The following is a 72,089-nucleotide window of genomic DNA, read 5'->3' as shown; positions in this document are numbered from 1 at the left end:
ATGCTAAAACATGGTTTAATTCTCTTGATCTTGGTTGTGTGCGTAGTCCCCAGGATATGATTTATTACTTCTCTGCTAAATATTTCCCCGCTCATAAGAAACAAGCTGCCTTAAGGGAAATATATAATTTTGTGCAAATTGAAGAAGAGAGTCTCCCACAAGCTTGGGGAGACTTCTCCAATTACTTAATGCTTTGCCTGATCATCCTCTCAAGAAAAATGAAATACTTGATATCTTTTATAATGGACTAACCGATGCTTTTAGAGACCACCTGGATAGTTGTGCTGGTTGTGTTTTCAAGGAAAGAACTATTGATCAAGCTGAATTGCTATTGAATAATATGTTGAGTAATGAAAATGATTGGACACTTCCTGAACCATTTCCTAAGCCAACTCCGAAGAAAAGGGGTATTCTATTTCTCAGTCCTGAAGATATGCAAGAGGCAAAGAAATCTATAAAAGAAAAAGGTATACAAGCTGAAGATGTTAAGAATTTACCACCTATTGAAGAAATACATGGTCTTGATAACCCGACACAAGTAGTAAAGGTAAATTCTCTCTATAGATTTGATGAAGGTGATATTCCTCGTTAGAAGTCTGCTAGCCAATGCTTAGATGAGTTTGATAATTTTATTGTTAAACAAGAAAACTTCAATGCTTATGTTGGTAGACAATTGAAACGTAATGCTTATATGATTGAACACTTGAGTGATTATATGTCTAGAGTTAAAGGTGAACTTAAACTTATTAGTAAATATGCTTCTATGGTTACCACTCGAGTAGAACAGGTACTTAAGGCTCAAATTGATTTGCTCAGTGAATTAAATAACAAGAAAAATGATAATGTTGTTAGAGTTGTGACTAGAGGGGGTAAAATGACTCAAGAACCTTTGTATCCTGAGGGCCACCCTAAGATAATTGAGCAAGATTCTCAGAGAACTAATGTTGATGCACCAGTTCTTCTATGAAGAAGAAAAAGCAAAATGATAGGACTTTGCATGCTTCTAGTGAACCTATTGTAGACACACATGAGGATCCCAATGATATTTCTATTTCTGATGCTGAAACACAATCTGGTAATGAACATGAACCTAGTGATAATTTTAATAATGTTGTTCATGTTGATTCTCAACCTAGCAATGATAATGATGTAGAGATTGAACCTGTTGTTGATCTTGATAACCCACAATCAAAGAATCAACTTTATGATAAGAGAGACTTTGTTGCTAGGAAGCATGGTAAAGAGAGAGAACCGTGGGTTCAGAAACCCATGTCTTTTCCTCCTAAACCATCCAAGAAAAAGGATGATAAGGATTTTGAGCGCTTTGCTGAAATGATTAGACCTATCTTTTTGCATATGTGTTTGACTGATATGCTTAAAATGAACCCTTATGCTAAGTACATGAAAGATATTGTTACTATTAAAAGAAAGATACCGGAGGCTGAAATTTCCACCATGCTTGCTAATTATACTTTTAAAGGTCGAATACCAAAGAAACTAGGAGATCCAGGAGTACCAACTATACAATGCTCCATTAAGAGAAACTATGTTAAAACTGTTTTATGTTATCTCGGAGCCGGTGTTAGTGTTATGCCTCTCTCTTTATATCGTAGACCTGATTTGAATAAGTTGACACCTACTGAAATATCTTTGCAAATGGCTGATAAATCAACTGCTATACCTGTCGGTATTTGTGAGGATGTGCCTGTTGTGGTTGCAAACGTTACTATTTTAAAGGACTTTGTTATTCTTGATATTCCCGAGGATGATAGTATGTCTATTATTCTTGGAAGACCCTTTTTGAATATGTCGGTGTTCTGGGAGCGGGAGTCCCCAGACTTGCCTGCCTGCGGCCCGCGGCGTGGCTCCACCAGTGTAACACCCCGGTGTAATGATGCTACAGTAATCCCCGAGATCAAGCTAATCATTTTGCCATAACAGTGCTTGGTCACTTTGATCAATATTCCATTTCAAACTCCAGTTGAATTCAATTTTAAATTGTGTGAATTTCAAAAATGTTCATCATGTGCCAAATATTCATAAATATTATTGGTGGTGAAACCAAGTTTTTATAAAATGTTTAAGTGCTCAAAAGTAATGAAAACAGTAGCTAAAACAATTAGTTAAATGCCTTTCTAATTTACTAAATTTCAAACAAATTTATTTGGGCCTAGCACTTTTTGTGGCAGAGGTATAAATAGAAATTATAATTTAGAAACTATTTTTGTATTTTAATTAAATAATGTATTTTGGAAATTAAATAAACATGTAAAAGTCTTAAAAGAAAAAGTTAAAAAATAAAAAGGAAAAGGAAAAGCAGGGAGAGAGAGAGAGAGAGAAGTGCCCCTGCCCCCCTCGGGCCAAGCCCACCTGGGCCGGCCCAACTCTCCCTCACCCAGGCTGGCCCACCTACCACTCCCCCTTGTCGTCTTCCTCCCTCCCCACTGTGCGAGCGACCGCGACCGCGTGCACGCGTCTCCACTGAACCCGCCTCGCCGGCAACGCGCGGGCGAGGGGATAAGGCCTGCGCCTCCTCGGCTCCTCGATCCCCGCCTCCACTTGCACCAGAGCCACCCCCTCTCTCATTCCCCTCTTCCTCACGCGCTTGCTCCTCCTGAGCGCCACCGTCGCCGTGCGCCGGTCGAGCCTGCGGCCACCGGGTCCCTTCAACCCCGCCGATCTGTCCGGGAGCCCCAGCGCCGTTGACCCCTTCGTCCGGCGTCGTTGGATCAAGTCGGGGAGCAGCACAGCAACGCCAGCGACCTGATCCCCTTCTCCGACCATCGCGACGCCGTCGTCGCGATTCATAGCCACCGCGCTCCTGTTGCTCGCCGGGCCTTCGTGCGCCCACCCGGTGAGCTCCTCCCCCTCTCTCCTCTCTCAAGTAGGTTGCCTCCCTCTCTAGCTAGCTGTCGCCGCACCCGCGAGCTCGCCGTCGTCGCCCGCCTTGCCGTCGCGGCCACAGCCGCTATGGCCTGCCACTGACCATTTGGTCGTGCTTGGTGCATTGCCACGGAGCCACCCACGCTCGCTGACCGCCCCGTCGTGCATCGCAGCCCCGCGCCCGCGTTTGCCCGAAGCCACCGTCGCTTCTGCTCATCGCCAGCGATGCTCGTGACCTCCCTCGCTCCAGCCACTTGCACCGCTCGACGCGGCGCCTCGCCCGCATCCGAACGCCGTTGCCCGCTTGCCTCCCCAAACCCGGCAGCCCCGAGCCCATGTTTGATCGAACTCCGACGACCATCGCGGTGCGCGCCGCCATCGTTTTAGTGCGCTTTCGGCCAGGCCAGTACCATCACACGATGCGCCGCTCCGCGCTCGCTCGATCCCGCCCTTCCGCGCTTGATTTGGTGGCCGGAGGACGAATTCCGACCACCTCCCGAGCCGCGCCGCCGTTGGAATGGTCGCCGGAGGCGAAACCCCAACGCCGTCGATGCGACACTCCTGGGGCCCGCCCCTGGGTCACTGCCAGTGGGGCCCTTGGCCCCGAGTTGACCAGTTGACCAGGTCAACTGTGCTGACTGGGCTGCCCAGTGAGACTAACTTGTGGGCCCCACTTGTTTAAAACGTTTCAAAAATAAATAAATCTGCTAATTAAAATCTGTTACTTAATTAGTAATTAGTTAGTCTTTGACACCAGGGGCCCATCCCTCTACTTAGCATGTTAGTTTAGTTTAAATTATTGTTAGACAAACAGAGGCTGACATGTGGGTCCCACTGGACCCACATGTCAGGTTTGACCTGGTCAGCCGCTCTATTGACTGTTGACGTCATCAGCATGTCATGCTAACGTCATATTTTCTTCTGTTAATTTAATTAATTCAAAAAATGATTAAAACTTTGAAAATTCATAGAAATTAAACCATAACTCCGATGAAAATATTTTCTATATGAAAGTTGCTCAGAAAAATCCCACGAATCTGAATGTGCAGTCCTTTCACCTGTCGCATGCCCCTAGCATGCTGAACATGGAACTGTCCCCTCTCTTCCATCTGTCGGGAATTCGTCTAACGCCGGGGATTCATCCTCAGATGTTTATCCCATCCGTCTGCAACGTGTAGTACTACGTTAGGACAACCCTAGCTCTGCCTTTCGTCATGTAATGCTTAGTGATGCATCTGTTTGCTCTGTATTTACTGTTTCTTCCCCCTCTTCTCTTCGGTAGACCCCGAGACCGCTACTGATGCCCCTGTGATCGACTACGTCGACGAGGACACTTCTTCTTTTTCAGCAGAGCTTCCAGGCAAGCAAACCCTCCTTGAGCATTCCGATATCGCCCATTTCTTTCCCTCTCATGCTTGCATTGGAACTGCTACTGCTTTCTGTATGATCCTACTTTGATGCATAGCCTGTTTTTGTAACCTGCTTTCATACCTTACCTGCTTATTCTAAATTGCTTAGTATAGGTTGGTTAGAGATCCATAAGTGACCCCCACCTTGTCCCAGTTGCCCCGCTTTATGTTCGATGACTCGATCAACGTGATCGATGTCCAGGCCCCGACACCGCACATCACCCCCTAGTTGAACGACTCTGCAGAGTTACCATCGAGTGCCGAGGGTGGAACCTCATACATCACTCCAAATGAGACCTTTGTAGTGTAGTTATTCCGTCGTGGTCATCGAGGGTGATTTCCTCCTTAACCACTTCCGATACGGCTCTATCGTGAAACCCCTCAAGTGTGAACCTCAAGGGTGGATCCTCTTATGTTCACCTTGATGATTACATCGAGTGGAATTCATCGGGGGTGATTCCTCGGGTTTTCCCCTTGATGTTTGGACACACTGATACTTGGACTTTACAACTGTTACTTGGAAAGACGGGTCGGCCCTGAGGGGTACCCGCGCGAGCTTAATAGCAAGTGATGTGGAGTCGGGTTGGCCTGGAAGGTGCCTGCGAGATACTTACGAGGCGTGGCCGGGCATTCTTAGCCCTTGCCGCAAGTACTCGAGACGGGGCGACGGGGTCACATCTTTCGCGAGTCTCTGCTTGTTACGGTGTGCTCCTAATCCACTATGATTTGGATATTTGATCAGAGTGGCCTCTGGCCTGATAGCACTAACCATCACCTGGGCATTGTATGGGTGTTCTGCGTCGTATGCATCAGCCAAAGCTTAATCGACGTCAGCGATTGAACGGCGTGCGCCGGGTTGGACTGCGTAAGCTCCTGCCTTGTTTAAGGAGGTAGCTAGGTCTGCTCACCGGCCGCATACACAACGTGCAGGAGTTCTCGGGGAGATGGCCCATGACCCATGGGGGCATAGGTTTAGTCTGGCGTGCTGACCTCTCTATTAAGCCTAGGTCGGGTTGCGGCGTATTGTTTGGCCGAGGCCGGGCATGACCCAGGAAATTGTGTCTGGCCGGAGTTAATCAAGCGTGATGGGTAAGTTTGTGCACCCCTGCAGGGAAGAAAACATCTATCGATAGCCTATCCTATGGTAACGGACACTTGGAGTTGTATCCCGATCCATACAACTAGAACTGGATACTTGAGATGAGAAATGGTTTGGGATGAGAAATGGATAGTATGGATCTGGGATAGCTTTCTCGCTGGGAGTCGAGAAAGGATCTCTGGCCGAGGTTGATAACACTGCTACTACTTTACCTTATGTTGATCTGTACTCTTCTATATGCTGCAAGATGCTTGAAGATGCTAGCCTTCGATAGCCTAGGCTTTCCCCTTCTCTTCTGGCATTCTGCAGTTTAGTCCACAGATACAACCCATTCATTTGATACAGATGCATACTTAGTTTAGATCTGATGTAAGTCTTGCGGGTACTTTGGATGAGTACTCACGGCTGCTTTGCTACCTCTTTTCCCCCATACCCGATTGTTGCAACCAGATGACGAATCCCAGGAGCCAGACGAAACCACTGAAGACTACTGCTACCCCGAGGGTGCCTACTACTACGTGACGGCCGCTGACGACTTGGAGTAGTTAGGAGGCTCCCAGGCAGGAGGCCTTTCCTTTTTTATCGTTGTTATTTTTGTGCTAGCCTTCTTAAGGCAAACTTGTTTAACTTATGTCTGTACTCAGATATTGTTGCTTTCGCTGACTCTTGTGTATTCGAGCTTATGTATTCGAGCCCTCGAGGCCCCTGGCTTGTAATATAAAGCTTGTATTATTTTAATTTGTGTCTAGAGTTGTGTTGTGATATCTTCTCGTGAGTTCTTGATCTTGATCGTACACTTTTGCGTGTATGATTAGTGTACGATTGAATCGAGGGCGTCACAAGTTGGTATCAGAGCCAACTGCCTGTAGGTAGCCCCATTTACAACTCCTTGGCCGAAGTTGAGTCTAGTCACTACAAAAAACTTTTACTAACATGGTTGTGTGTCTTAGGGGCCCACGTGGCCATATGGGTGGTATTAGGATCTTTTACTCCTCGATCTTTAATCTGGGATTCTCATCTCTCTTCCATTCGGGTTAATGAATTTACTAACTCTGACATTAGGATCCCGTGACCACATTCACCCCAAAGTTGGATAAGCCATAGTTCTTAGATTAGTATTATGAATAGTACACACACTGTCGTGTTGACTACGAAGTGGTATCCATCGTACCTCTTTCATTATGCATGTTTCATCATGAATGATCCTTGTCTTTGCAAATGCTCAATGCTGAACTACCCCCTGTTACATGTTAGCAGGATGGTTAGGACCGCTGGTCATGGCCGTGGTGCCAACGATCCACCACTGCCCGAATTCTTTGCTGGAATGATGCAACAATTTGACCTGAACCGCCAGTGCATGGAAGGAATGATGGCTCAGTTTTCTCGTCCGAACATGAATCAATAGCCAACCCTAGTAATTCTGCAAGACTTCATGCGTCTCAACCCAACTATTTACCGCAGCTCAACTCAACCCCTTGATGCTAATGACTGGCTCAGCGACATCACGTATGAAATGGAGTCTGCTAGTGTGGCCCCTGCTAGTTATGTAACCTTTGCATCTTTCTTTCTTAAGAGTCCCGCTGCTCAATGGTGGGACAGCCACAGGCATACCCTGCCTACTGAACGGTCATCACTTGGTTGGATTTCCAAGATGCCTTCCATGCCTGCTTCATTCCTCAGGGAATCATGGACAGGAAGAAGCGAGATTTCCGCAACCTCACCCAAGGCAACAAGACTGTAGATGCTTATCAGCGGGAATTTCTGTACTTGTCACGTTATGCTGAAGAAGACATTGCAACTGATGCTCGTAGGCAAGAAAAGTTCCGTGATGGACTTCACCCTGATATCAAGCTAGCACTGCTCGTTCATGACTTTGCCGACTTTGCCACCTTGGTGAACAAGGCTATTCAGGTTGAGACTGGTCTTCAGGAACACCGGGGATCCCTTAGGCGCAGCCGTGACACTGGCTCATCTTCGGGCCCGTCAGCGCAGAAGCGTCGGATATGGATCCCCCACAACATGTATCACCCAACTGCACTGGCACCAAGACAGTCTTATGTTGCACCTCGTCTTCCCCCTCCACCACAGAGGCAGCCCCTTCGGGTTGTACCACCCCGAGCTTCTGCTCGCAATCCCAATGATGGTCTGTGCTTCAAGTGTGGCCTTCCGGGTCACTACTCCAGGAACTATCCTCAAAATCAAAATCAACTGGCTCTTCCTGCTGCTGGTCGTGGTAACAATCAACCCCGCAACAACAATGCCCGACCTTATGGTCGTGGGCAGGCTAACAACATTGATCTAAATGAAGCTCAAGACCAGCCTGCCACTGTGATGGGTACTCTTCTCGTTAATTCAGTACCGGCTTCTGTTTTATTTGATTCGGGAGCATCGCATTCATTTATGTCAGAAAAGTTTGCATACACACACGACATTCGATGCGAGCCCATGAACACTCCGATAGTGGTACGCACCCCTGCGGGCCGATGTCAAACTACCATGATTGGTCGCAACATTCCCGTTGATATTGAAGGGTTGGAATTCCTTGTTTCTCCCATTATTCTGGAGTCTTCCAATATTGACCTCATTCTGGGAATGGAATGGTTGAAAGCGCATACTGCTTCTATCGTTTGCGCCACCAAGGTCGTTCACCTCCTACATCCTTCCGATGAGATAGTAAGCTACCATGCTCAACTTGTTCAAAACGCTGAAGCACGACTTTATGTCTTGAATGCGTTGAACACAACACCTCTTGAGGGAATTGAAATGATTCGAGTTGTTCGCGACTTCCTAGACGTCTTTCCAGAAGAACTTCCAGGAATACCTCCTGTTCGGGCTGTCGAGTTCGTCATCGACTTGAAACCAGGCACTGTTCCTATTGCCAAACGACCCTACAAGATGCCGCCTCATGAGCTCCTTGAACTTAAGGAGGAAATCGATAAATCTCTTCGCAGTGGATTCATTCGTCCAAGTTCCTCAGCTTGGGGAGCACCTTCTCTCTTTGTAAAGAAGAAGGATGGAACGAATCGTTTGGTCCAAGACTACCGTCCTATCAAGCAAGCTACAATTCAGAATAAATATCCCCTTCCTCGGATCAATGATCTGTATGATCAACTGGCTGGTTCATCGATATTCTCTAAACTCGACTTGAGGTTGGGTTACCACCAGATCCATGTTCGTGAAGAGGATATTCCAAAAACCGCATTCGTCACTCGTTATGGTTCTTACGAGTACACTGTCATGTCTTTTGGCTTGACCAATGCTCCAGCCACATTCTCCCGTTTGATGAACTACATATTCATGGATTACCTCGACAAGTTCGTCGTGGTCTATCTGGATGATATCCTGGTATATTTGAAGAATAAAGAAGAACATGCTGAACATCTTCGACTTGTTCTAGAGAAGCTTCGAGAACATCAACTTTACGCCAAGTATTCCAAGTGTGAATTTTGGTTACCCGAAGTCACCTACCTTGGTCATGTCATCTCCAAGGATGGTATTGTCATCAACCCAGAGCGCGTTCAGGCTATTGTTGACTGGACCCCTCCGAAGACTGTCAAGCAAGTCAGAAGCTTTCTCGGTCTAGCCAGCTATTGTCTCCACTTTGTCGAGAACTTCTCCAAGATCGCCAAGCCACTGACCAATCTGCTTCACAAGGGCGTCAAGTTCGATTGGACAGACAAATGTCAGGAAAGTTTCTAGGCACTCAAAGAAAAGCTGACATCTGCCCCAGTGCTTGCTCCCCCTGATTCTCGCAAGGACTTCGTCATCTATTACGACGCTTCACGTCAACGATTAGGCTATGTCCTAATGCAAGAGCGTAGAGTGATTGCTTATGCCTCTCGTCAAGTGCGCCTCATGAAGAGAACTACCTAGTTCATGACCTTGAGCTTGCTGCGGTTAACTATGCATTGAAGCTATGGCGACAGTACCTTCTCGGTAACCGTTGCGAGATTTTCACCGATCATCAGAGTCTAAAGTACCTGTTTACTCAGCCAGATCTGAACCTCCATCAGCAGCGATGGATGGAAGCTATTGCTGACTACAACTGCGGTATATCCTATACCCCTGATAAGGCTAATGTAATGGCCGATGCCCTGAGCCGTAAGTCTTATTGCAATAACCACATGGTCTACAAAGCCCAACCCTGCCTTTATGAAGAGCTATGCAAGCTGAACCTTCAACTAGTTCCACAGGGTTCTCTGAATAACCTTGTCTTGGAACCAACTCTTCTAAAAGAAATTAAGTCTGCACAAGCCAAGGATGCTCATGTTGATTTGATGAAAAAGGATCTTGCCTTAGAGAAATCTAGAGATTTCTCACTTGGTGAAGATGGAACCTTATACTTCAGAGATCGTATTGTAGTACCTCGGTTCGAGCTTATGACAAAGAAGGTGATGAAACAAGCGCATGACACCCCTCTCTCTATTCATCCGGGAAGTACCAAGATGTACTTAGACATTCGTCAGAAATATTGGTGGTCCAAGATGAAGCAAGATATTGCTCGATATATCGAAGAATGTGACGTTTGTCGTCGCGTCAAAGCAGAACATCAGAAACCGGCTGGACTTCTACAACCGCTTCCAATTCCTGAATGGAAGTGGGATAAGATTCAGATGGACTTCGTCACCGGCCTTCCCAAGTCTCAGAAAGGTAATGATGCTATCTTTGCCGTCATCGACCAATTCTCAAAGGTCGCTCACTTTCTGCCAGTCAAGGAGACTATCACTGCTAGTCAATTAGAAAACTTGTATATCTCCCGAATTGTGTCACTCCACGGCATTTCGAAGGAGATCAGTTCAGACCGTGGCAGTATATTCACTTCAAAGTTCTGGGATAGTTTCCAAGAGGCAATGGGAACTCATATTACCTGGAGCACTGCTTATCATCCCCAATCCCAAGGCCAAGTCGAGCGAGTCAATCAAATTCTTGAAGACATGCTTCGGGCTTGTGTTATTTCTTTCGGTAAGAAGTGGGAAGAATCTCTCCCTTATGTGGAGTTCTCTTATAACAATAGCTATCAAGCCAGCTTGAAGATGGCACCCTTCAATGTGCTTTATGGACGTAAGTGCCGAACCCCTCTGAATTGGCCAGAAACTGGGGAACGGCCGCTCATTGGTCCAGACATCATTCAACAAGCTGAAAGAGCAGGTTCGCATTGTCCGGGATAATCTCAAGGCGGCCGAGTCCCGCCAGAAGAGCAACTATGACCGGAAACACTGGGGTTCAACTTATCAACCTGGTGAACAAGCTTATCTGCGTGTCACTCCTTTGAGAGGCACTCATCGGTTCGGAGTCAAGGGCAAGCTAGCTCCGCGCTACATTGGTCCGTTCCGCATTCTGGCCCGTCGTGGACTGGTGGCTTATCAACTGGAGTTGCCACCTCAGTTCTCTCATGTCCATGACGTCTTCCACATGTCGCAACTTCGTCGTTGCTTCAAGGATCCGGAACGTGAAGTGGATCCGGAATTGATTAAAGTTCAAGATGATCTCACATACAAAAAGCATCTGATCCGCATTCTTGAAGAAGCTGAACGTCGAACACGCCAGAAGGTTACCAAGTTCCTCAAGGTGCAATGGTCGAATCATACTAAAGAGGAAGCCACTTGGGAACGCGAAGATAACCTCCGGGCTGAATACCCCGATCTTTTCCCTTCTATCTTTTAATTCTCGGGACGAGAATTTCTTTTAGAGGAGGAGAGTTGTAACACCCCGGTGTAATGATGCTACAGTAATCCCTAAGATCAAGCTAATCATTTTGCCATAACAATGCTTGGTCACTTTGATCAATATTCCATTTCAAATTCCAGTTGAATTCAATTGCAAATTGTGTGAATTTTAAAAATGCTCAAACATGAAAACTAAAATGTTCATCATGTGCCAAATATTCATAAATATTATTGGTGGTGAAACCAAGTTTTTATAAAATGTTTAAGTGCTCAAAAGTAATGAAAACAGTAGCTAAAACAATTAGTTAAATGCCTTTCTAATTTACTAAATTTCAAACAAATTTATTTGGGCCTAGCACTTTTTGTGGCAGAGGTATAAATAGTAATTATAATATAGAAACTATTTTTGTATTTTAAATAAATAATGTATTTTGGAAATTAAATAAACATGTAAAAGTCTTAAAAGAAAAAGTTAAAAAAGAAAAAGAAAAAGGAAAAGCAGGGAGAGAGAGAAGTGCCCCTGCCCCCCTGGGGCTAAGCCCACCTGGGCCGGGCCAACTCTCCCTCACCCAAGACGGCCCACCTACCACTCCCCCTATCGTCTTCCTCCCTCCCCACTGTGCGAGTGACCGCGATCACGAGCGCGTCTCCACCGGACCGGCCTCGCCGGCGACGCGCGGGCGAGGGGATAAGGCCTATGCCTCCTCGGCTCCTCGATCCCCGCCTCCACTTGCACCAGAGCCACCCCCTCGCTCGTTCCCCTCTTCCTCACATGCTCGCTCCTCCCGAGCGCCACCATCGCCGTGCGCCGGTCGAGCCCGCAGCCACCGGGTCCCTTCGACCCTGCCGATCTGTATGGGAGCCCCAGCGCCGTCGACCCCTTCGTCTGGCATCGTTGGATCAAGTCGGGGAGCAGCACAGCAACGCCGGCGACCCAATCCCCTTCTCCGGCCATCGTGACACCGTCGTCACGATTCATCGTCACTGCGCTCCTGTTGCTCGTCGGGCCTTCGTGCGCCTACCCGGTGAGCTCCTCCCCCTCTCCCCTCTCTCAAGTAGGTCGCCTCTAATAACCCACAAGTATAGGGGATCGCAGCAGTTTTCGATAAGTAAGAGTGTCGAACCCAACGAGGAGCTAAAGGTAGAACAAATATTCCCTCAAGTTCTATCGACCACCGATACAACTCTACGCACGCTTGACGTTCGCTTTACCTAGAACAAGTATGAAACTAGAAGTACTTTGTAGGTGTTGTTGGATAGGTTTGCAAGATAATAAAGAGTACGTAAATAAAAGGTAGGGGCTGTTTAGATAAAGAAACAATAAAGTAAATACAGCGAGTGTGTAAAAGTGGTGGTAGGAGTTGCGAAATTGTCCCTAAGCAATTGACTACTTTACTAGACCGATAGCAAGTATTATGTGGGAGAGGCCACTGCTGGCATGTCATCCCTGACTTGGAATTCTATGCACTTATGATTGGAACTATTAGCAAGCGTCCGCAACTACTAACGTTCATAAGGTAAAACCCAACCATAGCATTAAGATATATCGGTCCCCCTTCAATCCTGTATGCATCAATTTCTATGCTAGGTTGAAGCTTCTGTCACTCTTGCCCTCCAATACATAGTCCTATCAACATACAACTAACCCTAGGGTGTGATCCACGCGCGCAATCATATGATGGGCACCAAAGGACAGCAACATAACCACAAGCAAATTAAATCAATCATAGCAATTCATCAACCACCGATAGGACAACAAAAATCTACTCAGACATCATAGGATGGCAACACATCATTGGATAATAATATGATGCATAAAGCACCATGTTCAAGTAGAGGGTACAACGGGTTGCGGGAGAGTGGAGCACTGTAGATAGAGGGGGGAAGGTGATGGAGATGTTGGTGAAGATGGCAGAGGTGTTGGTGTAGATCGCGGTGATGATGATGATGGCCACGACAACGTTCCGGCGCCACTGGAAGAGAAGGGGAGAGGGGGCCCCTTCGTCTTCTTCTTCCTTGACCTCCTCCCTAGATGGGAGAAGGGTTTCCCCTCTGTTCCTTGGCCTCCATGGCATGGGAGGGCGAGAGCCCCTCCGAGATTGGATCTGTCTCTCTGTCTCTCTCTGTTTCTGCGTTTCCTGATTCTTCCCTTTCACCATTTCTTATATTCTCGGAGATCCTTAACTCCGATTGGGCTGAAATTTTAACATGATCTCTATTCGGATATTAGCTTTCTTGCGGCAAAAGAAGGGCATCAACCGCCTTACGGGTGGCCCACGAGGGTCAGGGGCACGCCCAGGGGGGCAGGCGCGCCCCCCTGCCTCGTGGCCACCTCGGGCACCGTCTCGCATGGATTTTTCTTCCCAAAAATAATATATATTCCAAAAAAAATCTCCGTCAGTTTTTATCCCGTTTGGACTCCGTTTGATATGGATATTCTGCAAAACAAAAAACATGCAACAAACATGAACTGGCACTGGATCAATATGTTAGTCCCAAAAATAGTATAAAAAGTTGCCAAAAGTATATGAAAGTTCTAGAATATTAGCATGGAACAATCAAAAATTATAGATACAATGGAGACGTATCAGCATCCCCAAGCTTAATTCCTGCTCGTCCTCGAGTAGGTAAATGATAAAAAAGATAATTTTTGATGTGGAATGCTACCTAGCATAATCTTGATCATGTAATCTAATCATGGCATGAATATTAAGATACGAGTGATTCAAAGCAATAGTCTATCATTTTACATAAAAATAATAATACTTCAAGCCTACTAATAAAGCAGTCATATCTTTTCAAAATAACATGGCCAAAGCAAGTTATCCCTACAAAATCATATAGTCAGGCTATGCTCCATCTTCACCACACAAAATATTCACATCATGCACAACCCCGATGACAAGCCAAGCAATTGTTTCATACTTTTGACGTTCTCAAACCTTTTCAACTTTCACGCAATACATGAGCGCGAGCCATGGACATAGCACTATAGGTGGAATAGAATATGATGGTGGAGAAGACAAAAAGGAGAAGATAGTCTCACATCAACTAGGCGTATCAACGGACTATGGTGATGCCCATCAATAGATATCAATGTGAGTGAGTAGGGATTGCCACGCAATGGATGCACTAGAGCTATAAGTGTATGAAAGCTCCAACTTAAACTAAGTGGGTGTGCATCCAACTTGCTTGCTTATGAAGACCTCGGGCATTTGAGGAAGCCCATCATCGGAATATACAAGCCAAGTTCTATAATGAAAATTCCCACTAGTATATGAAAGTGATAACTCAAGAGACTCTCTATATGAAGAACATGGTGCTACTTTGAAGCACAAGTGTGGAAAAGGATAGTAGCACCGCCCCTTCTCTCTTTTTCTCTCATTTTTTTTGTTTTTTTATTTTTATTTTTTTGGTGGGCTTCTTTGGCCTCTTTTTTTGTAAAGTCCGGAGTCTCATCCCGACTTATGGGGGAACCATAGTCTCCATCATCCTTTCCTTACTGGGGCAATGCTCTAATAATGATGATCATCACACTTGTATTTACTTACAACTCGATGTCTAGAACAAAGATATGACTCTATATGAATGCCTCCGGCGGTGTACCGGGATGTGCAATAATCTAGCGTAGCAATGACATCAAAAGACGGACAAGCCATGAAAACATCATGCTAGCTATCTTACGATCATGCAAAGCAATATGACAATGAATGCTCAAGTCATGTATATGATGATGATGGAAGTTGCATGGCAATATATCTCGTAATGGCTCAGGAAATGCCATGATAGGTAGGTATGGTGGCTGTTTTGAGGAAGATATATGGTGGGTTTAAGGTACCGGCGAAAGTTGCGCGATACTAGAGAGGCTAGCAATGGTGGAAGGGTGAGAGTGCGTATAATCCATGGACTCAACATTAGTCATAAAGAACTCACATACTTATTGCAAAAATCTATTAGTCATCGAAACAAAGTACTACGCGCATGCTCCTAGGGGGATATATTGGTAGGAAAATACCATCGCTTGTCCCTGACCGCCACTCATAAGGAAGACAATCAATAAATAAATCATGCTCCAACTTCGTTACATAACGGTTCACCATACGTGCATGCTACGGGAATCACAAACCTCAACACAAGTATTTGTACAATCCACAACTACCCACTAGCATGACTCTAATATCACCATATTTATATTGCAAAACTATTGCAAGGAATCAAACATATCATATTCAGTGATCTACAAGTTTTATGTAGGATTTTATGACTAACCATGTGAATGACCAATTCCTGTCATCTCTCTAAATAGATATAAGTGAAGCAAGAGAGTTTAATTATTTCTACAAAAGATATGCCCACGCTCTAACAAATATAAGTGAAGCAAAAGAGCATTCTACAAATGACGGTTTTCTATGTAAAGAGAAACAGGCAATCCAAACTTCAAATGATATAAGTGAAGCACATGAAGCATTCTATAAAGCCATACTCAGAAGATATAAGTGAAGTGCAATGAGCATTCTATAAATCAACCAAGGATTGTCTCATACCAGCATGGTGCATAAAAGAAAAGTGAAAACTAAATGCAAAATACGCTCCAAGTTTGCACATATCGCATGAACGAAACGAATCCGAAAACATACCGATACTTATTGAAGAAAGAGGGGATGCCTTCCGGGGCATCCCCAAGCTTAGATGCTTGAGTCTCCTTGAATATTTACTTGGGTTGCCTCGGGCATCCCCAAGCTTGAGTTCTTGCCTCTCTTCCTTCTTCTCACATCAAGATCTTCTCAATCACCGAACACGTCATCCACACAAAACTTCAACAGAAAACTCGGTAAGATCCGTTAGTATAATGAAGCAAATCACTACTATAAGTACTATTGCAAACCAATTCATATTTTTTTTGCATTGTGTATATTGTAATATAACTTTTTCATGGCTTAATACACTTATATGAATCGATAGTTTCATCAAAACAAGCAAACTATGCATCAAAAACAGAATCTGTCTAAAACAGAACAGTCTGTAATAATATGAACATTCACCATACTTCTGATACTTGAAAAATTCTACCAAAATTAGAAATAATAAAAAATTCGAATAGGAAGACAGTGCAAAAAGAATCAGAACCATTTGACGTTCCAAAAAAATGTAAAATTGTGCACTACAGCCAAAGTTTCTGTCCTGCACCGTACAAACCATCAAGCAAATGTAAACATCCTAAAGGCAAACCTTGGCACATTATTTTTATAATACAATGTAATTGTACAAGGGGATAATTATTTTTATTGAAAAGTTTGTGTAATCAAGATTCACAAAGTTTCCATGAGCATGAACAAAGTTCAAGGCTAGGTCCCACTTCAACAATGCTTGTCTTTCTCACTTTCGCTTTCCTTTTTGAAAAAGTTTTGGGTTCCCCTCTTTATTTTTGTTGTTTTAAAACTATATAAAAGCACTCAACAGAAATAAATGACTCTCTATAACTTCCGGGTTGTCTCCCTGGCAGCACTTTCTTTAAAGCCATTAAGCTAGGCATATAGTGCTCAAGTAATGGATCCACCCGGATCCCAAGGTATATCAAAGCCAATTTTAATTAACAATGATTTGTAATTTAGTGGTGAGCACAAGGTAACATATATCATGTAATGACGAAGTCTAACTCTCTTCCTATGCATCGGCATGTCATAAAAGAACAATTCAAGCACACAAAGTAAAGGCCAATGCATAGTATAAACAGTTTCTTGCAATTTTATCATATTGGAAACATATAGAGGTGGAGATATAGTTCCTCTCTCATAATAATTGCAAGTAGGAGCAGCAAGCACATGCATATTATATTCATCAAAATCATCATGTGCAGCGGTAAAAGGCAACCCATCAATATATTCCTTAATAAGAGCAAACTTCTCCGATATATTGTAGTTTGGAGAATTCAAGAAGATAATAGGACTATCATGTGTGGGTGCAATAGCAACAATTTCATGTTTAACATAAGGAACTATAGCAAATTCATCTCCATAAGCATAATTCATATTGGCATCTTGGCCACAAGCATAGCAAGCATCATCAAAAAGGGATATTTCAAAAGAATCAACGGGATCATAACAATCATCCTCCGGTAAGCACGAAGAGAAATTAAACAATGTATGAGTTGAAGAGTTACTCTCATTAGAAGGTGGGCACGGGTAGCTAATCCGCTCTTCCTCCTTTTGTTCTTCGCTCTCCTCCTCATCTTTTTCATCCAATGAGCTCGCAGTTTTATCAATTTCTTCTTCCATAGACTCCTGCAAAATATTAGTCTCGTCTTGGACAGCGGAGACTTTCTCAATAAGCGCATTAATATAGGAATTATATTCATAATTATCATAGCAATATTTTTAGATAGCTAAATTTTCAGGCCTATAAACATCATCATCATCATCATAAGCTTCATGCTTTTCAAACAAAGATTCAATTTCATAAGCACCCTTAAAAGCAACAAATTCTTCTATTTGTTCCACATCATAGTAATCATATATACCATTAGCATAAGAAGCTAAGGTTTCATTATCATTAAATTCACATGAAAAGGGAAGGTGTGGAGCCTTCACCTTAGAGCAACAAGTATAATCATATCTCAAGCATAGTTGCCTAGCATACCAATTCAATATATGAATTTGATCCCATAATAGTTTCCCTTTTTGTGTCAAGCGGTAATCCCTAAAGTATTCACGTTGATCCAACATTACTCCCATTACATAATTGAATGGGGTTTTCTCAGGATTATTAAAGTAGTACATAATATTTTTCACATAACCAGCATCGAGGGTTTTAGGAGGTTCCCCATCTTCATGAGTAGCAAGTACACCTAATTTTTTTGGTATTTCGTGTTCCATATCCATAACTAAAGATAGAGAACAACTAAGAACAGCAAATAAAAATTACTTAGTGATAAAGCAAACAAGCACACACGAGAATATTCACCCCACGCTATTGCTCCCCGGCAACGGCGCCAGAAAAAGGTCTTGATAACCCACAAGTATAGGGGATTGCAACAGTTTTAGATAAGTAAGAGTGCCGAACCCAACGAGGAGCTAAAGGTAGAACAAATATTCCCTCAAGTTCTATCGACCACCGATGCAACTCTACGCACGCTTGACGTTCGCTTTACCTAGAACAAGTATGAAACTAGAAGTACTTTGTAGGTGTTGTTGGATATGTTTGCAAGATAATAAAGAGTACGTAAATAAAAGGTAGGGGCTGTTTAGATAAAGAAACAATAAAGTAAATATAGCGAGTGTGGAAAAGTGGTGGTAGGAGTTGCGAAATTGTCCCTAAGCAATTGACTACTTTACTAGACCGATACCAAGTATTATGTGGGAGAGGCCACTGCTAGCATGTCATCCCTGACTTGGAATTCTATGCACTTATGATTGGGACTATTAGCAAGCGTCCGCAACTACTAACGTTCATTAAGGTAAAACCCAACCATAGCATTAAGATATATTGGTCCCCCTTCAATCCCGTATGCATCAATTTCTATGCTAGGTTGAAGCTTCTGTCACTCTTGCCCTCCAATACATAGTCCTATCAACATACAACTAACCCTAGGGTGTGATCCATACGCGCAATCATATGATGGGCACCAAAGGACATCAGCATAACCACAAGCAAATTAAATCAATCATAGCAATTCATCAACCACCGATAGGACAACGAAAATCTACTCAGACATCATAGGATGGCAACACATCATTGAATAATAATATGAAGCATAAAGCACCATGTTCAAGTAGAGGGTACAACGGGTTGTGGGAGAGTGGACCGCTGTAGATAGAGGGGGGAAGGTGATGGAGATGTTGGTGAAGATGGCAGAGGTGTTGGTGTAGATCACGGTGATGATGATGATGGCCACGACAGCGTTCCGGCGCCACCGGAAGAGAAGGGGAGAGGGGGGCCCTTCGTCTTCTTCTTCCTTGACCTCCTCCCTAGATGGGAGAAGGGTTTCCCCTCTAGTCCTTGGCCTCCATGGCATGGGAGGGGCGAGAGCCCCTCCGAGATTGGATCTGTCTCTCTGTCTCTCTCTGTTTCTTCGTTCCCGGATTCTTCCCATTCACCGTTTCTTATATTCCCGGAGATCCGTAACTCTGATTGGGCTGAAATTTTAACACGATCTCTATCCGGATATTAGCTTTCTTGCGGCGAAAGAAGGGCATCAACCACCTTACGGGTGGCCCACAAGGGTCAGGGCCGCGCCCAGGTGGCACGCGCGCCCCCCTGCCTCGTGGCCACCTCGGGCACCGTCTCGCGTGGATTTTTCTTCCCAAAAATCATACATATTCCAAAAATCTCCGTCAGTTTTTATCCCGTTTGGATTCTGTTTGATATGGATATTCTGCGAAACAAAAAACATGCAACAAACAGGAACTGGCACTGGGCACTGGATGAATATGTTAGTCCCAAAAATAGTATAAAAAGTTGGCAAAAGTATATGAAAGTTGTAGAATATTGGCATGGAACAATCAAAAATTATAGATACGACAGAGACGTATAAGCCTACCTCTCTAGCTAGCTGTCGCCGCACCCGCGAGCTCGCCGTCGCGGCCACAACCGCTATGGCCTGCCACTGAGCACCTGGTCGTGCTTGGTGCATCGCCATGGAGCCACCCACGCTCGCTGACCGCCCCGTCGTGCACCGCAGCACCGCGCCCGTGTTTACCCGAAGCCGTCGTCGCTTCTGCTCATCGCCAGCGATGCTCAGGACCTCCCTCACTCCAGCCACTTGCACCGCTCGACGCGGCGCCTCGCCCGCGTTCGAACGCCATTGCCCGCTTGCCTCCCCAAGCCCGGCAGTTCCGAGCCCACGTTTGACCAAACTTCGATGACCACCGCGGTGCGCGCCGCCGTCATTTTAGTGCGCTTCCGGCCGGGCCAGTATCATCACACGATGCGCCGCTCCGCGCTCTCTCGATCCCGCCCTTCCGTGCTCGATTTGGTGGCCGGAGGACGAATTCCGACCACCTCCCAAGTCGCGCCGCCGTTGGAATGGTCGCCGACGGCGAAACCCCGCCGCCGCCGATGCGGCACACCTGGGACCCGCCCCTGGGTCATTGCTAGTGGGGCCCTTGGCCCCCAGTTGACCTGGTCAACTGTGCTGACTGGGCTGCCCAGTGAGACTGACTGGTGGGCCCCACTAGTTTAAAACGTTTAAAAATAAATAAATATGCTAATTAAAATCTGTTACTTAATTAGTAATTAGTTAGTCTCTGACACCAGGGGCCCACCCCTCTAATTAGCCTGTTAGTTTAGTTTAAATTACTGTTAGACTAACAGAGGATGACATGTGGGTCCCACTGGACCCAGATGTCAGGTTTGACCTTGTCAGCCACTCTGTTGACTGCTGACGTCATTAGCACGTCATGCCGACGTCATATTTTCTTTTGTTAATTTAATTAATTCCAAAAAACGATTAAAACTTTGAAAATTCGTAGAAATTAAACCGTAACTTCGATGAAAATGTTTTCTATATCAAAGTCGCTCAGAAAAATCCCACGAATTCGAATGCATGGTCCTTTCACCTGTCACATGCCCTTAGGATGTTGAACATGGAACCGTCCCCTCTCTTTCATCTGTCCGAAATTCGTCTAACGCCGGGGATTCATCCTCGGATGTTTATCCCCTCCGTCTGCAATGTGTAGTACTACGTTAGGACAACCCTAGCTCTGCCTGTCGTCATGTAATGCTTAGTGATGCATTTGTTTGCTCTGTATTTACTGTTTCTTCCCCCTCTTCTCTCCGGTAGACCCCAAGACCGCTGCTAATGCCCCTGTGATCGACTACGTCGATGACGACACTTCTTATTTTTCAGCAGAGCTTCCAGGCAAGCAAACCCTCCTTGAGCATTCCGATATCACCCATTTCTTTCCCTCTCATGCTTGCATTAGAACTGCTACTGCTTTCTGTATGATCCTACTCTAATGCATAGCCTGTTTTTGTAACCTGCTTTCATACCTTACTTGCTTATTCTAAATTGCTTAATATAGGTTGCTAAGAGATCCATCAGTGACCCCCACCTTGTCCCAGTTGCCCCGCTTTATGTTCGATGACTCGATCAACGTGATCGACGTCCAGGCCCCGACACCGCACATCACCCCCCTAGTTGAACGACTCTGTAGAGTTACCATCGAGTGTCGAGGGTGGAACCTCATACATCACTCCTAATGAGACCTCTATAATGTAGTTATTCGGTCGTGGTCATCGAGGGTGATTTCCTCCTTAACCAATTCCGATACGGCTCTGTCGTGAAACCCCTCAAGTGTGAACCTCGAGGGTGGATCCTCTTACGTTCACCTTGATGATTACATCGAGTGGAACTCACCAGGGGGTGATTCCTCGGGTTTCCCCCTTGATGTTTGGACACACGGATACTTGGACTTTACAACTGTTACTTGGAAAGACGGGTCGGCCCTGAGGGGTACCCGCGCGAGCTTAATAGCGAGTGATGTGGAGTCGGGTTGACCTAGAAGGTGCCCGCGAGATACTTACGAGGCGTGGCCGGGCATTCTTAGCCCTTGCCGCAAGTACTCGAGACGGGGCGACAGGGTCACATCTTTCGTGAGTCTCTGCTTGTTACCGCGTGCTCCTAATCAACTATGATTTGGATATTTGATCCGAGGGGCCTCTAGTCTGATAGCACTAACCATCACGTGGGCATTGTATGGGCGTTCTACGTCGTATGCATCAACCGAAGCTTAATCGATGTCAGCGACTAAGCGGCGCGCGCCGGGTTGGACTGCGTAAGCTCCTGCCTTGTTTAAGGAGGTAGCTAGGTCTGCTCACCGGCCGCATACGCAACGTGCAGGAGTTCCCGGGGAGATGGCTCATGACCCCTGGGGGCATAGGTTTAGTCTGGCGTGCTTACCTCTCTATTAAGCCTAGGTCGGGTTGCGGCGTATTGTTTGGCCGAGGCCGGGCATGATCCAGGAAAGTGTGTCCTGCCGGAGTTAATCGAGCGTGATGGGTAAGTTGGTGCACCCCTGCAGGGAACAAAACATCTATCGATAGCCTGTCCTACGATAACAGACACTTGGAGTTGTATCCCGATCGATACAACTAGAACTGGATACTTGAGATGAGAAATGGTTTGGGATGAGAAATGGATAGTATGGCTCTGGGATTGCTTTCTCGCTGGTAGTCGAGAAAGGATCTATGGCCGAGGTTGATAACACTGCTACTACTTTACACTATGTTGATCTGTACTCTTCTATATGCTGCAAGATGCTTGAATATGCTAGTCTTCGATAGGCTAGGCTTTCCCCTTCTCTTCTGGCATTCTGCAGTTTAGTCCATAGATACAACCCATTCGTTTGATACCGATGCATACTTGGTTTAGATCTGATGTAAGTCTTGCGAGTACTTTGGATGAGTACTCACGGCTGCTTTGCTACCTCTTTCTGTTGGGTTTCGTAGTAATTTCAAAATTTTCCTACGCACACGCAAGATCATGGTGATGCATAGCAATGAGAGGGGAGAGTATGATCTACGTACCCTTGTAGATCGCAACGGAAGCGTTGACACAATGTAGAGGAAGTAGTCGTACGTCTTCTTCCCGATCCGACCGATCCAAGCACCGTTACTCCGGCACCTCCGAGTTCTTAGCACACGTACAGCTCGATGACGCTCCCCGGGCTCCGATCCAGCAAAGCTTCGGGGAAGAGTTCCATCAGCACAACGGCGTGGTGACGATGATGATGTTCTACCGATGCAGGGCTTCGCCTAAGCACTACAACGATATGACCGAGGTGGAATATAGTGGCAGGGGGCACCGCACACGGCTAAGGAACGATCACGAGGATCAACTTGTGTGTTCTAGGGTGCCCCTTGCCTCAGTATATAAAGGAGCCAGGGAGAGGGGGCGGCCGGCCAAGGTGGGCGCGCCAAGGGGGAGTCCTACTCCCACCGGGAGTAGGACTCCTAATTGGACAAGGAGAGAGGGGAAAGAGGTGGAAGAGAGGAAGGAAAGGGGGGGGCGCCGCCCCCCTTCCCTTGTCCTATTCGGACTAGGAAGGGGAGGGGCGCGCGGCCACCTCTTGCCTCCTTCTCTCTTCTCCCTCAAGGCCCATGTAGGTCCAATAAACCCCGGGGGGGGGGGGGGTTCCGGTAACCCCCCGGTACTCCGGAAAAATGCCGATTTCACCCGGAACGATTCCGATGTACAAATATAGGCTTCCAATATATCAATCTTTACGTCTCGACCATTTCGAGACTCCTCGTCATGTCCGTGATCACATCCAGGACTCCGAACAGACTTTGGTACATCAAAATGCATAAACTCATAATAACTGTCATCGTAACTTTAAGCGTGCGGACCCTACGGTTCGAGAACAATGTAGACATGACCGAGACACATCTCCGGTCAATAACCAATAGCGGGACCTGGATGCCCATATTGGCTCCTACATATTCTACGAAGATCTTTATCGGTCAGACCGCATAACAACATACGTTGTTCCCTTTGTCATCGGTATGTTACTTGCCCGAGATTCGATCGTCGGTATCCAATACCTAGTTCAATCTCGTTACCGACAAGTCTCTTTACTCGTTCCCTAATACATCATCTCACAACTAACATATTAGTTGTAATGCTTGCAAGGCTTATGTGATGTGCATTACCGAGAGGGCCCAGAGATACCTCTCCGACAATCGGAGTGACAAATCCTAATCTCGAAATACGCCAACCCAACATCTACCTTTGGAGACACCTGTAGTACTCCTTTATAATCACCTAGTTACGTTGTGACGTTTGGTAGCACCCAAAGTGTTCCTCCGGTAAACAGGAGTTGCATAATCTCATAGTCATAGGAACATGTATAAGTCATGAAGAAAGCAATAGCAACATACTAAACGATCGGGTGCTAAGCTAATGGAATGGGTCATGTCAATCAGATCATTCACGTAATAATGTGATCCCGTTAATAAAATAACAACTCTTTGTATATGGTTAGGAAACATAACCATCTTTGATTAACGAGCTAGTCAAGTAGAGGCATACTAGTGACACTGTTTGTCTATGTATTCACACATGTATTATGTTTCCGGTTAATACAATTATAGCATGAATAATAAACATTTATCATGAAATAAGGAAATAAATAATAACTTTATTATTGCCTCTAGGGCATATTTCCTTCAGTCTCCCACTTGCACTAGAGTCAATAATCTAGATCACATCACCATGTGATTAACTTCGATAGTTCACATCATCATGTGATTAACACCCATAGTTCACATTACCATGTGACCAATACCCAAAGCATTTACTAGATTCAGTAATCTAGTTCACATTGCTATGTGATTAACACCCAAAGAGTACTAAGGTGTGATCATGTTTTGCTTGTGAGAGAATCTTAGTCAACGGGTCTACCACATTCAGATCCGCATGTATTTTGCAAATTTCTATGTCAACAATGCTCTGCTTGGAGCTACTCTAGCTAATTGCTCCCACTTTCAATATGTATCTAGACCGAGACTTAGAGTCTTCTAGATCAGTGTCAAAAACTTGCATCGATGTAACCCTTTACGACGAACCTTTTTTTGTCACGTCCATAATCGAGAAACATATCCTTATTTCACTAAGGATAATTCTGACCGCTGTCCAGTTATCTACTCCTAGATCACTATTGTACTCCCTTGCCAAATCAGTGCAGGGTATACAATAGATCTGGTATACAACATGACATACTTTATAGAACCTATGGCCAAGGCATAGGGAATGACTTTCATTCTCTTTCTATCTACTGCCGTGGTCGGGCTTTGAGTCTTACTCAACTTCACACCTTGTAATACAGGCAAGAACTCTTTCTTTGACTGCTCCATTTTGAATTACTTCAAAATCTTGTCAAGGTATGTACTCATTGGAAAAACTTATCAAGCGTCTTGATCTATCTCTATAGATTTTGAAGCTCAATATGTAAGCAGCTTCACCGAAGTCTTTCTTTGAAAAACTCCTTTCAAACACTCCTTTATGCTTTACAGAATAATTCTACATTATTTCCGATCAACAATATGTCATTCACATATACTTATCAGAAATGTCGTAGTGCTCCCACTCACTTTCTTGCAAATACAGGCTTCACCGCAAGTCTGTATAAAACTATATGCTTTGATCAACTCATCAAAGCGTATATTCCAACTCCGAGATGCTTGCACCAGTTCACACATGGATCGCTGGAGCTTGCACATTTTGTTAGTACCTTTCGGATTGACAAAACCTTCTAGTTGCATCGTATACAACTCTTCTTCAATAAATCCATTAAGGAATTCAGTTTTGTTTATCCATTTGCCAGATTTCATAAAATGCGGCAATTGCTAACATGATTCGGACAGACTTAAGCATAGATACGAGTGAGAATCTCTCATCGTAGTCAACACCTTGAACTTGTCGAAAAACCTTTTGCGACAATTCTAGCTTTGTAGATAATAACACTACTATCAGCGTCCGTCTTCCTCTTGAAGATCCATTTATTTTTTTTATGGCTTGCCGATCATCGGGCAAATCCATCAAAGTCCATACTTTGTTCTCATACATGGATCATATCTCAGATTTCATGGCCTCAAACCATTTCGCGGAATCTGGGCTCATCATCGCTTCCTCATAGTTCCCAAGTTCGTCATGGTCTAGTAACATGACTTCCAGAACAGGATTACCGTACCACTCTGGTGCGGATCTTACTCTGGTTTACCTGAGAGATTCGGTAGTAACTTGATCTGAAGTTACATGATCATCATCATTATCTTCCTCACTAATTGGTGTAGTAGTCACAAGAACAGATTTCTGTGATGAACTACTTTCCAATAAGGGAGAAGGTACAATTACCTTATCAAGTTTTCTACTTTCCTCCCACTCACTTCTTTCGAGAGAAACTCCTTCTCTAGAAAGTTTCCGAATTTAGCAACAAAAGTCTTGCCTTCGGATCTGTGATAGAAGGTGTATCCAATAGTTTCCTTTGGATATCCTATGAAGACACATTTCTCCGATTTGGGTTTGAGCTTATTAGGTTGAAACTTTTTCACATAAGCATTGCAACCTCAAACTTTAAGAAATAACAGCTTAGGTTTCTTGCCAAACCATAGTTCATACGGTGTCATCTCAACGGATTTAGATGGTGCCCTATTTAACGTGAATGCAACTGTCTCTAATGCATAACCCCAAAACGATAGTGGTAGATCGGTAAGAGACATCATAGATCGCACCATATCTAATAAAGTACGGTTATGACGTTCGGACACACCATTACATTGTGGTGTTCCAGGTGGCGTGAGTAGTGAAACTATTTCACGTTGTTTTTAACTGAAAGCCAAACTCTTAACTCAAATACTCTTCTCTACGATCAGATCGTAGAAACTTTATTTTTTTGTCACGATGATTTTCCACTTCACTCTGAAATTCCTTGAACTTTTCAAATGTTTCAGACTTATGTTTCATCAAGTAGATATACTCATATCTGCTCAAATCATCTGTGAAGATCAGAAAATAATGATACCTGTCGCGAGCCTCAATATTCATCGGACTACATACATCAGTATGTATGATTTCCAACAAATCTGTTGCTCGCTCCATTGTTCCGAAGAACGGAGTCTTAGTCATCTTGCCCATGAGGCATGGTTCGCAAGCATCAACTGATTCATAATCAAGTGATTCCAAAAGCCCATCAGCATGGAGTTTCTTCATGCGCTTTACACCAATATGACCTAAACGGCAGTGCCACAAATAAGTTGCACTATCATTATTAACTTTGCATCTTTTGGTTTCAATATTATGATTATGTGTATCACTACGATCGAGATCCAATGAACTATTTTCATTGGGTGTGTAACCATATAAGGTTTTATTCATGTAAAAAGAACAACAATTTATTCTCTTACTTAAATGAATAACCATATTACAATAAACATGATCAAATCATATTCATGCTTAACGCAAACACCAAATAACACTTATTCAGGTTCAACACTAATCCCGAAAGTATAGGGAGTGTGCGATGATGATCATATCAATCTTGGAACTACTTCCAACACACATCGTCACTTTACCCTTAACTAGTCTTTGTTTATTCTGCAACTCCCATTTCGAGTTACTAATCTTAGCAACTGAACTAGTATCAAATACTGAGGGGTTGCTATAAACACTAGTAAAGTACACATCAATAACATGTATATCAAATATACTTATGTTCACTTTGCCATCCTTCTTATCTGCCAATCACTTGGGGTAGTTCCGCTTCCAGTGACCAGTCCCTTTGCAGTAGAAACACTTAGTCTCAGGCTTAGGATCAGACTTGGGCTTCTTCACTTGAGCAGCAACTTGCTTGTTGTTCTTCTTGAAGTTCCCCTTCTTCCCTCTGCCCTTTTCTTGAAACTAGTGGTCTTGTCTACCATCAACACTTGATGTTTTTCTCGATTTCTACCTTCGTCAATTTCCGCATTACGAAGAGCTTGGGAATCGTTTCCGTTATCCCTTGCATATCATAGTTCATCACAAAGTTCTACTAACTTGGTGATGGTGACTAGAGAATTCTGTCAATCACTATCTTATCTGGAAGATTAACTCCCACTTGATTCAAGCGATTGTTGTACTCAGACAATCTGGGCACATGCTCACTAGTTGAGCGATTCTCCTCCATTTTTTAGCTATAGAACTTGTTGGAGACTTTCATATCTCTCAACTCGGGTATTTGCTTGAAATATTAACTTCAACTCCTGGAACATCTCATATGCTCCATGACGTTCAAAACGTCTTTGAAGTCTCGATTCTAAGCCATTAAGCATGGTGCACTAAACTATCAAGTAGTCATCATATTGAGCTAGCCAAACGTTCATAACGTCTGCATCTGCTCCTGCAATAGGTCTGTCACCTAGCGGTGCATCAAGGACATAATTCTTCTGTGCAGCAATGAGGATAAACCTCAAATTACGGATCCAATCCGCATCATTGCTACTAACATCTTTCAACACAATTTTCTCTAGGAACATATCAAAATAAACACAGGGAAGCAACAACGCGAGCTATTGATCTACAATCAACATAAACAAGCAAGATACTATCAGGGACTAAGTTCATGATAAATTTAAGTTCAATTAATCATATTACTTAAGAACTCCCACTTAGATAGACATCCCTCTAATCCTTTAAGTGATCACGTGATCCAAATCAACTAAACCATGTCCGATCATCACGTGAGATGGAGTAGTTTCATTGGTGAACATCGCTATGTTGATCATATCTACTATATGATTCACGCTCGATCTTTTGGTCTCCGTGTTCCGAGGCCATATCTGCATATGCTAGGCTCGTCAAGTATAACCCGAGTATTCTGCGTGTGCAAAACTGGCTTGCACCCGTTGTAGATGGACGTAGAGCTTATCACACCCGATCATCATGTGGTGTTTGGGCACGACGAACTTTGGCAACGGTGCATACTCAGGGAGAACACTTCTTGATAATTTAGTGAGAGATCATCTTATAATGCTACCGTCAATCAAAGCAAGATAAGATGCATAAAAGATAAACATCACATGCAATCAATATAAGTGATATGATATGGCCATCATCATCTTGTGCATGTGATCTTCATCTCCGAAGCACCGTTGATCACCATCGTCACCGGCACGACACCTTGATCTTCATCGTAGCATCGTTGTCGTCTCGCCAATCTTATGCTTCCACGACTATCGCTACCATTTAGTGATAAAGTAAAGCATTACATCGCGATTGCATTGCATACAATAAAGCGACAACCATATGGCTCCTGCCAGTTGCCGATAACTCGGTTACAAAACATGATCATCTCATACAATAAAATTTAGCATCATGCCTTGACCATATCACATCACAACATGCCCTGCAAAAATAAGTTAGACGTCCTCTACTTTGTTGTTGCAAGTTTTATGTGGCTGCTACGGGCTTAAGTAAGAACCAATCTCACCTATGCATCAAAACCACAACGATAGTTTGTCAATTTGACTCCGTTTTAACCTTCGCAAGGACTGGGCGTAGCCACACTCAGTTCAACTAAAGTTGGAGAGACTGTCGCCCGCAAGCCACCTATGTGCAAAGCACGTCGGGAGAACCGGTCTCGCGTAAGCGTACGCGTAATGTCGGTCCGGGTCGTCTCGTCCAACAATACCGCCGAACCAAAGTATGACATGCTGGTAGGCAGTATGACTTATATCGCCCACAACTCACTTGTGTTCTACTCGTGCATATAACATCAAACCATAAAACCTAGGCTCGGATGCCACTGTTGGGTTTCGTAGTAATTTCAAAATTTTCCTACGCACACGCAAGATCATGGTGATGCATAGCAACGAGAGGGGAGAGTATGATCTACGTACCCTTGTAGATCGCAACGGAAGCGTTGACACAACATAGAGGAAGTAGTCATACGTCTTCTTCCTGATCCGACCGATCCAAGCACCGTTACTCCGGCACCTCCGAGTTCTTAGCACACGTACAGCTCGATGACGCTCCCCGGGCTCCGATCCAGCAAAGCTTCGGGGAAGAGTTCCGTCAGCACAACGGCGTGGTGATGATGATGATGTTCTACCGACGGAGGCCTTCGCCTAAGCACTACAACGATATGACCGAGGTGGAATATAGTGGCAGGGGGCACCGCACACAGCTAAGGAACGATCACGAGGATCAACTTGTGTGTTCTAGGGTGCCCCTTGCCTCAGTATATAAAGGAGCCAGGGAGAGGGGGCGGCCGGCCAAGGTGGGCGCGCCAAGGGGGAGTCCTACCCCCACCGGGAGTAGGACTCCTAGTTGGACAAGGAGAGAGGGGAAAGAGGTGGAAGAGAGGAAGGAAAGGGGGGGCGCCGCCCCCCTTCCCTTGTCCTATTCGGACTAGGAAGGGGAGGGGCGCGCAGCCACCTCTTGCCTCCTTCTCTCTTCTCCCTCAAGGCCCATGTAGGCCCAATAAACCCCGGGGGGGTTCCGGTAACCCCCCGGTACTCCGGAAAAATGCCGATTTCACCCGGAACGATTCCGATGTCCAAATATAGGCTTCCGATATATCAATCTTTACGTCTCGACCATTTCGAGACTCCTCGTCATGTCCGTGATCACATCCAGGACTCCAAACAGACTTCGGTACATCAAAATGCATAAACTCATAATAACTGTCATCGTAACTTTAAGCGTGCGGACCCTACGGTTCGAGAACAATGTAGACATGACCGAGACACATCTCCGGTCAATAACCAATAGCGGGACCTAGATGCCCATATTGGCTCCTACATATTCTACGAAGATCTTTATCGGCCAGACCGCATAACAACATACGTTGTTCCCTTTGTCATCGGTATGTTACTTGCCCGAGATTCGATCGTCGGTATCCAATACCTAGTTCAATCTCTTTACCGGCAAGTCTCTTTACTCGTTCCGTAATACATCATCTCACAACTAACATATTAGTTGTAATGCTTGCAAGGCTTATGTGATGTGCATTACTGAGAGGGCCCAGAGATACCTCTCCGACAATCGGAGTGACAAATCCTAATCTCGAAATACGCCAACCCAACATCTACCTTTGGAGACACCTGTAGTACTCCTTTATAATCACCCAATTACGTTGTGACGTTTGGTAGCACCCAAAGTGTTCCTCCGGTAAACGGGAGTAGCATAATCTCATAGTCATAGGAACATGTATAAGTCATGAAGAAAGCAATAGCAACATACTAAACGATCGGGTGCTAAGCTAATGGAATGTGTCATGTCAATCAGATCATTCACGTAATGATGTGATCCCGTTAATCAAATAACAACTCTTTGTATATGGTTAGGAAACATAACCATCTTTGATTAACGAGCTAGTCAAGTAGAGGCATACTAGTGACACTCTGTTTGTCTATGTATTCACACATGTATTATGTTTCCGGTTAATACAATTATAGCATGAATAATAAACATTTATCATGAAATAAGGAAATAAATAATAACTTTATTATTGCCTTTAGGGCATATTTCCTTCACTTTCCCCATACCCGATTGTTGCGACCAGATGACTGATCCCAGGAGCCAGACGACATCACTGAAGACTACTGCTACCCTGAGGGTGCCTACTACTACGTGACGGCCGCTGACGACTTGGAGTAGTTAGGATGCTCCCAGGCAGGAGGCCTTGCCTTTTTGATCGTTGTTATTTTTGTGCTAGCCTTCTTAAGGCAAACTTGTTTAACTTATGTCTGTACTCAGATATTGTTGCTTCCGCTAACTCTTGTGTATTCGAGCCCTCGAGGCCCCTGGCTTATAATATAAAGCTTGTATTATTTTAATTTGTGTCTAGAGTTGTGTTGTGATATCTTCTCGTGAGTCCTTGATCTTGATCGTACACTTCTGCATGTATGATTAGTGTATGATTGAATCGAGGGCGTCACAACCAGCGGCCCTGTACGGCCTATCTTCACTAGCAAACACTCAAGACCCTCACGAGGGGCCTAGCCTCGCGAGGCGGATGACACAAGACCTCCTTGGGGGCAGCTTCACCAGGCAGGCTCGCGAGGGGCGGAGAGATTAAGGCAAGGGACATCTCCAACGCAAACCCTTAAACCGCCCGCATCCATCCGGACCGTGCGGTTCAGACATGTTTTGTCATCCAACACGGTCATGTATTCGTCTGCGAGTCAGTTCGGACATCCTTTTTCTCGCAAACTGGAGGCAAACTCGGGGCGAGAGGGAGGCTTTATGGGAGTCCGAACACCGGGCACGTAGGACTCCGACACCCTAGACCCACTGAAATCCCCCTCTCGGTCCCCTTTTCTTCCAGTCCACCCCTGCCCCCTCCTTTCATTCGCACTGCCGTTGTCCGTCGCCGCCGTTGTACCTATTTGGCTACCGCCCAGACATCCCGGACGTCCGCAGACCCCACGCACGAGACTGTTGGCCTTGGACTACGTTGTTGTCTACCCAGAAATTCCTCCACAACTAGGTATCCTTCGCATCCCTATTGACGTTGTCCATGGCGGACACCGCGCCTAGCAGGTGTTCAGTCATATGCCATTGAGTTTTTTAAATTCTTTTTTGTTTTCTAGAGAAGCACGATGGCGGGGTACTCAATGTACATGGATGAGTTATTGTGCGGTGTGTGGTTGCCCTTTTTTTGATGACTTTGGTGGCATGAACAAGGGCCCAGCCTTTTGGCAAATCTTGCATGCTTCGTTTCATGAGAGAAAGAACTTCGCGATATACAACATGCACGTTATCCATGCATGCAATGTGAAGTCGCTAATGCATCGGTGGAACACCATCTGCGACTTCGTCATGAAGATTTTGTGGTGCGATTCACCAAGTGGAGACAAAGGTGGCCATTGGGCTCGTCAACCGTTGAGATCGTAAGTGTTGCTTCCTGTTATGCTACATGTTGGTTTATTCATTCATTCACTCAATATTGATATACACGTTGTATAGCATGCACGCGTGGATGAATTATGGAATTTTCTATAATTACTTTGAGTGTTGGCTTAGTTTTGTAAAGCGGACAAAATATGTTTGTTTTATGTAAATTATGTCTGAACTTTGTTGAATTTGGTCGTGTTTGATGAAATTCTTCAGGCTTGTTATAATGCGGGTTGAAATGAACGTGGGCATGCTTGGATGACTTACTCCCGTATCAGTGTCTACGAACTGGTCCCAACCGGTCCGCGGGCGAATACGGTGTCCGATTTGAGGGTTGGCGTTGCAAATGCCCTAAGTCTTAGCTTCGGGTTCTTATTTACATTTTTTGGGGTACTTTGTGTGGTGTGCAAAAAAATGATATCTTAATGCTAGCATCTTGGACCTTCGGGTCCCCCCATTCTTAAAAGAAAAATATGAACCTCACAATTATTATTATAATATGGCAAACCTCACAGTATTTCCAGATTTTTTTTAAATCATTTCTAGCTGTCCTCGGCCATAGACCACTAAGCAAACAATATCACAGTTGTCACTAGCTTGAATTCCCACACCGCCAAACACCAAAAGATGAATTTCACCCGCCACCACTAAACCCCACGCCCACGTGGTGCCATCTCGTCTCTCTATTACCCCCCACTTCTCCCGTAATTGATAACCTCAAGCCACTACCACACACAGTCAAGAAGCAAACAGACACCATGCCGCCCACCCCACCACCCTCGCAGCTACCGGCTCCGCCGCCGCCATGATGCCGAAGAACGCATGATTTGAACATTTTTCAAATACATATTAGCATTTTTTCAAATACAAGTTTGGAACATGTTTTTATAATACGTGTTAAACATTTTTCAAATACACACTGAAACATTATATTTGAATGACACAAAATATTCTTTTAAATACAGAAACTTTTTTTACATTGTATAACATTTGTTTAAATTCGATGAACCTATTTTTGGAAAGTGATCATTTTCAAATGTAACATACATTTTTTCAAATGGTACAAAACATTTTTTAAAATACGTGAGCATATTTTTACATTGTATAAACATGAACATTCTTTTTTAAACATGTGGACATTTCTTTAAATGTCACAAACATTTTCTGAATGGTACAAAACATTTTACTAAATCACAGCAACATTTTTAGAAAATGTCACAAACATCTTATCGTAATGTGTGAACATTTTTTATAAATTCCGCATGCATTTCTTTAAATGCTATTAGTATTTTTTAAATTATGTGAATATTTGTTTAAATTATATAAACATCTTTCAACGCATGATAAACATTTTTAAATTAATATTTATTTTTCATTTAGAAATATAATAAAGTAATTTTTTTGAGAAAGGCTTGCTAGGCCTTTATTGATTAGCTAAAATGTTCGCAGGGATTACAACTGGATCACGGGGAGTATCCAACCACAAATGCCTCCCTACCGCGAGAGAGAAACACCATACCTAGCAAACCTATGAGCTTCATAATTTGCAGCTCGAGGTTCAAAATTGTGCTGGAGAGCAAGCGCTCGTCCCACGCTGGGCCGTCCCGTTTTGGGTGCGCCTGAGGCGAGCGCCACGTTCAGCTCGCAGCAAGCGAGAAATAGCAGCGGACAGCCCATTTATACGTGCAAGACCAGCCCAGGACCGTGATCAATGCAAGAAGTCCAACTGAACTAAACCGAACTGGGCCAAACGTCCAATCTAGAAGCTTAACATGGGCCGCGCTTATAGAACTGAAATTGCCATTAGGCTTCCTAAAAATTGAGCACAGGTATTAGTCCCACCTCGCTTGCTCGGTGGAGTTGAGCCCACTCTAATCGCTACTTATAGGACGTGAGCTGTAGTGTTGGAGCTCAGGCAGCTGCGTGGCGAGCACAAAGCGAACTATTCTTTCGCCTTTTACTAAAAAATACCGTGTGCACACCACATCAAGCAGCATACACCTATTTTTGAAGGGTTCTCTTCCTTTACTGGAGGGTACCACAATTCAGTTTAACAAAATTTGGTTCAACCACTCATCAGCTACTAATTATTTCTGAAGTAGTTGCATTGGATCCCTCCCATTGACATCTGTATGGCCCAGCGGCGTCAATCTGAAGCTTTGCACGCGTCTCAAACTTTTGGTGTAGTTCAGTTGGCCTTCAACTGAACAATTATATATGTTGGTTCCTTATTTGTTTGCCTTTGTTTTCTGAAGATGTTTGATTCTGAGCAGCAGACGTACATGAGCAAGTCGCATGGATTTTAGCCTGCTACGCACCTATGATATGAAGACCCCTCAAAAAGAAAAAAAACCTACGATATGAAGACAAAATTACAGCCAAAAGCCCTTATCTGCACGCCACGAAAACCGCCGCAAAGCAAAGCGTTGGAAGCAACCAGACATGCCATGCTGCCGTTATAATTACCTTCAGCTCAGCTGGATGGCGATCCCAAGTTGCGTGCACAAATGGCGCTCCGGTTTGGCGGGATGGGAAGAGGAGAAATCGAGACTGTATGAGCGGAGAGGGAGAGAAAAAGGAAAGAACAACCAAGGGTTCAGAGGGAAGAAGAGTACGAGTCAAACAAGAGATTTCGAAGCACGGCTCGGATGCATCATGCATGCATATCCTCTGGCTCTGGCCCATACGTAGCTCGACGATAGATCAGGCCGATGACTGGGTTCGGACGCCGAAGGACAAGCCGGAAACGCTACTGCTGCTCTTGAGATTGAGAAGAGGAGCAGTGCTGCACGCTCAGATCTCCTTTGTATGGTGCACGGTACACGTACTTTGATTTTCGTTACTTTCAATCAACGAGCTGTTTACTTCTTATTTTTACAGTAAAAATGCAGCTGTTTACCTAGCCACGTGAAATGGGCCGTCTACGTCCTTGTCATGCCTACCCGTTTTAAGGCAGCACACAAAAGATCACGCCTAGCACGCAACATCGTCGTTTTATTTCCCCCACGATGCGTAAAACAACATGCAATTGTGTGTGTGCGCGCGAGACACAACAAATCCCCCTCGTCGCAGCAAAATTATTGAGAAAAAACTCACCACACGTACATGTTAGCCAACGCTCGCAGCACCATCAAAAAACTCGCAACATGGACACAACATTTCCCTCAGCCACCTCAGAGTCATTGCATCATGTCACCCATGCATTTGCAGCAGAAGACACACAAGATTGCAGCACCTAGAAGCAAAATTTGCAGCATCAAAAATCTATTGTTAGAAGGAGAGAGGGATTGGTGAAATAGTCGTTGTATTGCTTGAGCCTCATGGGCATATATATAAGAGTACATGATCTACTTAGAGTACAAGGCAAGCCAGAATATTTCCTAGTCTAACCTATGTTTCCTAATACAATCACGTTACTCAACACCCCCCGCGGTCACAACGGTAGCGACGCAGACGGTGAGACTGGAGAAGAATTCGAAGGCAAGCCGACAGACACCCCCCCCCCCCCCACAGTCGTAACGGTCGACGCATCGCGGAGTCGTGGCTGGAGTGGAAATAAACGAGGTTGCTCAAACAGGCGGTAGCCCTTTGTGCCGTTTGTCGATGTAGCCGAGAGCGTGGATGGTAGAGCCGTGGTCGAGGTAGCCATGCGATGAATGCCATGGTCGATGTCGAGTCGGGGTGGCCGGTGTCAAGGAAGTCGCCGTGGAGCCGCGGGCGCAAGAGGGCGCCGAGTTAGCATGGGCGCAGTGATGTCGAAGTAGGGGTGCGCCGGGAAGAAAATGTTGTTGATGACGCGTCGCGGCGGCTTTGCCAAGCCCGGGGACACATCGTGGACGAAGGCACGCACCGGTGTTGTCAGCACCGGGCATGCGTAGACGGACGAAGACGAAGTTGACGAAGCGCCGACCAGGCTTGCCAGGCCCGGGGACACGTCGTGGATGAAGGCACGCATCGGTGTTGCTAGCACCGGGCATGCGTAGGCGAGAGACCTGCACGAGCTGTACGCCATGTCGGAGAAGTCAGAGGGGCCAGCAGAGAAGAACTCGACGACGATTGCGGCGTTCATCGGCACGGTGCCGATGTCACCAACGATGGTCGGAGTAGACGAAGTGGTCGGGGTAGATGACGGCGACGCTGGCAACGGGCTGGTGCTGGACGAAGACGAACGGGGTGGACGAGCAACAGCGGCAGCTACGGAGGTAGCCGCGGCGGCGGCCAAAGAAGAGCGGCGGCGGCGGTCTGACGGCGGCGGCGGCGGCTAGGTTAGAAGTGCCGCGGCGGTGCTCGAAGTAGGCGAAGAATCCTGACAGCGTGACAAAGACCGGCGTGGATGGTGGCGTTCCAGCGCCAAGGAAGACGGCGCGACGCATACCACGGGAGGTCGACGCGCGGTGACGGCGGAGCTGACCGCGGGCCGCGGCGCTACGGCCCGAAGGGGCGACGCAGCGACGGCAGGCGGGTCGGGGCGATGGCGGAAAGACCTCGGGACGGCGGCGGGGACCGCGCGCCGCGACGTTGCTGCCCAAAGGGGCGACGCAACAGCGGTGCGCAAGTCGGTGCAGCCGCGGGGACGGCCTCGGGGCGGCGGCATGGACCGTGTTGTTGGAAATATGCCCTAGAGGCAATAATAAAAGCATTATTATTATATTTCTTTGTTCATGATAATTGTCTTTATTCATGCTATAATTGTATTATCCGGAAATCGTAATACATGTGTGAATAACAGACACCAACATGTCCCTAGTAAGCCTCTAGTTGACTAGCTCGTTGATCAATAGATAGTCATGGTTTCCTGGCTATGGACATTGGATGTCATTGATAACGGGATCACATCATTAGGATAATGATGTGATGGACAAGACGCAATCCTAAGCATAGCACAAAGATCGTGTAGTTCGTTTGCTAGAGCTTTGCCAATGTCAAGTATCTCTTCCTTTGACCATGAGAGCGTGTAACTCCTGGATACCGTAGGAGTGCTTTGGGTGTATCAAACGTCACAACGTAACTGGGTGACTATAAAGGTGCACTACAGGTATCTCCGAAAGTATCTATTGTTTTATGCGGATCAAGACTGGGATTTGTCACTCTGTATGACGGAGAGATATCACTGGGCCCACTCGGTAATGCATCATCATAATGAGCTCAAAGTGACCAAGTGTCTGGTCACGGGATCATGCATTACGGTACGAGTAAAGTGACTTGCCGGTAACGAGATTGAACGAGGTATTGGGATACCGACGATCGGATCTCGGGCAAGTAACATATCGATTGACAAAGGGAATTGCATACGGGGTTGATTAAATCCTCGACATCGTGGTTCATCCGATGAGATCGTCGCGGAGCATGTGGGAGCCAACATGGGTATCCAGATCCCGCTGTTGGTTATTGACCGGAGAGCAATCTCGGTCATGTCTACATGTCTCCCGAACCCGTAGGGTTTACACACTTAAGGTTCAGTGACGCTAGGGTTGTAGGGATATGTATATGCAGTAACCCGAATGTTGTTCGGAGTCCCGGATGAGATCCCGGACGTCATGAGGAGTTCCGGAATGGTCCGGAGGTAAAGATTTATATATGGGAAGTCCTGTTTCGGGCATCCGGACAAGTTTCGGGGTTATCGGTATTGTACCGGGACCACCGGAAGGATCCCGGGGGTCCACCGGGTGGGTCCACCTATCCCGGGGGGCACATGGGCTGTAGGGGGTGCGCCTTGGCCTACATGGGCCAAGGGCACCAGCCCCACATAGGCCCATGCGCCTAGGGTTTGAGGGGGGAAGAGTCCTAGGAGGGGAAGGCACCTCCTAGGTGCCTTGGGGGGGAGGGAAACCCCCCCTTGGCCGCCGCCCCCCTAGGAGATTGGATCTCCTAGGGCCGGCCACCCCCCTTGGCCCTCCTATATATAGTGGGGGAAAGGAGGGACTTCAGACCTTGGCCTTTGGTTGCCTCCTTCTTCCTCTCCAACACCTCCTCCTCCTCCATAGTGCTTGGCGTAGCCCTGCCGGAGTACTGCAGCTCCATCAACACCACGCCGTCGTGCTGTTGCTGGTGCCATCTCCCTCAACCTCTCCTCCCCCCCTTGCTGGATCAAGAAGGAGGAGACGTGGTTGTTCCGTACGTGTGTTGAACGCGGAGGTGCCGTCCGTTCGGTGCTAGGATCTCCGGCGATTTGGATCACGTCGTGTTCGACTACATCATCCCCATTCTTTGAACGCTTCCGCTCGCGATCTACAAGGTATGTAGATGCATCTAATCACTCGTTGCTAGATGAACTCATAGATGGATCTTGGTGAAACCATAGGAAAATTTTTGTTTTCTGCAACGTTCCCCAACAGTGGCATCATGAGCTAGGTCTATGCGTAGTTCTTCTTGCACGAGTAGAATACAATTTTTTGTGGGCGTAGATTTGTCAACTTTCTTGCCGCTACTAGTCTTATCTTGCTTCAGCGGTATTGTGGGATGAAGCGGCCTGGACCAACCTTACACGTACGCTTACGTTAGACCGGTTCCACCGACTAACATGCACTAGTTGCATAAGGTGGCTGGCGGGTGTCTGTCTCTCCTACTTTAGTCGAAGCGGATTCGATGAAAAGGGTCCTTATGAAGGGTAAATAGAAGTTGACAAATCACGTTGTGGCTTTCACGTAGGTAAGAAAACGTTCTTGCTAGAGCCCTACTTCAGCCACGTAAAACTTGCAACAACAATTAGAGAACGTCTAACTTGTTTTTGCAGCAAGTGCTTTGTGATATGATATGGCCAAAGTTGTGATGAATGATGAATGATCTATATGTCATGTATGAGATGTTCATGCTATTGTAATAGGAATCACGACTTGCATGTCGATGAGTATGACAACCGGCAGGAGCCATAGGAGTTGTCTTTATTTTTTGTATGACCTGCGTGTCATTGAAGAACGCCATGTAAACTACTTTACTTTATTACTAAACGCGTTAGTCATATAAGTAGAAGTAGTCGTTGGCGTGACAACTTCATGAAGACACGATGATGGAGATCATGGTGTCATGCCGGTGACAAGATGATCATGGAGCCCCGAAGATGAAGATCAAAGGAGCTATATGATATTGGCCATATCATGTCACTACTTTATATAATTGCATGTGATGTTTATTATGTTTTATGCATCTTGTTTACTTAGGACGACGGTAGTAAATAAGATGATCCCTTACAACAATTTCAAGAAGTGTTCTCCCCTAACTGTGCACCGTTGCTAAAGTTCGTCGTTTCGAAGCACCACGTGATGATCGGGTGTGATAGATCCTTACGTTCACATACAACGGGTGTAAGACAGTTTTACACAGCGAAAACACTTAGGGTTAACTTGACGAGCCTAGCATGTACAGATATGGCCTCGAAACACGGAGACCGAAAGGTCGAACACGAGTCGTATGGAAGATACGATCAACATGAGAATGTTCACCGACGATGACTAGTCCGTCTCACGTGATGATCGGACACGGCCTAGTCGACTCGGATCGTGTAACACTTAGATGACCAAAGGGATGTCAAATCTGAGTGGGAGTTCATTATAATTTGATTAGATGAACTTAATTATCATGAACTTAGTCTAAATATTTTACAATATGTCTTGTAGATCAAATGGCCAACGTAGTCCTTAACTTCAACGCGTTCCTAGAGAAAACCAAGCTGAAAGACGATGACAGCAACTATACGGACTGGGTCCGGAACCTAAGGATCATCCTCATAGCTGCCAAGAAAGATTATGTCCTACAAGCACCGCTGGATGACGCACCTGTCCTCCCTGCAGAACAAGACATTATGAACGCTTGGCAGGCACGTTCCGATGACTACTCCCTCGTTCAGTGCGGCATGCTTTACAGCTTAGAGCCGGGGCTCCAAAAGCGTTTTGAGAGAAATGGAGCATATGAGATGTTCGAAGAGCTAAAAATGGTTTTCCAAGCTCATGCCCGGGTCGAGAGATATGAAGTCTCCGACAAATTCTTCAGCTGTAAGATGGAGGAAAATAGTTCTGTCAGTGAGCACATACTCACTATGTCTGGGTTACATAACCGCTTGACTCAGCTGGGAGTTAATCTCCTGGATGATGCGGTCATTGACAGAATCCTCCAGTCGCTTCCACCAAGCTACAAGAGCTTTGTGATGAACTTCAATATGCAGGGGATGGAAAAGACCATTCCTGAAGTATTTGCTATGCTGAAATCAGCAGAGGTAGAAGTCAAGAAGGAACATCAAGTGTTGATGGTCAATAAAACCACTAAGTTCAAGAAGGGCAAGGGTAAAAAGAACTTCAAGAAGGACGGCAAGGTAGTTGCCGCGCCCAGCAAGCAAGCTGCCGGGAAGAAGCCAAAGAATGGACCCAAGCCCGAGACTGAGTGCTTTTATTGCAAGAAAAGTGGTCACTGGAAGCGGAACTGCCCCAAATACTTAGCGGACAAGAAGGCCGGCAAAACCAAAGGTATATTTGATATACATGTAATTGATGTGTACCTTACCAGTAATCGTAGTGACTCCTGGGTATTTGATACCGGTGCCGTTGCTCATATTTGTAACACACAGCATGAGCTGCGGAATAAACGGAGACTGGCGAAGGACGAGGTGACAATGCGCGTCGGGAATGGTTCCAAGGTCGATGTGATCGCCGTCGGCACGCTACCTCTACATTTACCTATGGGATTAGTTTTGAACCTCAATAATTGTTATTTTGTGCCAAGTTTGAGCATGAACATTGTATCAGGATCTCGTTTAATTCGAGATGGCTACTCATTTAAATCCGAGAATAATGGTTGTTCTATTTATATGAGAGATATGTTTTATGGTCATGCTCCGATGCTGAATGGTTTATTCTTTATGAATCTCGAGCGTAATGCTACACATATTCATAGTGTAAGTACCAAAAGATGTAAGATTGATAGTGATAGTCCCACATACTTGTGGCACTGCCGCCTTGGTCACATAGGTGTCAAACGCATGAAGAAGCTCCATGCTGATGGACTTTTAGAGTCTCTTGATTACGAATCATTTGACACGTGCGAACCATGCCTCATGGGTAAAATGACCAAGACTCCATTCTCAGGAACAATGGAGCGAGCAACCAACTTATTGGAAATCATACATACTGATGTGTGCGGTCCAATGAGTGTTGAGGCTCGCGGTGGCTATCGTTATGTTCTCACCCTCACTGATGACTTGAGTAGATATGAGTATGTCTACTTAATGAAACACAAGTCTGAGACCTTTGAAAAGTTCAAGGAATTTTAGAGTGAAGTTGAGAATCAACGTGACAGGAAAATCAAGTTTCTACGATCAGATCGTGGAGGAGAATACTTGAGTCACGAGTTTGGTACACACTTAAGAAAATGTGGAATAGTTTCACAACTCACGCCGCCTGGAACACCTCAGCGTAATGGTGTGTCCGAACGTCGTAATCGCACTCTATTAGATATGGTACGATCTATGATGTCTCTTGCCGATTTATCACTATCTTTTTGGGGCTATGCTTTAGAGACTGCCGCATTCACTTTAAATAGGGCACCGTCGAAATCCGTTGAGACGACACCGTATGAATTGTGGTTTGGGAAGAAACCTAAGCTGTCGTTTCTAAAAGTTTGGGGATGCGATGCTTATGTCAGGAAACTTCAAACCTGAAAAGCTCGAACCCAAATCGGAAAAATGCGTCTTCATAGGATACCCTAAAGAAACTGTTGGGTATATCTTCTACCTCAGATCCGAAGGCAAGATCTTTGTTGCCAAGAATGGGTCCTTTCTGGAGAAAGAGTTTCTCTCGAAAGAAGTAAGTGGGAGGAAAGTAGAGCTTGATGAAGTATTACCTCCTGAACCGGAAAATGGCGCAACTCAAGAATATGTTCCTGAGGTGCCTGCACCGGCTAGAGAGGAAGTTAATGATAATGATCAAGATACTTCTGATCAAGCTCCTACTGAAATTCGAAGGTCCACAAGGACACGTTCCACACCAGAGTGGTACGGCAACCCTGTCTTGGAAATCATGTTGTTAGATAACGGTGAACCTTCGAACTATGAAGAAGCGATGGCGGGTCCGGATTCCGATAAATGGCTAGAAGCCATGAAATCCGATATAGGATCCATGTATGAAAACGAAGTATGGACTTTGACTGACTTGCCCGTAGAACGACGAGCCATAGAAAATAAATGGATCTTTAAGAAGAAGACAAACGCGGATGGTAATGTGACCATCTATAAAGCTCGGCTTGTCGTTAAGGGTTATCGACAAGTTCAAGGGGTTGACTACGATGAGACTTTCTCACCGGTAGCGAAGCTGAAGTCCGTCCGAATCATGTTAGCAATTGCCGCATTTTATGATTATGAAATTTGGCAAATGGACGTCAAAACGGCATTCCTTAATGGTTTCCTTAAGGAAGAATTGTATATGATGCAGCCGGAAGGTTTTGTCGATCCTAAAAATGCTGACAAGGTGTGCAGGCTCCAACGCTCGATTTATGGGCTGGTGCAAGCATCTCGGAGTTGGAACATTCGTTTTGATGAGATGATCAAAGCGTTTGGGTTTACACAGACTTATGGAGAAGCCTGTGTTTACAAGAAAGTGAGTGGGAGCTCTATAGCATTTCTCATACTATATGTAGATGACATACTTTTGATGGGAAATGATATAGAACTTTTGGACAGCATTAAGGCCTACTTGAATAAGAGTTTTTCAATGAAGGACCTTGGAGAAGCTGCTTATATATTAGGCATCAAGATCTATAGGGATAGATCGAGACGCCTCATAGGTCTTTCACAAAGCACATATCTTGATAAGATTTTGAAGAAGTTCAAAATGGATCAGTCCAAGAAAGGGTTCTTGCCTGTTTTGCAAGGTGTGAAATTGAGCTCAGCTCAATGTCCGACCACGGCAGAAGATATAGAAGAGATGAGTGTCATCCCCTATGCCTCAGCCATAGGTTCTATTATGTATGCCATGCTGTGTACCAGACCTGATGTAAACCTTGCCGTAAGTTTGGTAGGAAGGTACCAAAGTAATCCCGGTAAGGAACACTGGACAGCGGTCAAGAATATCCTGAAGTACCTGAAAAGGACTAAGGAAATGTTTCTCGTTTATGGAGGTGACGAAGAGCTCGTCGTAAAGGGTTACGTCGACGCTAGCTTCGACACAGATCTGGATGACTCTAAGTCACAAACCGGATACGTGTATATTTTGAATGGTGGGGCAGTAAGCTGGTGCAGTTGCAAGCAGAGCGTCATGGCGGGATCTACATGTGAAGCGGAGTACATGGCAGCCTCGGAGGCAGCACATGAAGCAATTTGGATGAAGGAGTTCATCACCGACCTAGGAGTCATACCCAATGCGTCGGGGCCGATCAAGCTCTTCTGTGACAACACTGGAGCTATTGCACTTGCCAAGGAGCCCAGGTTTCACAAGAAGACAAGGCACATCAAGCGTCGCTTCAACTCCATTCGTGAAAATGTTCAAGATGGAGACATAGAGATTTGTAAAGTACATACGGACCTGAATGTAGCGGATCCGTTGACTAAACCTCTCCCTAGAGCAAAACATGATCAACACCAGAATTCCATGGGTGTTCGATTCATCACAATGTAACTAGATTATTGACTCTAGTGCAAGTGGGAGACTGTTGGAAATATGCCCTAGAGGCAATAATAAAAGCATTATTATTATATTTCTTTGTTCATGATAATTGTCTTTATTCATGCTATAATTGTATTATCCGGAAATCGTAATACATGTGTGAATAACAGACACCAACATGTCCCTAGTAAGCCTCTAGTTGACTAGCTCGTTGATCAATAGATAGTCATGGTTTCCTGGCTATGGACATTGGATGTCATTGATAACGGGATCACATCATTAGGATAATGATGTGATGGACAAGACGCAATCCTAAGCATAGCACAAAGATCGTGTAGTTCGTTTGCTAGAGCTTTGCCAATGTCAAGTATCTCTTCCTTTGACCATGAGAGCGTGTAACTCCTGGATACCGTAGGAGTGCTTTGGGTGTATCAAACGTCACAACGTAACTGGGTGACTATAAAGGTGCACTACAGGTATCTCCGAAAGTATCTATTGTTTTATGCGGATCAAGACTGAGATTTGTCACTCCGTATGACGGAGAGATATCACTGGGCCCACTCGGTAATGCATCATCATAATGAGCTCAAAGTGACCAAGTGTCTGGTCACGGGATCATGCATTACGGTACGAGTAAAGTGACTTGCCGGTAACGAGATTGAACGAGGTATTGGGATACCGACGATCGGATCTCGGGCAAGTAACATATCGATTGACAAAGGGAATTGCATACGGGGTTGATTAAATCCTCGATATCGTGGTTCATCCGATGAGATCGTCGTGGAGCATGTGGGAGCCAACATGGGTATCCAGATCCCGCTGTTGGTTATTGACCGGAGAGCAATCTCGGTCATGTCTACATGTCTCCCGAACCCGTAGGGTCTACACACTTAAGGTTCAGTGACGCTAGGGTTGTAGGGATATGTATATGCAGTAACCCGAATGTTGTTCAGAGTCCCGGATGAGATCCCGGACGTCATGAGGAGTTCCGGAATGGTCCAGAGGTAAAGATTTATATATGGGAAGTCCTGTTTCGGGCATCGGGACAAGTTTCGGGGTTATCGGTATTGTACCGGGACCATCGGAAGGATCCCGGGGGTCCACCGGGTGGGTCCACCTATCCCGGGGGGGCACATGGGCTGTAGGGGGTGCGCCTTGGCCTACATGGGCCAAGGGCACCAGCCCCACATAGGCCCATGCGCCTAGGGTTTGAGGGGGGAAGAGTCCTAGGAGGGGAAGGCACCTCCTAGGTGCCTTGGGGGGGAGGGAAACCCCCCCTTGGCCGCCGCCCCCCTAGGAGATTGGATCTCCTAGGGCCGGCCACCCCCCCTTGGCCCTCCTATATATAGTGGGGGAAAGGAGGGACTTCAGACCTTGGCCTTTGGTTGCCTCCTTCTCCCTCTCCAGCACCTCCTCCTCCATATTGCTTGGCGTAGCCCTGCCGGAGTACTGCAGCTCCATCAACACCACGCCGTCGTGCTGCTGCTGGTGCCATCTCCCTCAACCTCTCCTCCCCCCCTTGCTGGATCAAGAAGGAGGAGACGTGGTTGTTCCGTACGTGTGTTGAACGCGGAGGTGCCGTCCGTTCGGTGCTAGGATCTCCGGTGATTTGGATCACGTCGTGTTCGACTACATCATCCCCGTTCTTTGAACGCTTCCGCTCGCGATCTACAAGGTATGTAGATGCATCTAATCACTCGTTGCTAGATGAACTCATAGATGGATCTTGGTGAAACCGTAGGAAAATTTTTGTTTTCTGCAATGTTCCCCAACACGCGTATCGCGGCACTACAGCCCGAAGGGGCGACGCAGCGGCGACGCACAAGTCGATGCAGCCGCGAGGAGAACCATGGGGCGGCGGCGCTGCAGCCCGACGGGGCGACGCAGCGGTAGCCCGATGCTCGATCGGTAGAAAGGCGCGCTGAACTCGGGGATGATCTTCACGGGACCTGCGGAGGCGTGCATAGCCGGCGGGCCAGGTCGGTCGGGCGGCGTAGATGAGGCGGATCGCGGCGGCGAGCGGGTGATCAAGCCGATCGCGTGCGAGGTCGGGGACGCCGCTCGGTGGAGGCGTGGTGGCGGCGGAGTCCGAGATGAAGCCGGCGACCACGGACGCCGTGGGATGTCGCGGACGAGCTTGTTAGCACCAGCACCCGGGCTGCCAAAGCAGCGCCGGTGCCCGGGCAACGAGGCCCGAGCAACCAATGGAGCAGCGGCGTCTGAGTTGAGGCAGCTGACGAGCCTGACGTAGCCGTCCCGACGCAGCCGAGAACGAGGCCGTCGAGGTAGGCCGCCGGGCTGTTGTGTAGACGCGGCGGAGGCGGGTGACGTGGATCGATGGGCGGGCCGGCACGCGAGCGGCGGCTATGATTGGCTGTCGCATGGCGGGAGGCCGCCGGGTCGGGGCGATGCAGGTGTCCCGGTCGAAGCAGGGCGGTGACGGCCGGCGCAGGGCGACGGGCGAACCGACACGCGGACGGCGGCTGGCCCTGACGGGCCGCCTCAACGCGTGTGGCCGCCGGGTCGGAGGAGAGGCCGACTGGTCACGCCGGGGTCGGAGTAGAGGCGTACGGGGTCGACGGCGACGGCGGGCGACGCAAACCGATCAAGATTAGATCGGAAAACCAAAAAGAAAAACGCCGATCAAAGCGATTGGTGAGAGAGCGAAAAAAACCCGGAGCAAGGGATCGGGAAAAAGACTCTCTAGGGCAGCCGGCCAACACGGTCGGCGGATGAACCCTAGGTACGGGTGGCGCGGCCCCTGCCGGCGGTCATGGAGGCCGACCGCCCCAGGGGCGGCGCGTGGGTGCGGAAGCGACGGCGGCTAGGGTTTAGGATTGACTTGCGATAGATACCATGTTAGAAGGAGAAAGGGATTGGTGAAATAGTCGTTGTATTGCTTGAGCCTCATGGACATATATATAAGAGTACATGATCTACTTGGAGTACAAGGCAAGTCAGAATATTTCCTAATTTAATCTATGTTTTTTAATACAATCACGTTACTCAACATATATATATATATAGAAACATCAGTAACATAAAAAATTCCATAAATTAGTTACCTACTTTCTACGTCCGAAAAAACTTGTCCCAAGCTTGTTCCTTAAATGGATGTATCTAGCACTAACTTAATGCTAAATACATCCATTTGAGGGACAAACTTTTTCGGACGGAGGGAGTATTCCCTAGTAGACCCAATGCCTCCGCTAGAGCTTGGTAGCAAGACCTCGAGCCCCAGGGCAACGAATCCATGGTGTTTTGTGTACGAGGCGTTGGTGGAAGAAGGCAGTACGAGAGTTGGATGAGCTCGGGGAGGGGATGTGAGGGGTGGAGGGGAGGGGTTGTATGGTCGTTTGATTGTTCATGAAAAAACAAAGAATTCTTTTCATGAGGTTAGAGTTGATGGAAACTTTCCTATGAAATCCAATACAAATGAATCTTAATCAATGTTTTCTATGAATCAGAATATAGCAAATCAAACAAGGCACTTATGAAAAACTCCTAAGAATTGTAATTGTTTATTCTATGAAAAATCCTTTGGACAAATAGAGGAAAAACTAGAGAGAATATTCTTTTGAACACGCGAAGGGACCCGAAGGTGCCAGAGCTGGCATTATAACAACAAAAGCATCACAACACTGCAAAGAGGACCCTGAAAAAAGGAATTACAAGCAAGCCCTCCCATTTTACATTAAAAACAAAGACACATCGAGTCTTCAATCTGCTGGCGACCTCGCGCGAAGATGCTTTGGCCACCATCTTCGGACACAAAACATGTCATCGTAGGGCAATGAAAGAAGGCCCTCCCTTCCGGAGGCTAAACAAGGGGGCGTCAGAGATTGTCGACAAACCCACCTAAGTCAAGTGTTCCGTCCTAGCCATCCAAACCGCTCACTGAAGAAAATCCATTGTTTGATCCTCAGCCCCGACAACAAAGGTCGATATGGAGAGGTAAATGAAGATGACGAGTGAGCACCGATGCCTGTAAAAATTCCCCAAACTTTCTCGCCCTTTCCACCACCGCATCAACAAAGGGAGAAGGAAGAAGCAACTCCAATGATCTTCAGATCCGAAACCAAACGAGCTTATTATGAAACTGTCGCCAGATCCACCTTCGTCAACTTCCATCCACCATGGGCAAGAAATAGGAAGATGAGGGCTTCCACCACACGCCGCCCCCGAGCAACGGTGGCAAGCTTCTCCACAACATATCACCAGTCGCCTCAGCGACATCTACCCGAGACCCGTCCTCCTCTCTTATCCCAACTTCGGCCGACGAGGCCGTCGGAGGAGTAGAGGAAACAAAAACCAAGATCAACTCTAAAAATCAGGAGGGAGGGGAGAGAAAAAGAAAGATGAAATGACCACTACTAATAGCTAGAGAGAATATGAACCTGGCAATATTTTTAGCTGAACTTTTTTTTGCAATAATAATATTTCTAGCTGTACTTGGATGTACCTTACCCTGGGCCAGTCAGCAAACCCATCACACTAGCTCGAGCCCCCACACCACCAAACGCCAAAAGACAAATCCCACCCGCCACCACTAAACCCCAAGGCCCACGTGGCGTCATCTGCTCCCTTTATTACCCCCACTTCTCCCGTAACTGATAACCCGGAGCCACTACCACACGCAGACAAGAAGCGAACACACACCATGCCGCCCACCCCCACCACCCCCGCAGCCACCGGCGCCGCCGCGGTGACGCCGGAGCACGCGCGGCCGCGCCGAATGGTCCGCTTCAACCCGCGCAGCGACCGCTTCCACACGCTCGCCTTCCACCACGTCGAGTTCTGGTGCGCGGACGCCGCCTCCGCCGCCGGCCGCTTCGCCTTCGCGCTCGGCGCGCCGCTCGCCGCCAGGTCCGACCTCTCCACGGGGAACTCCGTGCACGCCTCCCAGCTGCTCCGCTCGGGCAACCTCGCCTTCCTCTTCACGGCCCCCTACGCCAACGGCTGCGACGCCGCCACCGCCTCCCTGCCCTCCTTCTCCGCCGACGCCGCGCGCCAGTTCTCCGCGGACCACGGCCTCGCGGTGCGCTCCATAGCGCTGCGCGTCGCGGACGCTGCCGAGGCCTTCCGCGCCAGCGTCGACGGGGGCGCGCGCCCGGCCTTCAGCCCTGTGGACCTCGGCCGCGGCTTCGGCTTCGCGGAGGTCGAGCTCTACGGCGACGTCGTGCTCCGCTTCGTCAGCCACCCGGACGGCAGGGACGTGCCCTTCTTGCCGGGGTTCGAGGGCGTGAGCAACCCAGACGCCGTGGACTACGGCCTGACGCGGTTCGACCACGTCGTCGGCAACGTCCCGGAGCTTGCCCCCGCCGCGGCCTACGTCGCCGGGTTCACGGGGTTCCACGAGTTCGCCGAGTTCACGACGGAGGACGTGGGCACGGCCGAGAGCGGGCTCAACTCGATGGTGCTCGCCAACAACTCGGAGGGCGTGCTGCTGCCGCTCAACGAGCCGGTGCACGGCACCAAGCGCCGGAGCCAGATACAGACGTTCCTGGAACACCACGGCGGCTCGGGCGTGCAGCACATCGCGGTGGCCAGCAGCGACGTGCTCAGGACGCTCAGGGAGATGCGTGCGCGCTCCGCCATGGGCGGCTTCGACTTCCTGCCACCCCCGCTGCCGAAGTACTACGAAGGCGTGCGGCGCATCGCCGGGGATGTGCTCTCGGAGGCGCAGATCAAGGAATGCCAGGAGCTGGGGGTGCTCGTCGACAGGGACGACCAAGGGGTGTTGCTACAAATCTTCACCAAGCCAGTAGGGGACAGGTAAAAACACAACCTTTTTCCACTTTGACTTTGGGTTCTAAATTACATGATGCACGTGTAATGCTGCACAAAAGTATCAAATGTTACCGTTAGAACACAGAGTTGAACTCCATGCATGATGCACCTTTATGAAGATTGCGAGAACTAAAAGGGGAATAAAATCTTGTTCAAACCAAAAAGGGGGAATAAAGCTCCCTGTGCATAGTGGAAAACCAACGTATATTCCCAATTTGGGCCATAGATTAGCATAGGCAGCTATCTGCACAAGATTAGGTTCAGGAGGTAGTATCAGTTATGCTAATTCAGTAAGTGTGAGGTTCAGTGCTCTAATACATTCTAGCTGCATCTTTTCTCTGCTCCCTGTGGTTCCAAATCTAACTGCATCAGCTATTATGTTCAGGCCGACGTTGTTCCTGGAGATGATCCAGAGGATCGGGTGCATGGAGAAGGACGAGAGAGGGGAAGAGTACCAGAAGGGTGGCTGCGGCGGGTTCGGCAAAGGCAACTTCTCCGAGCTGTTCAAGTCCATTGAAGATTACGAGAAGTCCCTTGAAGCCAAGCAATCTGCTGCAGTTCAGGGATCATAGGATAGAAGCTGGAGCTGGAGGAGCTGATCCAGTACTTTGTATCAGGTCTCATGGAGCAAAAGAAAATGATGTTGTTTGTAAGATGCGGCGCGCAATTATGTCCGATGTTATAATTGGTGAAGCTGAAGACAGATGTATCCTATGTATGATGGGTGTAATAGATGGTAGAGGGGGCTCGGCTCACACATGAACAAAATGTACTGTTGGCATTGTTGTATAATCTTGCTTGCAAGTAAAATAAAGAAGAACCGATTTTGAGTTCTGCATCACACGGTGCGTGCGTAAGGTATCAAATCTTGGTTTTGGTCATACGAGCCATATGATAGTGAAGGTCATGATGCATCTTTATGAAGATTGTGACAACTTAAAGGGGAATAAAGCTCCTTGAATAGTAAAAGGCCAAAGAATCCAACTTTATTTTGGTTCAGCAGATAGTACTACTAGTATTTATGCTATAATTCAGTAACTTGAGGTTCAGTGCCCTACTGACTTAGGACAGCATCTTTGCTATGTTTATCTAGTCTCTGTGATCCAAATCTAACTGCATCAGCTATTATATTATGTTCAGGCCAACCTTGTTCTTGGAGAGATCCAAAGGATCAGGTCCATGGAGGACGAGACTGGGCAAGAGTACCAGAATGGTAGCTGCGGTGGGTTTGGCAAGGTCAACTTCTCCGAGCTGTTGAGATCTACTTCCTTTGTAAACAAATGTATTTAAACTGCCAGAATGTCTTACATTTGTTACAGTGAGTGTATGCTATGCTAAGAAAGCATTCACACATGAACATAATATGGGACACAGAATTATAATTGTTGTATTTGGTGAAGCTAAAGATAGATGTATCCTATGTATGATGAGTGTAATAGATGGTACAGAGGGCTCACACATGAACATAATTACTATTGGGCTATTGACATTGTTGTACAATCTTGCCTGCAAATATAGAATCATACTGGGCATCTGTCCTCGGGGTGCTTGCAATCTTCTGATGCCATTTTTCTTTAGGAAAAGCCAGTAGTTCTCTACTCTCCGGGGTAAAACTGTGAGCAGAAGTACACCAAATTACATTCAGCAACCTGAAAGAAGCAGAGAAAAAACATAACAAGGTCATCTAAACAAAATGGACCAGTGAAATCTCTGATCTATTTTAACATCTCCTTGTTACAGGAATCAACTGCTTAATTGCTCATCATGTCCCTGTTACTGTAGGAGACATCAATCATGTGAATGTTCAATTGCAATGCACAAAGTCATCGATCAATCATATGCCATGTTATAAAAGATGCTTTATACAAAGTAACATGTATCTCTCTATGAACCCGTTAACTGATTTTTTTCAGAAAATAAGGAGATGTGTTTCAATGGCATCCTACATCAGAATAATATGAAGGCATGAATTATACATGTACCATGAATTTGAGCCCTCTGTTGTGTATGCTTGAAGACATTGTACAACATGAGAGACGGAAATATATGGAAGCGAAACTCATTGTCAGGAGCAAAACAGCCTAGACCATGGCAGCCCTGCAACGTGTCAAACAGCGACGCAGTCTGTGATGCTTCAGAGACATCACGGTCCCTCCACTTCTGCAGCTTCTTCTCAGCATCTGGCGTAACCTGGTGCTGCAGCACCAAAGCAGCAAGCGGTCCGATCAAATTGAACATCGTCGCCAAGGAGATCACATCCCTCATTGTCACAAACATGTAAGCCCTGGGTGTTGTCTCACTGTCAAATCCAACCAGCCCGCATATCAACCCGAACGTCGGTGCATGGTGAAACGACACGTTCGTGGAACAGAGAAATGTCCTTCGGAGATCCTGCAGCGACTGGATCTCAGTGAAGACGGACGCAGCCACCCTCAACAGAGCCGAGCCTTGCGACGTGAACGCCTTCCTGCCTACCTCGTTTGTCAACGTAGCATCCAGCAGCTGATCTAGCCTGATCCACGCCGCGGCATCAGGAGATCTACTGGCGCAGTACACAAATAGAAGCAGCAGGCTTACAATGTTCTCCAAGACCTGGATTATAAATTCAAGCTGCTTCTTTGCTCTACTCCCCGTGATTCCAAATCTAACTGCATCAACTATTATGTTCAGGCCAACGTTGTTCCTGGAGATGATCCAAAGGATCGGGTGCATGGAGAAGGACGAGAGAGGGGAAGAGTACCAGAAGGGTGGCTGTGGACGGCTCGGCAAAGGCAACTTCTCTGAGCTGTTCAAATCCATAGAGGATTACGAGAAGTCCCTTGAAGCCAAGCAATCTGCTGCAGTTCAGGGATCATAGGATAGAAGCTGGAGCTGGAGAACTAATCCAGTACTGTGTATCATGGTCTCATGGAACAAAAGAAAACAGTGTTGCTTGTGATATGCGACGCGCAATTATATCAATGTTATAGTTGGTGAAGCTGAAGACATATGTATCCTATTTATCATGAGTGTAACAGATGGAAGAGGGGGCTCACACATCAACAAAATGTACTGTTGGCACTGTTCTACAATCTTGCTTGGAAGTAAAATAAGAAGAATTGGTTTTGAGTTCTAAACCACATGTTGCATGTGTATGGTGCGTAAAGGTATCAAACCTTGGTTTTGGCACACGAGCCATATGGCAGTGAATGCCATGAATCCAACTGAAACTTTTTTTGGTGCATCCACGCATGATGCATCTTTATAAAGATCCTGAGTTCCTGACAACTTTTAAGGGGAATATAGATCCTGACAACTTCACAATTCGTTGCATGGTGCACAACATATTATCATAGACAGTTATCTAAATAAGTTTGGGTTCGATAGATAGTACTAGTATTTCATCGTTCAGTAGCTTGAGGTTCAGTGCCCACCTGACTTCAGGCAGCATCTTCGCTAACTTTATCTACTCTCTGTGATTCCAAATCTTTATCTACTATGTTCAGGCCAACCTGATTCTTGGAGATGATCAAAGGATCGGGTGCATGGAGAAGGGCGAGATTGGGCAAGAGTATCAGAATGGTGGCTGCGGCGGGTTTAGCAAGGGCATCTTCTCCGAGCGGTTCAGATCTATTGAGGAGCATGAAAAATCCCTTGAAGCCAAGCAATCCGTTGCTGCATCACAGGATAGAATCTGGAGCTCAAGCAACTTATCTAGTACTTTGTGTTGTGGAGCAAAAGAGAACAATGTTCTCTGTAATATGAGATGATCCAAAGGATCGGGTGCATGGAGAAGGACGAGAGGAAGAGTACCAGAAGGGTGGCTGTGGCGGGTTCTGCAAAGGGAACTTCTCTGAGCTGTTCAAGTCCATTGAGGATTATGAGAAGTCCCTTGAAGCCAAGCAATCTGCTGCAGATCAGGGATCATAGGATAGAAGCTGGAGCTGGAGAAGCTGATCCAGTACTTTGTATCATGGTCTCATGGAGCAAAAGAAAACAATGTTGTTTGTGATATGCGACGGGCAATTATATCCGTGTTATAATTAGCGAAGCTGAAGACATGCGTATCCTATATATCATCAGTGTAACAGATGGAAGAAGGGCTCACACATGAACAAAATGTACTGTTGGCATTGCTGTACAATCTTGCTTGCAAGTAAAATAAGAGAAGAACTTATTTTGAGTTCTACATCACATGGTGCATCTGTATGGTGCATAAAGGTATCAAACCTTGGTTATACTGAATGCCGTGAATCCAACTGAAACTCTTTTTAGTGCATCCATGCATGATGCATCTTTATGAAAATCGTGAGCTTTAAAGGGGAATAAAGCTGCTTGCATAGGGCCACGTATCCAACTTCACAATTCGTGGCATGGTGTACTGTATTTTAGCATAGAGCCATACACAGTTATTTGAAAAAAATCGATTCAGAAGATAGTGCTAGTATTTATGCCATAATTCAGTAACTTGAGGTTCAGTGCCCTACTGACTTCAGATTGCATCCTTGCTATCTTTTATCTACTCTATGTGATTCCAAATCTAACTGCATCAGCTACTCTATGGAGATGATCCAAAGGATCAGGTGCATGGGGAAGGACGGGACCGGGTAAGAGTACCAGAAGAGTGGCTGAGGCAGGATTGGCAAGGGCAACTTCTCTGAGCTGTTCAGATCTATTGAGTACCAGAAATCCCTTGAAGCCAAGCATTCTGCTGTTGCATTTAGGATAGAATCTGGAGCTGGAGCAACAGATCCAGGACTTTGTATCATGGAGCAAAAGAAAACAATGTTTGTAATATGCGATGCATAATTAGATCAATGTTATAGCTGGTGAAGCTGAAGACAGATGTATCATATGTATCATGAGTGTAAGAGATGGTAGAGAGGGCTCACATGAACATAATGTACTATTGGCATTTTTGTACAATCTTGCTTGCAAGTAAAATAAAGAATTATACTGGGCATCTTTCCTCAGGATGCTTGTAATCTTCTGATGCCATTGTTGTTTAGTAAAGCCAGGGGTCCTGTACTTCTCTGAGGTAAAACCATGAGCAGAACTACACCAAATTGCATTCAGCAACCTGAAAGAAGCAGAGGAATATCAGAATAAGGTTATCCAGACATATAACTGGGTGTATCGTGCATCATGCTGTCCACAAAATGGACCTGGGAAATGTCTGATCTATTTAAACATCTCCTTGTTACAGGATAATTGGATAAACTGCTCAATTGCTTATCATGTCCTTGTTAGGAGAACGCTCAAGTGAATGTTCAATTGCAGTGCACAAAACCATCGATCAACCATATGCCATGTTACAAAAGATGCTTTATACAGAGTAACATACATCTCTCTATGAACCAGTTAACTTATTTTCCCAGGAGATAAGGAGATATGTTTCAATACATCAGAATAATACAAAAGCACACATGGTACAGGTATCATGAAGTTGAGCCCTCTGTTGTGTATGCTTGGAGACATTGTACAACAAAAGAGATGGGAAGATATGGAAGTGAACCTCACTATTAGGAGCAAAACAGCCTAGAGAACATGTAAGCATGGCAGCCTTGCAATGCGTCAAGCAGCGGCGCAGTCTGTGATGCTTCAGAGACATCACGGTCCCTCCACTTTTGCAGCATCTTCTCGGCATCTGGCGCAACCTGGTGCTGCAGAACCGAAGCAGCTAGCGGTCCGATCAAATTGAGCCTCGTCGCGGCAGAGATCACATCCCTCATTGCCACAAACATGTAAGCGCGTTGCGTTGTCTCGCTATCAAATCCAACCAGCCCACATATCAACCCGAATATCGGGGCATGGTGAAAGGACACGCTCGTGGAACCGAGAAATGTCCGTCGGAGATCCTGCAGCGACTGGATCTCAGTGAAGACAGACGCGGCCACCCTCAACAGAGCCGAGCCTTGGGATGTGGATGCCTTCCTGCCGACCTCGTTCGTCAATGTAGCGTCCAGCAGCTGATCTAGCTTGACCCATGCCGCGGCGTCAGGAGACCTACTGGCGCAGTACACAAATGGAAGCAGCAGGCTTCCAATGTTGTCCACGACCTGGATGAGGAACAGCCTCAGGTCTTCTTGGTTGTTCACTATGCGCGATTGCATAGCTGCTTCCAGGCCGTAGGAGTGTGCGAAACCGCCTGTGGGGAGAATGGAATCCAGTAGCTGCCACTGGCTCCAGAACAGTTCCTGATTCATACTAGACGCCATGGCAGGCACTTGACTGATCGCAGAATCTTCTGTGTCGTCCAATCTCATTTTCTTCAAAGCCGAATGATCCCGCTCCATATGTATCAAGATGAGCCGATGGGCCAATCTTCAGTACTGAGAAATGAGAAGAGCAAACTCCTGTAAACCATAGAGAACAGCATAAGATCCCCAAAACGCAGGAAATTTTACACGCAAAAATATCATCCCGAATTCCCGATCCTGATTCTTTCCATCTCACATGCGATGAATTCTTCAAACTAGTCGTTCAAAGGTCCAAACAAGATGAAGCTCCCGGACTGGCATTCTGCCGAACACGCCGAGGGCGTCGATCAGACGCTGGAACGCTGGGTGTTTCGCCTACAGAATTGAAGAGGGGAGCGGAATTAGGCGCATACCTTCCAGCGTCGACGCGCCGGGGAACGAACTCCGCGAGGTGGGTAGCTTTATGCTTGCGGCGATGAACTCCGCTCAGGCACTCGTCGAACACTCGGCGATCGCTTCGGCGGGGATGGAGAGACTCGGGATGGATGAGGCAGTTTGAGAGAGAGGCCAGGGGTCAACGAGACGAGGAGGAACTCTCGTGGGCCTTCTGTTTCGCTTGTATTTGCGTCCATATCAAGATTTGGCCCACAGCTGCTAAACTTCTCCGGCCCACCCCCACTTCTACGGCGCAGTGCGTTGATCGAGAATTTCCTAACGGACGCTCGCTGCGTCGAGTTGTCGAGGCTTCGCACAGAGAGGCGAGCGACTAGCGATCAAGATGGGCCGGCCCACTGGAGATAGCGCTGGCGCTACAGCTTCCAGTTTTGGGAACCTTCTGGAGGGTTCCTGAACGGTTTTGGGAACATTCTAGAAGGTTCTTGAACCGGGTTTTCACTGGTTTTTTCTGTTTGCTTTTTCTTTGTTGTTTTTCCTGTTTTTTCTTTTTCTTTCTTTGCTTTTCTGTTTCTTTATTTCATCTTTCAATTCCTTTTTCTTCTCTTTTTATTTTCTTTTTGTTCACGTTTCAAATTATGTTTGAGAGTTTCAAAACATCTTCCCATTACAAAATTGTTCTCCATTTCAAATTCGCGCTTCCAAATTTGTTCTCCATTTCAAAATTTGTTCTCAACATTCAAAAATTGTTCACGCTTCCAAATTTGTTCTCCATTTCTAAATTTGTTCTCAACATTCAAAAAATGTTCGTGCTTTCAAAAACTGTTCGAGCTTCCAAATTTGTTCTCCATTTCAAAATTTGTTCTCAACATTAAAAAAAATCGTGCTTTAAAAAATTGTTCGCATCGTTTCAGAAACTGTTCACCTTTTAATGTTTTATTCACAAAACAACAAATATTTTGTTTAAAAAAAGTTCCCATTTCCAAAATTTGTTCACAAATACAAAAACTGTTCACATGTTTAAATTTTGTTTGCAAATGCAAAAATGTATGTGAATTTCAAAAAAATGTTCCAAATGTTGTTCACAAATTCAAAGCTGTTCAGGAAGTTCGAAAATTTGTTCACAATTTGAAAAAAAAATGGTTTCAAAATTTGTTCACATATGAAAAAAAATCTTCTCATGTTTATTTTTTGTTCAAAATTCAATAGTGTTTGCGAATTTAAAAAAAATCTTTTTTCCAAATTTTGTTCACATATTGAAGGTTCATGTTTTTCAAAATTAGTTCACAAATGAAAATAATGCTAGAATTTTGTAAAAGTAGTTTTAAATTTTCAAATGTATTCATTTTTTGAATTTCTTAATTTTTTTCTATAAACGTTTTGTGTTTACAATAACTAGTTGATTATTTCAAAAAATGTTCTCGTATTTAATTTTTTGTTCCATTTTTTAACTTTTTTGAGTTTCCCAAATAATGTTTTCCTTTCAAAAAGTATTTTCTTTTAAAAAAAATCTTGTTTGGCATTTTTGTAAAAATAAATAATCTGCCACGTATTGTAGTTCATATATACCGGGCTGCCATTTTACACACTAAATCTCAGTTATACAGTGGCTATGGACGCGCTTTCATGGCGGGAGGACTTGTGTTCTATCCCTCGCCCACAAGTTTTTATGGAATTTTGTGAATTTGTTTTATTTTTTGCTGCTTCTGTTTGGTTTTTTAACGTTGGCGCTGCCACTCTTTCACAAATAGCTTGCCTCGCGGAGTGGCTAGCGCATAGCGTGCGCATGTAGAGATCACGGGTTTGATTCCAGAACTGGCTCCTTTTTTGGCATCTCTTTCATTCAGCAAAGGACAGCGAATAGGCCGGCCCACGTGAACCGCATCCTGTGCGAAACGGCGACTTCTTACCGCAATAAGCGGCATATAGGAGGTCCCCGTTGATCGGGCCTTCTGCGAGCCCTACAACGGATGGACCGGCCGAGTAGCCACGACTCGCCTGCTGGCTACTTTTTTGTTTTGTTTCGTCTTCCGTTTTTATTCACTTTTTTGTTTTAATTTATTTTCTATTCACATTTCGAAATATTCTAAATACGTATATTAAAAAATTAGATTAAGTTATAAAAAATATATTAATCTTGCATTTTAAAAAAATAAATGTGTATACAAAAATGTTTTTGATGCACACGAAAATGTATAAATGTGAAACAAAACAAATAGAACATGTTAATTATGTGTACGAAAAATGTTTATGCATTATAAAAATATGTTTGTGTAATTCAAATAAAATCGATTCATGTGTGTGGAAAATGTTAGTCATGTGTATGAAAATGTTTTTCATGCACACAAAAAATGTACAAGAGTGAAACAAAAAAATTGAACATGCTAATTATTTGTACGAAAAATGTCGTTCATGTGTGCGGAAACTGTTAGTCATGCATATGAAAAATGTTTTTCATGCACACAAAAAATGTACAGAAGTGAAACAAAAATAAGTAGACACGTTAATCATTTGTACGAAAAATGTTATTCATGTGTGCGGAAAATGTTAATCATGTGTATGAAAAATGTTTTTCATGCACACAAAAAATGTAAAAAAAGTGAAACAAAAAACAGAACATGTTAATCATTTGTACAAAAAACGTTAATCATGTGTGTGAAAAAAGTTCATACATTGTAGAAAATATTAATCATGTTCACAAGTTCCAAGAAAAGTATATAAAATGTAAAAAAACGCATAGTTCAGAAAAAAATGTACAAATGTGTTTGGAAAAGGTTGCCGTGTAATTGAAAAGGTGTTCAAGACATGTAATCTTTAAAAGAAAATTATTCATATATTTGTAAATGTTCAACGTGTATCAACAAAATCATCTGTGCTATACAAATGTACATTGTCCACCAAAAAAGTAAATATGAGTTCAAAAAAATTGATTAAAAAACACACGAAAAACAAAAAAAGGAAACCGGTAAAAACCAAAAACCAAAAACCAAAAAAATAAAGAAACCGATTCCTGGTAGAGATGAGTTGGAAAAAATAAAAAATAAAACAAAGAAACAAAAATAAAACATGCATCCATCAGTCACTTGAAGATAAAAAGGTGAAATAATATATATTTGTGTCTATTGATCTTTTGCATGAGCAGAACTGAAAAGAAAGGGCAACAACAAAGAAGATAAATGGCACCATGGAGATGATGATGCTCTAGCCTATAGGATAAGGAAGAACAATTTTTCTTTGATGACATGGGTAGGATGCATGGTTTGGAAAACAGAGTGAAAGAGGCCCACTCTACTAGTTAGAAAAAGCTAAGTGTTTCCTTCCTTGATCTTCATGACTTGTTGGTGCTTCAGTAAGGCCTCAAAGAAACATGCTATGTTAGCAGTTATGAGTCCCTTGCCATGTTGTTGCGGACCTTGGGGATGTATAAATTAGAAGAACCTAAAACCTCTTCAAACGTGTAGTACATAGTCAAATATATTTCACTGTAAATTATGAGATTGTACTATGCATAGTCAAGATGTCATCTCACTACCTGAGCCTCGATACCCAAATTTCCACAAATGTGCATGATAGGATTACGAAATATAGAAGGGCTCGTTCTCATCTCAAAGAGCACATTGGTGAAATAGATGGGACTTGTATTAGGGCTTCTATTCTCGAAGGACCTTTGAAAGTGGGGTACATAGGAAGAATATGAGAAAACACATAATGTGATGGTAGTATGAGACTTTAATATGCACTTCCCATACGTTTTAATTGGACAACCGGATTTTACGCATGATACAAGTGTGTTACTCCATACAATTGACAGGACAAGGCCACCTTCACCCATCCTCCAAAGGGTGAGCATTTCTTGTTATTGCAACTTATGTCATTTATCCTCCAAGTCACATGCATGTTTCCTATTTTTTTAGGAAATTATTGCCTTGTAGATGTCAGCCATTCTAATAAATATGGATATCTAGCTCCATACAAAGGGGAACGTTATCATGTCCCTGACTTTTGGAGAGGTGCACCTTCAAGTACCCCTAAGGAGAGGTTCAACAAGATCCACTCCTCCAAGCACAATTGCATAAAGAAAACGTTTGGTGTTTTGAAGATGAAATGGTGAATTCTGCTCAAGATGCCAAACTACTGGATTGAAACACAGAAAATGATTATTTCAACTACTATAACATTGCACACCTATATTCTCGTCCATGGCAAAGATGATTGCCACTTTATTTGGTGTAAGAAGTATCTGGATTATGTTCCAACAATCCAAGTACATTGGATGCTTCAACTCTACGTGAAGTGGTCTCGACATAGCAAGATTTCGTATATGAATTCAATGGTATAATTTTATCACATATGATCCACATTTAGTTGGTCTAATTTATGGTCAAAGCTGGATTTGGGAATGCAGACGCGCATTATTCATTGAAATGGAGAGAGTGTCCGAATACTTGGAACACATGATGTTGTAAAAAAAACTATCTTAAAACCTCCGACCACTCTTCATTCTGAATTTCTCCCCTTTAGTTGGATGGTCTCACTCTTATGCCTTTTCCTACCAGGATTTAAGTATTGGCTCAAGCCACCTATCTTACTACTAATAATAAAGGGGTAGGTTTGAGTCTTCAAATTTAAGTCTGTCTTATTATTCAATGGATAGAAAGCTCGTACACATTTCTGCATAGCAAAAATCACAGAAAAATGCTCCTCTGTTTAAAACTAAAAGCCTCTCTCTTCAAGCCATATCATTTCTCCTACTATAGCCTATCACTGAACCTGCATAGAAAGGGCGTTGTTGTGTGTCAGTCGTAGCGAGCACTCAACACGCATTGCTCACGTCCCGCATCCCTCACACTTATATGGACCTGGCCGAGCAAGCACTAGCGAGCAAGCGCACTTGGCAAATCCTAATGGACGCTCATTGCGTCAAAAATGTTAGAGTTTCGCACAAGAGAACAATGAGCGAGAGCAAACTGGGCCGACACATTTTAGCGCTACACATAAAGGTGTGGTTCTGATTTTGGAACCTTCTAGAAGCTTTCAATATGGTTTTTACCAGTTTTGGGAACTTTCTAGAAGGTTCCTGACAGGTTGTTTTTTCCTTATTTCATCTTTTCTTTACTATTTTTTCCCTTTCTCTCTCTTTCCTTTTTTTGTTAAATTTAGAAAATTCAAAGGATTGGTTACGTATTTCAAAAAAACTTTAGAATTTCAAAAATTATCCACGATTTCAACAAATAATTTAAAAAATTCTGAAAAAGTTAATGTTTTCAAAACTTAAAAAATCTTCATAAATTAAAAAAACAAGTTTACGAAAAATGGTCTTGCTTTCAAAAAATAGGTTTATTTTATAAAAATGTTAAAATTTTGGAAAAGTGTTCGCGCTTCTGGAAAGATCACTTTTTCCAAAAAATATTCACGTTTACAAAAACTATTTGAAATTTTAAAAATATTCACATTTTAAAAATTATGTAGAAAACCATGTGCTTGGGTGTTCCTGGTTGCCACAGTGGTCTGCACTACAGTGTCAACGCGAGTCGTATGCGCAAAGGGCCGGCGGCACGATCTAGCCTGGCCTTATGCTTGCGTCGTTGTTGGTCTGTGCAATTTGAAAACATGAACGGTTTTTTTTTCCAATTTTTAAATTATTTGTTTAAATCATGGATAATTTTTGGCGAGGCCAGGCCAGATTTTTTATGTTTTCAAACAATTTAAAAAATTCAAAAAACGTTCATGTTTTCAAAATTCCAATAGATATTCACATATATTTTGGTATGTGTAATTTAACTATTGAGATATTCAAGAATATGACAAAATGTATTTAAAAAATATTCATGAACTTGAAAAATGTTCACAATTTTATAAAAAAGTTTATGCATTTAAAAATATTTGGGAATTAGGGGAAAAGCATGGACTTGAATTTAAAAACTCTTCATGAATTTGAAAATATATTTGCTAAACTCGAAAAAAATCCATCAAATAGAAAAAATGTTTACAAATTAAAAAAAATCATGTTTTTAACAATTGTTCTTGATTACTGAAATGTTCATGAATTTCATAATGTTTACAAATTCATAACATGTTTGTGAATTCAATAGATAATTCACAATTTTGAAATTGATCATGAATTCAGAAAATGTTAAAATATTCCTAGATTTTAAAATGTTAACAAAATTTTAAAATCACAAGTTTAGGTAATGTTCATGAATTTAAAGAAAACATGAATGAAAAATAGAACAGAGAAAAAATCGTAACGGCCGGTGAAAAGCCTTCCCAAAACCACATAAAAATTTGCAAAAGCTTCTAGAAAGCGGCCCGAAAGACCTTGAACAAGACGGCCTCTATTTATGGTTCGGTGCAAGAGATAACTCCAATTGTCAATTCATGTATTTTTAGCAAAGTAGGCCAGGCTTTATTAATGTATGTGAATGTTTACCGGAATTAGAAGAATATCATGGGGATCACCCAACCAAATGTGTCTACTCTGAGGGGGAGTGACACCTAGCCTAGCCAAATTATGAGCTCGTACTTCATGAGAAAAGATATACAAGAACTAAAGTCCGATTCTATCTATTTTAATTCTCCAATTATAGTCTGGCGCAAGAGGTAACTCGAGTTGTCGATTCATGTGAGCATGTGCTCACGCTGCTAATGGACCAGGCCTGTCGTCGAAACCTGTAAGCGATTTCTACAAAAATGGTTGTAATGGGCAATATATAGCATATTTGGAATAGAAATTCCTCTGAGTTGGAGCGATTTTGCTACTGGACCCTCACTACGTCCAATTGTTTGGGGCTTCGCACAGGATCGCATACAAGCGTGAGAGAGAGCTGGCCCATTTGAGTGTATTAAACAGTGAAAGCCTACCGGGGTTGTCCAAACCTTCTAGAAAGTCCCTGAATCGGCTTTTTTTTTTCTTTTACATGTATCTTTACCAGTTTTATTTTTTCTTTTTTTCTTTTACATTTTTTATTATTCTAATTCCCCCTTTTCAAGTTAGTTTTATTTTAAAAAAAATGTTTACATCTTTATCTTTACCTAATATTAAAGGGAGGAGGCTTTCATAGTTCTTCATAAGTCATCCTTTTATATCCGTTGATTTTATTTAGATTGACGGCTGAGATTTAATAAATAAATAATAGATCTAAAGGAGAGAGATCTAAGAGTTTGAGAGACTTACATGAGAGAGAGGGATCCGTGAGAGATTGAGAAAATATACGTGAGAGAGATTGAGGCGTGAGAGAGATTGAATTGAACCAAGAAAAATACGGAGATGTGCATGAGATTGTCTGGGAAGCCCTGGCGTGGCCGTGTAACAGCCATGGCCTCGGTTGAGACAGCGCGACAGGAGGTTCCGCGGTGACGGTGCTTTGGGTGCCAGCGAACGGAGGCGGGCGAGGTAGAAGGTCTTCGAGGCGGCGTCTTCTACCAACGGCGCTGGGTAGCCTGCCACGGTGGTGGCATCTGCTGCCGGCGGCGCTGGGTAGCTTGCCACGACAGCAGCGTTTGCTGCCGACGGTGGCAAAACTGGTGCGTCCGCAGGTGGAAGGAGAGGAAGAAACAGAAGAAAGGGAGGTGGCCATGGCGGAGGATCTCGCCGGAGGGACGGCATCGGGCGGCGATGTTTCTGGCGCGAGGCAAGCGTGCGAGAGGCGGCGGCGGCCAAACCCCCCTCTCTCTCGGTCTCTGGTGGCTGGGGGACGAGGGAGATCAGGATCAAGCGGGGCTCTCTGGTACGTCTTGGGCCAAAAACGCCAGCTGGCACTCTCTCTCTCTCTCTCTCTCTCGGTCTCTCTCTTCCTTGTGTTTTTCTCCTTTTCTATTTCTGAAAAAAGCCAAAGATTTAGAGAAGAAAAAAATGGGCTAGGAAAAGAGTTTGGGCATGGGGTTATTTTCCCTGGATTAAAAAAATGAGCTTGATCCATAGAATATAAATGGGCATGATTGAAATTTTAAATTCAAATGGATTTGAACTAGGACTAGGTTTTAGAAGCATCCTAAAATAATGATCTTTTTGGTGAAACTTGGAAAAAAGATAGAAGAAATATCGGCAAAGTTTGAGAGACAGGGGTACGTGAGGAAAGAGAGAAGCCTAATAGATTGAGGCTAAAAAAGATGTGTGTGAGAGAGATATTTACATACGTGAGAAGTTGAGGCGTGAGTGATTTTAAACCCAATAAAGTATGGAGACCCGCATTCGTATCCTTGCAAATGGGACCATCATAACCAAGAAAAACAAAGCAAACACCCATGCTCGGTGTGCTTGCACAACCACCTGATCATATTGCAGGTCATGAGGGGTCAATGGGGTCGCCAACCCAGAACATACTGTTGGGTAACACAGTAATTTCAAAAAAATTCTACGCACACACAAGATCATGGTGATGCACATCAACGAGAGGGGAGAGTGTCGTCCATGTACCCTCGCAGACCGTTAAGCCGAAGCGTTATGACAACGCGGTTGATGTAGTCGTACGTCTTCACGATCGACCGATCCTCAGTACCGAACGTACGGCACCTCCGCGTAGCACATGTTCAGCTCGATGACGTCCCGCGAACTCACGATCTAGTAGAGCTCGAAGGAGAGTTTCGTCAGCATGACGGCGTGGTGACGATGTTGATGAAGCTACCGTCGCAGGGATTTGCCTAAGCACTGCTACAGTATGACCGAGGTGGATTATGATGGAGGGGGGCACCGCACACGGCTGAGAGAGATCAATGATCAACTTGTGTGTTCTAGGGTGCCCCCTGCCCCCGTATATGAAGGAGCAAGGGGGGAGGCCGGCCAGCCCTGTAGGGCGCGCCAGGAGGAGGAGTCCTCCTCCTAGTAGGAGTAGGACTCCCCTCCCTACTCCTACTAGGAGGGGGAAAGAAGGGGGAGAAGGAGAAGGAAAGCGGGGCACCCCCCTTTCTAGTCCAATTCGGACCAGAGGGGGAGGGGGGCGCGGCCTGCCCTGGCCGGCCCCTCTCTCTCTCCACTAGGGCCCAACAAGGCCCATTAATCTCCGGGGGGTTCCGGTAACCCCTCCGACACTCCGGTAAAATCCCGATTTCACCCGGAACTCTTCCGATGTCCAAATGTAGGCTTCCAATATATCAATCTTTATGTCTCGACCATTTCGAGACTTCTCTTCATGTCCGTGATCATATCCGGGACTCCGAACTACCTTTGGTACATCAAAACATATAAACTCATAATACCGATCGTCACAGAACTTTAAGCGTGCGGACCCTACGGGTTCGAGAACTATGTAGACATGACCGAGACACGTCTCCGGTCAATAACCAATAGCGGAACCTAGATTCTCATATTGGTTCCTACATATTCTACGAAGATCTTTATCGGTCAAACCGCATAACAACATACATTGTTCCCTTTGTCATCGGTATGTTACTTGCCCGAGATTCGATCGTCGGTATCTCAATACCTAGCTCAATCTCGTTACCGGCTAGTCTCTTTACTCGTTCTGTAATGCATCATCCCGCAACTAGCTCATTAGTTGCATTGCTTGCAAGGCTTATAGTGATGTGCATTACTGAGAGGGCCCAGAGACACCTCTTTGACAATCGGAGTGACAAATCCTATTCTTGATCTATGCCAACTCAACAAGTACCATCGGAGACACTTGTAGAGCACCTTTATAATCACCCAGTTATGTTGTGACGTTTGGTAGCACACAAAGTGTTCCTCCGGTAATCGGGAGTTGCATAATCTCATAGTCATAGGAACATGTATAAGTCATGAAGAAAGCAATAGCAGTAAACTAAAACGATCAAGTGCGAAGCTAACAAAATGGGTCAAGTCAATCACATCATTCTCTAATGATGTGATCCCGTTAATCAAATGACAACTCATGTCTATGGTTAGGAAACATAACCATCATTGATTCAACGAGCTAGTCAAGTAGAGGCATACTAGTGATAATCTGTTTGTCTATGTATTCACACATGTATTATGTTTCCGATTAATACAATTCTAGCATGAATAATAAACATTTATCATGATACGAGGAAATAAATAATAACTTTATTATTGCCTCTAGGGCATATTTCCTTCAGTCTCCCACTTGCACTAGAGTCAATAATCAACATTACACAGTAATGATTCTAACACCCATGGAGTCTTGGTGATGATCATGTTTTGCTCATGGAAGAGGCTTAATCAACGGGTCTGCAACATTCAGATCCGTATGTATTTTGCATATCTCCATGTCTCCCACCTGGACTTGATCCCGGATGGAATTGAAGCGTCTATTGATGTGCTTGGTTCTCTTGTGAAATCTGGATTCCTTTGCGAAGGCAATTGCACCAGTATTGTCACAAAAGATTTTCATTGGACCCGATGCACTAGGTATGACACCTAGATCGGATATGAACTCCTTCATCCAGACTCCTTCATTTGCTGCTTCCGAAGCAGCTATGTACTCCGCTTCACACGTAGATCCCACCACGACGCTTTGTTTAGAAATGCTCCAACTAACAGCTCCACCGTTCAATATAAATACGGATTCGGTTTGCGATTTAGAATCGTCTGGATCAGTGTCAAAGCTTGCATCGACCTAACCATTTACAACGAGCTCTTTGTCACCTCCATAAACGAGAAACATATCCTTAGTCCTTTTCGGGTATTTCAGGATGTTCTTGACCGCTGTCCAGTGATCCACTCCTGGATTACTTTGGTACCTCCCTGCTAAACTAATAGGAAGGCACACATCAGGTCTGGTATACAACATTGCATACATGATAGAGCCTATGGCTGAAGCATAGGGACCACTTTTCATTTTATCTCTATCTTCTGTAGTGGTCGGGCATTGAGTCTTACTCAACTTCACACCTATAACACAGGCAAGAACCCTTTATTTGCTTGACCCATTTTGAACTTTTTCCAAACTTTATCAAGGTATGTGCTTTGTGAAAGTCCAATTAAGCGTCTTGATCTATCTCTATAGATCTTGATGCCCAATATATAAGCAGCTTTGCCAAGGTCTTTCATTGAAAAACTTTTATTCAAGTATCCTTTCATGCTATCTAGAAATTCTATGTCATTTCCAATCAGCAATATGTCATCGACATATAATATTAGAAATGCTACAGAGCTCCCACTCACTTTCTTGTAAATACAGGCTTCTCCAAAAGTCTGTATAAAACCATATGCTTTGATCACACTATCAAAATGTTTATTCCAACTCCGAGAGGCTTGCACCAGTCCATAAATGGATCGCTGGAGCTTGCACACTTTGTTAGCTTCCTTTGGATCGACAAAACCTTATGGTTGCATCATATACAACTCTTCTTCCAGAAATCCATTCAGGAATACAGTTTTGACATCCATTTTCCAAATTTCATAATCATAAAATGCGGCAATTGCTAACATGATTCAAACAGACTTAAGCATCGCTATGGGTGAGAAAGTCTCATCGTAGTCAACTCCTTGAACTTGTCGAAAACCTTTCGCAACAAGTCAAGCTTTGTAGACAGTAACACTACCGTCAGTGTCAGCCTTCTTCTTAAAGATCCATTTATTCTCGATGGCTTGCCGATCATCGGGCAAGTCAACCAAAGTCCATACTTTGTTCTCATACATGGATCCCATCTCAGATTTCATGGCTTCAAGCCATTTTGCGGAATCTGGGCTCACCATTGCTTCTTCATAGTTTGTAGGTTCATCATGGTCAAGTAACATGACTTCCAGAACAGGATTACCATACCACTCTGGTGCGGATCTTACTCTGGTTGTGTTGGGAATATAACTTTCAGGTATGACCCGCCTAGGAGGGGCCGGGTCAACCCTAATGGCAGGTTGTTAAGAGAAGCCCAGTAATATTCAAGGTGATAGTTTATTAAGAATTGTAGAAGGCCTAAGCCCAGAGGCGGCTTAAGGCCCAATATTGTAAACTGCCATATGTAACGAAAGACTTGTAAAGAAAGGCATATACAAGAAGTCACCGAGCCAGACACGTTTTATGAGCCGGCCGGGACTCTGTAGGCCGCCAGGCGTCAACCCGTGTATATAAGGGGACGACCCGGCGGCGGCTTTGGGACAAGAATCAACAGATCGATAGCCAAGCTAGCGGATTCACTCCTTGGTCATCGAAACCTAGCAATACAACATCAACTGGACTAGGCCTTACCTTCACTGTAAGGGGCCGAACCAGTATAAACCTCTCATGTCCTTTGTCCCGATTAACCCCTTTAAGCTTCCTAGTTGCGATGGCCCTACGACTAAGTCCTTTTGCTAGGACATTTGCCGTGACAATTCCATGACACTTGGCGCCCACCGTGGGGCCAGCGCACAGTGGATTTGAGTTCTTGAAGGGCAACTTCGAAGGGCTCAAGGGATACGTTGTGGGCCGGATGACCAAGAGTCGTCGCGACAAGCTGTACATCGACGACGAAGGCTGGGGCCCCGACGCCGGCTCAATTGAGTACGGATACCGGGTCCCCTTCGGCGGAATCCACGTCTTTATCGGTTGGATCGGTGAGCCGGGCCCTGAGCCAGACATCTGCACCGACCTCTCCGAGACGGCTCAGTGCGCTAGATCTGCCCGGGCTCAACCCACCATGAGGCGTGCCTTCGTGGGTTGCATCCATGGAGGGGAATTTTCTGAAGGATCAGTGGACGATGGTGAGACGACCGTTTGTTCTGACGGTGAGTCGTCCACAGGCGAAATAGATTCTTTGTATCAGTTACAAGACGGCGGGCTTGGGGGCTGTTCCGATGGCAGCAGTATTCCAGACCCCACTGAGCCGCCGAATCGAGCCAGAGTCTTCATTGCTGGCACTCAACCTGGTCAGAATTCTGCGGCTGCGGCAACCATAACCACCGGGTCAGCAGCGGCCGGGTCAGGAGACCCCGTGCGCCCGCCAGCTCAGGTATTAATGGGCCTCATGGATAGGATGACACCCCTATTGACTGCTGTGGTTGAGCCGGCGGATAAGGTTCAGCATGACGCAGAAGTAGCACGACTACGTGGAGAGGTAGCACAGGCCAAGGAAAATTTAGCAGCGGAAGATGTCAGGATGGCCGCAGAACGGGCGGCTCTGGATGCACGTGCTCAGCAGCTTCAAGCGGAGACTTTCCGTCTCTTGGTGGATCTGAACGCGTCGAACGAGGTCATGAGGAGAAGACACCAGAAAACTCAGTCACGTCTGCCTCTGACTTACAATCCTAGGAACTTTTTACACACACCCGGGGCCGGTCCCAGCAACCTGCCGAAGGCAAACCAGATCACAACACCTGGGACGGGGGTGCCGGTTCAGCCGAGGGCCATGGAACCACCCCGTGTGAATACTGCTCCGCCTCATTACACGCCAGTACCACCAGGTCACTTCTCTAACCCTTTGGAGAATTTAATTGTTGCGTCGGCTCGTCTGGCGGCTCTCCCAATGGAAGGCGACTCTCCAAGGACGATCGAAACACGAAGGGTCAGAGAACTTCTTCAGACAGCCCTGGCACAGCAGGATGCGTACTCTTATAGTCGAGACAGAATCCATTCAACCCCTCGCCCAAGCCGGAGCCGGAGCCCGAGCTATAGCAGGCATATGGTCTCAGCGGCTATGTCAAGCAATGCCCAACGCCGTAACCAACCGTGCAGGCATGACCCGGCGCAGGATGGAGCCTTTAACTTGGTGGATCAGGAGAGGATCCGTCAGGAGGCTGAGCGGGCGGTTCAACTAGCAGCTGAGCAGGCGGCTCATCAGGCTTTTCCGGTTTATCCAGCAACCTCTGTTGAGGCAGGAGTGGCCACGAGAACAGGAGGTGTCCCTTGCCTGGTGCCGGCTCTACGTAATGAGCGCTTGCCAAAAGATTTTAAGGGGCCTCGTAAAGTGCCTAATTACACGGTCGACTTGCAGCCTGGGGCATGGATTGAAAGTTATGAGATGGCGATGGAACTGTTGGAGGTCAGCGATGCAGCAATGGCTAAAATTTCACTATGATGTTGGATGGAACATCTCGCACTTGGTTGAAAGGGTTGCCACCCAACTCCATTGGCTCATGGGCGGAGTTAAAATCCCGGTTCATTCAGAACTTCAAGGACACATGTGATACGTCTCCAACGTATCTATAATTTTTGATTGCTCCATGCTATATTATCTACTGTTTTGGACATTATTGTAATTTATTATTCACTTTTATATTATTTTTGGGACTAACCTATTAACCGAAGGCCCAACCTAGAATTGTTGTTTTTTTTGCCTATTTTAGGGTTTCGAAGAAAAGGAATATCAAATGGAGTCCAAACGGAATGAAACCTTCGGGAACGTGATTTTCTCAACGAACAAGACCCAGGAGACTTGGACCCTACGTCAAGAAATAAAGGAGGAGGCCACGAGGTAGGGGCGCGCGCCTACCCCCCCTCTAGGCGTGCCCTCCACCCTCATGGGCCCCCTGTTGCTCCACCGACGTACTCCTTCTTCCTATATATACCTATGTACCTCCAAACGATCAGATACAGAGCCAAAACCCTATTTCCACCGCCGCAACTTTCTGTATCCACGAGATCCCATCTTGGGGCTTGTTCCGAAGCTCCGCCGGAGGTGGCATCGATCACAGAGGGCTTCTACATCATCACCATAGCCCCTCCTCCGAAGTGTGAGTAGTTCACCTCAGACCTACGGGTCCATAGTTATTAGCTAGATGGCTTCTTCTCTCTTTTTGGATCTCAATACAACGTTCTCCCCCTCTCTTGTGGAGATCTATTCGATGTAATCTTCTTTTTGCGGTGTGTTTGTTGAGACCGATGAATTGTGGGTTTATGATCAAGTCTATCTATGAACAATATTTGAATCTTCTCTGAATTCTTTTATGTATGATTGGTTATATTTGCAAGTCTCTTCAAATTATCAGTTTGGTTTGGCCTACTAGATTGATCTTTCTTGCAATGGGAGAAGTGCTTAGCTTTGGGTTCAATCTTACAGTGTCCTTTCCCAGTGACAGTAGGGGCAGCAAGGCACGTATTGTATTGTATTGTTGCCATCGAGGATAACAAGATGGGGTTTTCATCATATTGCATGAGTTTATCCCTCTACATCATGTCATCTTGCTTAAGGCGTTACTCTGTTTCCATGAACTTAATACTCTAGATGCATGTTGGATAGCGGTCGATGAGTGGAGTAATAGTAGTAGATGCAGGCAGGAGTCAATCTACTTGTCTCGGATGTGATGCCTATATACATGATCATACCTAGATATTCTCATAACTATGCTCAATTCTGTCAATTGCTCAATAGTAATTCGTTCACCCACCGTAGAATACCTATGCTCTTGAGAGAAGCCACTAGTGAAACCTATGCCCCCCGGGTCTATCTTCATCATATTAATCTCCTAATACTTAGTTATTTCCTTTGCTTTATACTTTGCTTTTATTTTACTTTGCATCTTTATCATAAAAATACCAAAAATATTATATTATCATATCTATCAGATCTCACTCTCGTAAGTGGCCGTGTAGGGATTGACAACCCCTTATCGCGTTGGTTGCGAGGATTTATTTGTTTTGTGCAGGTACGAGGGACTCGCGCGTAGCCTCCTACTGGATTGATACCTTGGTTCTCAAAAACTAAGGGAAATACTTACGCTACTTTGCTGCATCACCCCTTCCTCTTCGGGGAAAACCAACGCAGTGCTCAAGAGGTAGCAAGAAGGATTTCTGGTGCCGTTGCCGGGGAGTCTACGCAAAAGTCAATATACCAACTACCCATCACAATCCTTATCTCCCGC

The 72,089-nt window shown here is 45.3% G+C and overlaps 2 protein-coding genes, 1 non-coding gene and 1 pseudogene across 5 annotated transcripts; 2 read left to right on the top strand and 2 right to left on the bottom strand.

Annotated features, from left to right (window-relative positions):
* The first annotated feature begins 34,344 nt into the window (after window positions 1-34,344).
* On the top strand, window positions 34,345-34,464 carry LOC123132709 (U5 spliceosomal RNA). Its single transcript, XR_006464991.1, has one exon. It is a non-coding gene; the product is annotated as a U5 spliceosomal RNA (small nuclear RNA).
* A 14,045-nt stretch (window positions 34,465-48,509) lies between these two features.
* Window positions 48,510-50,643, top strand: LOC123132423 (4-hydroxyphenylpyruvate dioxygenase). Its single transcript, XM_044552214.1, has 2 exons — window positions 48,510-49,787; window positions 50,188-50,643. The coding sequence occupies exons 1-2, from the start codon at window positions 48,673-48,675 to the stop codon at window positions 50,372-50,374; spliced, it is 1,302 nt and encodes a 433-aa protein (XP_044408149.1). The 5' UTR covers window positions 48,510-48,672; the 3' UTR covers window positions 50,375-50,643.
* A 541-nt stretch (window positions 50,644-51,184) lies between these two features.
* Window positions 51,185-54,370, bottom strand: LOC123132421 (urease accessory protein F-like; annotated as a pseudogene).
* Window positions 51,185-56,580, bottom strand: LOC123132420 (urease accessory protein F). Of its 3 annotated transcripts, none has more exons than XR_006464690.1 (4): window positions 56,395-56,549; window positions 55,297-56,113; window positions 54,674-54,861; window positions 51,185-51,451 (listed from the first exon to the last, which is right to left on the bottom strand). XR_006464690.1 is itself a non-coding variant. In XM_044552213.1 (4 exons), exon 3 carries the CDS (start codon window positions 56,075-56,077, stop codon window positions 55,304-55,306), a length of 774 nt encoding a protein of 257 aa, XP_044408148.1. In that variant the 5' UTR covers window positions 56,078-56,137; window positions 56,238-56,303; window positions 56,395-56,546; the 3' UTR covers window positions 54,630-54,861; window positions 55,297-55,303. The 3 variants fall into 3 exon arrangements, 2 of the variants coding, with proteins under 2 accessions (XP_044408148.1, XP_044408147.1); XM_044552213.1 differs by lacking the exon at window positions 51,185-51,451 and adding an exon at window positions 56,238-56,303 and having other exon boundaries at window positions 54,630-54,861; window positions 55,297-56,137; window positions 56,395-56,546; XM_044552212.1 differs by lacking the exon at window positions 51,185-51,451 and having other exon boundaries at window positions 54,630-54,861; window positions 55,297-56,137; window positions 56,395-56,580.
* Window positions 56,581-72,089: the final 15,509 nt, after the last annotated feature.

This window comes from Triticum aestivum, chromosome 6A (genome assembly GCF_018294505.1).
Source record: "Triticum aestivum cultivar Chinese Spring chromosome 6A, IWGSC CS RefSeq v2.1, whole genome shotgun sequence".
Taxonomy (NCBI): Eukaryota; Viridiplantae; Streptophyta; class Magnoliopsida; order Poales; family Poaceae; genus Triticum; species Triticum aestivum.
The sequence above is the reverse complement of the archived record's forward strand: the minus strand, read 5'-3'. Positions and strand labels throughout refer to the sequence as shown.

Coding starts and splice junctions, on each gene's coding strand:
- LOC123132420 (XM_044552212.1), bottom strand. CDS start 56,077: ATGGAGCGGGATCATTCGGCTTTGAAGAAAATGAGATTGGACGACACA.
- LOC123132423 (XM_044552214.1), top strand. CDS start 48,673: ATGCCGCCCACCCCCACCACCCCCGCAGCCACCGGCGCCGCCGCGGTG. Junction 49,788..50,187: donor ACCAAGCCAGTAGGGGACAG/GTAAAAACACAA, acceptor TATTATGTTCAG/GCCGACGTTGTTCCTGGAGA.